The sequence below is a fragment of the Erpetoichthys calabaricus genome, chromosome 5 (genome assembly GCF_900747795.2).
Source record: "Erpetoichthys calabaricus chromosome 5, fErpCal1.3, whole genome shotgun sequence".
NCBI lineage: Eukaryota > Metazoa > Chordata > Cladistia > Polypteriformes > Polypteridae > Erpetoichthys > Erpetoichthys calabaricus.
In genome coordinates, this window is record NC_041398.2 from 115713043 (window position 1) to 115785131 (window position 72089).

Below are 72089 nucleotides of genomic sequence, written 5' to 3' on the forward strand. Positions count from 1 at the left end.
GCAGGGAGAAAATTCTTTGTTAGCTGTGGTAATTATAACTCAAAGACACATGATATTCTATATGGTGTTCCACAAGGCTCTATCCTGGGTCCGCTGCTCTTCTCAATCTACATGCTTCCATTAGGTCAGATTATCTCGGGACATAACGTGAGCTACCACAGCTATGCTGATGACACACAGCTGTATGTATCAATAGCACCTGATGACCCTAAATCTCTTGATTCGCTAACACAATGTCTAACCTGTATCTCAGAATGGATGAATAGTAACTTTCTCAAATTAAATAAAGAAAAAACCGAAATCTTAGTGATTGGCAATAATGGATACAGTGAGGCTATTAGAAATAAACTGGATGCATTAGGATTAAAAGTCAAATCGGAGGTAAAAAGCTTAGGGGTAACCGTTGATTGTAATCTGAATTTTAAATCGCATATTAATAAAATCACTAGGACAGCATTTTTTCACCTAAGGAACATAGCAAAAGTTAGACCTCTTATATCATCGAAAGATGCAGAGAAATTAGTTCATGCGTTTGTCTTTAGTCGACTAGATTACTGTAATGCACTCCTCTCAGGACTACCCAAAAAAGACATCAATCGTTTGCAGTTAGTGCAGAATGCAGCTGCTAGAATCCTTACCAGGAAAAGAAAATCCGAACACATTTCTCCAGTTTTGATGTCACTACACTGGTTACCTGTGTCATTCAGAATTGACTTTAAAATTCTGCTTATGGTTTTTAAAGCTTTAAATAATCTCGCCCCGTCTTATATATCGGAATGTCTGACACCTTATATTCCAAATCGCAACCTCAGATCCTCAACTGAGTGTCTCCTTAGAATTCCAAGAGCAAAACTTAAAAGAAGTGGTGAGGCGGCCTTCTGCTGTTATGCACCTAAAATCTGGAATAGCCTGCCAGTAGCAATTCGCCAGGCTAATACAGTGGAGCACTTTAAAAAACTACTGAAAACACATTACTTTAACATGGCCTTCTCATAACTTCACTGTAATTTAATCCTGACACTCTGTATATCCAATTCATTATAATAACCATTCAAAATCTGTACTAACCCCTACTCTCTCTTCTGTTTCCTTTTCCGGTGTCCTATTGGTGGTGGCTTGTGCCACCACCATCTACCCAAAGCACCATGATGTTCCAACAATGATGGATGGATTAAAAGCCAGAAGTCTGTATAACCATCAGCATCAAGTGACTCCGTGAGAACCCTAACTACAAAGAGGACTATTTCATTTATGTTAGGTAGAATGCCCAAAGGGGACTGGGCGGTCTCGTGGCCTGGAACCCCTACAGATTTTATTTTTTTCTCCAGCCTTCTGGAGTTTTTTTTTGTTTTTTCTGTCCACTCTGGCCATCGGACCTTACTCCTTCTTATGTTAACTAAGGTTGTCTTATTTTAATTTCTTATTTGTCTTTTATTCTTCTTTTCTTCATTATGTAAAGCACTTTGAGCTACGCTACTTTTTGTATGAAAATGTGCTATATAAATAAATGTTGTTGTTGTTGTTGTTGTATTTATATACAGATCTCTAAATGATTTGATCCCATACATTTTCCAACCATTAAAAACTAAGTTTGAGATGGTGGAAAAAGGTTGTTATCATGTAGAGGTGCCACAGATAAAATATTCTCTAACTTTAAGTGCCTCCTACATTGGTTCTTTGTGAATGAAGGACAATTGTTTGTTAGTACATTGATGATTCCTTGTATTTACTGGTATATAAAACAAGGAATATAAAGAAGTACTGCAGAATTTCATTTCTATTGCAGACCAAGCACGTGTGTGTTCATCTATTTGTGTCAATGTCCAGGTTTTTATATCTTCTATGTTGCCACCCATTAAAAAAAATTGAAAGTTAGGTAGAGCCATGCCGCCTTCTAATTTAGGTCGTTGTAGGGTCGCCCTTTTGGATGCATGGATATTTCAAATTCCAAATAAATGAGGTTATGATTGAATCTAATTTCTTAAAAAATAATTTTTTAATGTATTTAGGGATGTTTTGAAATAGAAACAGAAGCTTAGGGAGGATATTCATCTTGATAGTGTTAATTCTCCCTGCTAAAGAAAGATAGAGGGTAGACCATCTATGCACATCTTGTTTAATTTTGTCAATGCAAACAGCAAAATTTTGTTGAAAAAGTGCTTTATAATTACTTATGATGCTTACCCCTAGATATTTACACTGATCTGCAATAATAAAAAGGAAGGTGTCCAATCTAATGTTGTTTGCTAGAGAATTCACTGGAAAAAGCATACTTTTTTTGTTCAAATTAATTTTGAGTCCAGATCTCTTTTGAAATTCTGCTAGTACAGTTAAGGGCTGCAGGCAAAGAATTTTGTGGATCTCATATGTACAGTTGTATATCATCTGCATATAGTGATATTTTCTGTTCAAGTCCTTCTCTGAAAATTCCCTTTATCTCTGATGCATTTCGAAAGTGAATAGCCAATGGCTCAATGGCAATTGCAAATAGCAGTGATGACAAGGTGCATCCTTGTCTAGTACCACATTCTAGTTTGAAGTAGTCTGAAATAATGCTGTTAATACAACCTGAAGCTTCTGGACTGGTATACAGTAGTTTGATCCATGCACATATGTACGGGCCAACCCCAAATTTATGCAAAGTGGTGAATAGGCAATTGCATTAAACCATATTAAATGCTTTTTCTACATCCAAAGATAATAAGATCTCCAGAGTGTTAGACTTTATGGGTTAATATATTACATTAAATAGGAGTTGAAGATTGGAAGCCAAATGTCTACCTTTAATAAATCCGGTTCGGTCTTGTGATACTGAAGGGAGCACTTTCTCAATTATTCTAGCTAGGACTTTGGAGAGTATCTTATCATCATTATTCAGAAATGAGATTTGTCTGTATGATGCACATTGTAATAAGTCCTTATTTTTCTTAGGAAAAGATGGTAATTAATGCTTGGTGAAAAGTTTGAGGTAGAATTTTATTGTCCTGACTTCTATAAATATTGCTAATAAAAAGGAAGTTAACTTAATTTAATTTTTTTTTATAAAATTCAGCAGGGTAGCCATCAGGACCTGGTGCTTGCCCACTCTGAAGTGAGTTTATAGCGTCTAGTAATTCTGATAGCATCAGACATTTATCCATTTCCTCTACACTTAGAGTATCTAGCTCTGGTATCCGTAATGTATCAAAAAACGCATTAAATTTTGTCTTGTATTCTATAAACTGAGTTGAATATAAGGACTTATAGTAATCTCTAAATACGTGTATTACATTTTTCTGGCCAATGATTCTATCTCCATCTGTGTTTTGGCGATTACTGATATTACATTGTGACCATTCTGCTTGTGGATTTGTTGAGCTAAGATCTTATTAGCCTTCTCTCCGTGTTTATAGTAATGATGTTGCCATTTAAACATGAGTTGTTCGTTTTCTTTTGTGGTCAAAAGGTTGAGTTCTGATTGCAAAGCCTGTCTTTTCCTAAAAAGTGCCTCATTTGGAGACCTGGCGTGTTCTTGATCTATTCTGGTAATTTCACTGATTAACTCTGAGGCCTTCTTGTTTTCCGATTTATTTTTGTGGGAGAGATATGAGATAATCTGTCCTCTTAAAAATGCCTTTAGAGTTTCCCAGAGTATTCCTGCAGAAACCTCTGGGGATGAATTTGTCTCTAAAAAGAAATCAATTTGCTTGGATATAAATTCTGTACAGTTTTAATCAGCTAATCATAGGGGGTTAAGATGCCAGCTGCGAGATGAGTATGTGGACATAGTGATGTGAGCTCCATGGGCATGGTCAGAGATAACAATAGTGTCATATTTGCAAGATATGATTGTGGGCAAGAAATTGTTATCTATAAAGAAATAATCAATTCTTGAGTAACAATGATGTACTGGTGAGAAGAAGGGATATGCTCTTAAGTATGAATTTACAAATCTCTATGGGTCTGATAAGTTATGATCAATTAAAAACTGTGTGATTATTTTTGCAGCGTTAGATGTAATTGCCCCTGTAAGCTGAAGACCTATCCAGGTCTGGATTTAAAATACAATTAAAGTCTCCGGATGGAGAACTCAAAACTTAAACAAGCAATAGAACAAATTCATATCTCTCCCCACACTACTGAGAGAAATATTTCTGAAATACGTTCTGCAATCACATGTTAACTAGAAAGTGATCTGAAAAACTGCATGACTTTCAGCTTAGTACTGGATGAATCTACTGACATTCAAGATATCCCTCAGCTGGCTATATGTTCACTCTGCTACAAATGTTGGAAATGCAAAAGAAGAATTATCGGATCTGATAAGCTTAAACGAAACTGCAAAAGCTATCGACATAAAAAAGGCCACTGTATGAACTTGTCAGCATTGCAGCATACAGTGCACTTGCCATGGTAGGTCAAAAGGTTTGCATAGTTGTGCAGTTAAGACAAGATCCATACTATCCTGAATGTTTCTTTGTTCACTGTATTATCCATATTGAGCATTTAGTAAGCAAACATTTCAGTTTCAACAATGTCATAAACTGCATTTTAGAAGTTGTGAATTTCATTCAGGCAAATGCCAAAATACACTGTGAATTTAGAAGTTCAATTGATGAACTGGAGCTTGAAGAACAGACAAAAGACCATTTATTCTATTGTATTGTAAGATGGCTGTCAACCACCAATCATTTGAATAAGTTTGTTGCCCCTTTATGAACTAATTATTGCTTTCATGAAAGAAAGAAGAAAGAACTACTCTCAACTAGAATATCATGAATGGATGCAAGATCTTATGTTCTTTACAGATGTAATGCAACACCTACAATATTTAAATCTGGCACTTCAAGAAAGGAATAAAGTTATTATAAAACTTTCCCTATCAGTTTGGAGTTTTCAAAATAAAGTTTTTTCAAAGATATCTGGCTACAAAAAATTCACTATTTTCCCAACCTTAAATCAAGATTTGTTGATTTTATGAACATTAAAATTCAAGACAGTAAATTGAAACAATGCAAAGAAAACTTTGAAACTCTTTATCATGACTTTGAGAACAGGTCTGAGAAGCTAAAAGACTGAAACCTTGCCTTGAAATACTTCTGAATCTGTTTGTTATCAAAGTCACCAGTGATGGATGTCCTGTTGCTGCATCTTTTGTTACTTCAATAGAAACAGTTTATTGAGCTGCAAGAAGGTTTGGCTTTGAAATTAGTACACAAAAGCTAATCTCTAAGTGACTTTTGGAAACAAATCCCAGAACCAAAGTATCCTAATCTTCAGAAATGTGGCTTCTGGGTTCTTTCTGCTTTCTGTTTGGCTTATAGCTGTGATTCTGTCTTCTCTAAAATGAAATTTGTCAAGTCACATTGTGCTGTCATTGCTAACAGTTACCTTATTGAACTTCTCAGAACAGCCCTGGGTCATGTAATTACTTGTCAAACCTTTGCTTAACAAAGCACCATTTCATTGTGGGAAGGGTCCTTTCCATATGAATTTGTTCTTTGTGATTTGAAAAACTTCCTAATATGTAGAAAAAAGCTAAAAGCTTTAATGTATTGTAGAGAATCTGACTGATTTAGAAATCTTGAACTGAGCCTGTGTTACTGTATGCAGTAAGAACTGTTGGTATTTTACAGATCTGTTACCAACTATTAATGGTTATTCTCTATATGGTGTAGGTTATAGGTATAAATAGATAAAAGTTATTTCTGAGACCATGAGGAAGGGTCTTATGGGAACCTAAAATGGTTCCCCTCTGGCATCACTCTGAAGAACCACTCTGGCACCTTTATTTTTGAATATTGTCACAGGATCCTATTAACTTCTAGGCTGACTCCCACAACCCAAACATAACCATCAACTGAAGCAAAAACGAAAAATTTCTTAAGAAAATTGAGCGATAGAAGCTAAAAACTAACTGAAAAAGAATTCAGGTCACTCGAACAAGTGAGAGCAATGTGTGAGAAAATGAGGTATTTATGAGCAAGAAACTGCACCGGATTTTAAGTGTAGAAGTGGTAAGCACTTCAGCCTGTTTACTACTACTACTACATAGAATGGAGTACAAACCAAGGCACTTCATTCGAACGCTCAACTTAATCGAAATTTTAAATAATTTATTCAGAAGCAACTGCAATGGTGAAGGGTAACTTGAAAGTCTGGGAACCATGTAACATCAAAGTTGAAAGACTTCTAATTATATTACTTTTAATGTTATCAATAATCTAAACTGTTTCATGATTTATACAAAAACAGGAACATTTAAAAAGATGAGGACTGGAAATAACATTAGCCAGCAAGTAGTGAACAAAAATTTGGTAAGGACTAGAACTTTAGACCACATTCTTATTTTTTTGTCAAGATTTGTCTTATTACAACATTTGCAAGGGGCAGAACTGGTGACACGCAGGAGGACAAAGATCTTCAAGATCTCAGAGTGAGTTGAAGGGGACAGACATCTGTATAGCCAGTGCCTTTATGTTAGTCAGGATGCTGTACTGCTTTACTTATAAATCATTAAGAAATGAAAAATTGATGATGTACAGGGTAATATTAATCGATAAATCAGTAATGCATGCTTTTAATTAGAAAGAGTAATAGGATAGCTGACAAAATGATAGTTCAGTTAATGTGTAAAACTTTGGTTTTTGGAGCCTATCATTATATATAATTAGTAAGAACATTTGAAGCCCTTATCTCCCAGTCTCTAGATGAAGATAGCAATTAATGAAGATAGAAAACTAGAGGTAAGACACAGCCTTTAAAATATGGTTCCATGTATAGATAGATAGATACATAGATAGATAGATAGATAGATAGATAGATAGATAGATAGATAGATAGATAGATAGATAGATAGATAGATAGATAGATAGATAGATAGATAGCACTTTACTTGTCTCCATGAGGAGATTTGGCTTTTTACTCACATGGGCTCCCACAATCAATAATTTTCCCTTTATGTGTCCATGGCATTTTTCTGTACAGTGGACACAGAAAGAAAGCAAGGAGCTATAGGTTGAATTATTATTAACACTTTACCAATGAATAATAAGTAACATTGTGTTTCAATGTTTGCTTGTTTGTTGTTTGTTCACTCTCTAAAGGTGGTCCTGGCTGTAATATTTATTTTTTGGTCTTTGTTCACAATATAGAATATTTTTTATATAAAATAACAATTTTGATTATCCAGCATTATTTTTCCAATTAATTTCCTACTTTTTCCACAGCTGATTCATATTCCAAATTGCATTCATAATTCTTTCCATGGACCTGCAGAACAGCTTGTTTTTTATGATCTGATACTCTTTTCTGTGTACTGTTTATATGTTTTTTGTCTTATTTCCCAAATGACTGTATTCAGGCCTTAATACAATACTCGTGAGGACTATTACGCAAATATCTTGTTATTTCTCTTGCTCAGGATTATGAACCACTACATCCTGAGATACTGTTGTTTTTGCAAGATCAGTATTTTGTGTATTTGTAATAACTTAAGATTTTTTTTATTATTATGTTGATGGTCTCAGTAAGGCCAAGAACACTAGGCAATTTAAAATCACCATTTATCGGAAGGTGAGCATTTCTTTACTACTGCGATAGGCTTGAACTAACAAGCCTAGAGATAATTAATATTTAAATATTGGCTTGGATCAATGTGTTTTTGCTGAGACACAAGAGCTTCTCCTAATGACAAAAAGTAAAAAAACAAAAAAAAAATCACCCAGGTCAGATACTAGACCATCACAGCAGTTTATTTAGTAACATTCATTTCAGCAGTTATTTTATATGTTTCATTGGAATCAAAACTAAAGTAGGTACTGTATCTATTGAGATCAAATATAGATATCCCTCCATTTAGGACAGTTGATTTATGAGTATTATATATTAACATTGTTGATCTTTTAAGTACTGAGTTTTCTTTTTAATATGTTTATGTGGTCTTCTTCGCCAAATTTAATTCTAATATGATCTGTTTTGTAGGGTGTGCCAAAACTCGTAAATTCTGCTTTAGATCTCTATAATTGCAGATTCAACCCTATCCCATTCATTGTCTTATTTGCGTTCTGCGTTTATCTGTTATGAATCTTACACATGGATCAAAATGAATTGTTTTTGTTTAGTTTGGATAATATTTAATCTTTTCTTTAAGGTTTTTATTTTTTATCATTTTCTTTTTGACATTTGTGGGAATTGTACTCATTGCTAATCATATGATTTTACAGCACCACTCAATGTGATGTCATTATTTAACCATTATTTCAGAAGGCCACACAGTAAGACTACCATCCAGGTATTAGATAAAATCTTTTTAAAACAACTTTGCATTCATGCTGTTTATTTTGGGAAAGTGTAGTAGGTACCCAGAAATGGTGCTCCTGGTTTTTTGAGTTTTGGTTTATGTTTTAAAATTTGATGACTGGTTTTGTTTTAATCTCCCAGTCTTGTTGTCTATTTTGCCCACAACATTTTCTGCATAAACTTTTTTTTGTGTATTTTGTTTTTCTCCCACTTTCATTAGTTGGTAATGTATAAATATCCAGTATAAACTAATGAGTATTTGTGCATTAATTGTTTCTTAAGGACATGCACACGTGGTATCCAGATGCCTTATACTAACCACACTCTGGATAGTTTGTAACTTCTTGGGACCAAGTCATGGTTTATAGGCTTACAAGCCCATATGAACTAAATACAACAAAATTCTTACTTACATGTGCTAAACAATATGCAACACGTCACAAGAGTCTGGCACCATGGTTAGTGTGTATAACTAATTATTTACCAGAAAAATCTGAGAATACATTTGACATTACCAATGCAAGTTAAACCCAACAAGACCTATGCAGATAAAATATAGCTTACTTGTAAAAAGTGGACTTCCATGATTTGCTGGGTGACCCATTTTGCGTGTTTGAAGTCTTTATATAATATAGACGTTTTGAAAAGCAAGTTCAGAAAATTGCCGAATGGGAAATGTTAAGGACAACTTAAATGTGAGGTAGTATTGGCAGAAGTTTTATGTGGCTATTGTGCATGCAATCCACTAACAGGTCATTCAAGATCTGTTTATTGTTCTTAGCAGGGGAAGATCAACATAATAAACACCCTTTATTATATTTCCCTCCTTTTTTTGTAAAAATGTTGGGAAATGAAGCATTCCTTTGGAAATATTAAAAAAAAAGAAAAGAATCAAAAGACAGTAAATAAAAAGAGAGATTGAAAAATGTTCAAATAACAAAGGTCACTTGATTCAAGTGTTAGACTGACTGTTGTTCTCTCTCTCACTTTTAATTCTGTCTTTATATCATGCTTATTGGAATACCAAATATTCAGTCCCCCTGCCTTTTTAATAGCTATTTAATGTGGTGAAAAGTAGGCCTACATTGGGTGCTTGTAAAATTTCTTTGAATGTGAAAAAAGTATATTTTTAATGCATTGCTGAAAAATTCTTGAATAACTGTTTGCCTTTCTTTTATATTTTTATTTTATTAATTTTCATTGTAATCATTCCATACAAATAGATCAATTTATAACCCAACAAAATTGAAGACAAATCAAACCCCACCCCTGAGAAGGAGAGCTTAGCCAAAGGAGAATTGCTTAGGGCTTTTTAATAAGACAACAATAAACAAAAGAAAGGGAGAAATAAATATATATGTAAATAAGAGATGGAGAAGGGGATTAAATGCGGTAATAGTTATTTCTCTTATTCTAAAATAATATTGATTAAATCCTGCCAGGTTTTGAAAAAATTTTGTACAGATCCTCTAACTGAGAATTTGATTTTTTCCAATTTCAAATACCGTAAATACCCGCATATAGGACGATACCATGTATAGGACGCCGTGGATTTTTGACCCTAAAAACCATGAAAAAACCTGTGTACCTGTTTATAGGACGCATCCTGATTTTGTGTTACCGGGGTACTAACTAAAAGCTGCTGCCGCCAGCGCCAGTGATTGTATCCATGTGTTTGTGTTAGGCTGGAGTATCTCTGAACAACAACAAAGAGCGAGAAACATACTGGTATTAGACGGCGAAAATGACGTATCGGTGACGTGAATACAGTAGTCTCCCGCTTAAGTACGCAACTTGAACCTGCGAAGTTTGTGAGTACTTAGCTGGTAGGTGCGTACTTTAGGTTGGCCACTCCCAAACGCAACTTGAACCTGTGAAGTTTGCGTGTACTTAGCCACCACTCCCAAATAGCTTGCATTTCGCTACGATGTCAAAGAAACCAAACGGCAAGCGTCTCAATGAGTCTCAACACTGCAAAATCATCTCAAAGCTATGCAAAACGTCTGCACCCAGTAAGAGGGCCATAGCGTGCTCTCGACATCGAGGATTAGCTGCTCTGCTCTGAAGTTCAAATTGAAGCTGATGATACATTCAATGATCTTAAGAAATCGTTTGAATCCTTTCAGAGCAAGATCCGGGCTGTCTCCCTCAAAGACAAATGCAAGAAACTTTAAAACCTTCGCCAAATGACGATTCATGACGGTAAACTACCGGTAATAAATCTTGAACCCAGAATTTTAGGGAAAAATATGCGTACTTAAGCAGGATGCATACTTAAACAGGTGCATACTTAAGCAGGAGGCTACTGTATTCAAAATAAAACAATTTCCAAATTTTACAATAAGGCATACAGGTGGATGTATAGTAAAATGAGCTTTCAAATGCCTTGTCATTCTCCAAAATCGATACAGTATTAGCGACGCTACATCTGAAAAATACTTTAATTTGAAATGGTGTGAAATGCCAGTGCGGGGGCAACGGCTAATTGCGCATGGTCTGAGGCATACCCCGGTAGCTACAATTGCAGCACTGCTAACCGACTGTCGCTTGAAAAAAAACCTTGAAATTCAAATTGGATTCAAACCACTCCTCTCTGTCCCCGTCACACAGCCATCGAAGGCAAAGGAAAGGCACTGACACATGTGCACACGATCATAAAGTCCAATATCCCATTACGTAGTTTTAAAGAGGTAGCTGTTCATTATTACCCAGTCAACACGGCAAAGACAACACGACAGAGCTATACTGCAAAGTTTAAACGGGAAGTGATCACGTACGCGAAAGAACACAGGAACCGGGCAGCTGAGCGGCAGTTTGGTCCGACAGAATGCGTAATCAGAAAATGGAGAAAGGCCGAAAGTACCATCAAAGAAATGCGAAAAGTAAAGAGGGCGAACAGAGGCTCGTTTGGGAATTGCTGTGTGCAGTGTGTAAAATAGTTTGCATGTGTGGCAGCAGAAAGGTACCGTAATCACGTTTGGGAATCGCTGTGTGCAGCGTGTAAAATAGTTTGCATGTGTGGCAGCAGAAAGGTACCGTAATCACGTTTGGGAATCGCTGTGTGCAGCGTGTAAAATAGTTTGCATGTGTGGCAGCAGAAAGGTACCGTAATCACGTTTGGGAATCGCTGTGTGCAGCGTGTAAAATAGTTTGCATGTGTGGCAGCAGAAAGGTACCGTAATCACATTTGGAAATCGCTGTGTGCAGCGTGTGAAATAGATTGCGTGTGTGGCAGGAGAAGGGTACCATAATCACGTTTGGGAATCGCTGTGTGCAGCATGTAAAATAGTTTGCATGTGTGGCAGCAGAAGGGTACCGTAATCACGTTTGGGAATCGCTGTGTGCAGCATGTAAAATAGTTTGCGTGTGTGGCAGGAGAAGGGTACCGTAATCACGTTTGGGAATCGCTGTGTGCAGCGTGTAAAATAGTTTGCGTGTGTGGCAGGAGAAGGGTACCGTAATCACGTTTGGGAATCGCTGTGTGCAGCATGTAAAACAATTTGCATGTGTGGCAGGAAAAGGGTAATCGTGTTTGGGAATTGCTGTATGCAGCGTGTAAAACAGTTTGCGAGTGTGGTAGGAGGAGGGTTAGATTTGGCGGGCGGGGCTTTGTCGTGTCGTGCGTAGTAAATTGTTGGTGGGCGGGGCTCGGTGAATTATATATATAGATTTATAATTTTTGTAATAAAAGTATCCATGTATAAGACGCACCTGGGTTTTTAGGCCTACTTCTTAAGAGAAAAGTGCGTCCTATACGCGGGTATTTACGGTAATATAAAACATCGGTCTCCCACTGACTTATCAGAGGAGAATTAGGATTCTTCCAATTTAACAGAATAAGTCTACGTGCCAATAGTGTAGTGAATGCAATCACCGTTTACTTGTCCTTCTCCAATTCAAGTCCGTCTGGAAGAACACCGAACACAGCTGTTAATGGGTTAGGAGGGATTGTGATACCAAGGCTGTCTGAAAGGCACTTAAAAATTTTGGTCCAAAATGATGTTAGTTGGGTGCAGGCCCAGAACATGTGACCCAGTGAGGCAGGAGCTTGGTTGCAGCGTTCACAGGTTGGATCTTGCCCTGGAAACATTTTGGACAGTTTTAAGCGAGACAGATGAACTCGATATATAATTTTTAGTTGAATAATTCTATGCTTTGCACATATGGAACTCGAATGAATTCTCTGCTTTGCTACCTTCCACTCCTTTTCTGATATACTAGTCATTTAGCCCGTTCCAATAACGGGCGCTAGAACAGTAGTGCATAAACATTAGTAGGAACAGTCTATATTAAATGGCAAGGGACTTTGACCTCATTCTTTTTGTTGGTCGTATTTTTCTTTCTTTCAGCCTTTCTTTTGTTGATGTTTACTTGCTGAGCTGACCGTTCTTCGTGGGCTGCCGCCGTGTCTTGTGTGTCTTTAATTTTCTGTGACAGTAATACTGTCTTGTACGGCTCTATTCAATAAGGGCGCGTAGATAATTTAGTTCAAATGGCTCTGGAATATGTGAAGAGCAACAGGTGCAGATCTTTATTTACGCACGCCTTTATTCGTTGCGCCCAACTGAGGTCGTCCTTTTGAGGCTCGCCTTTTTATGCGCGCCCTTATTGAAGGATGCCTGTGCGCGCCCTTATTGAAGGATACCGTCTCGTACGTCCGCTGGCTTGTACATCCGTACGTCCGTAATATACCTTTAATTTTCTCTGGCGGTAATACAGGCATGCGCGTCGGTAATATGCCTTTAATCTCCTCTGACAGTAATACTGGCTTGTATGTGGCTGTAATATGCGTCACTGTATTGTGTACCTTTAATTTCCTCTCGCAGTAATACTGGTTTGTATTTCCCTAAAACGCCTCTAACTTTCTCTGACAGTAATATCGCGCATAGCAACGTGCCCCGCACATGCGCACTTCACCAGAAGACACCCACACACGGACACCTGGACGCACATAGGGATTTTATATATAGATTGATTAAGAGATCTTCTTCCCAATGTCCTCTTGGATCTTTGAAAGGTAGGGACTCTAATAAGATTTTATATAATGCGGAAATGGTGTTTAATTCCTCGAAATTGAGCAGTATTTTTTCCAGCATTGTGGAGGGCACGAGGTGGGGGAAATCGGGTAATTTCTGTTTAACAAAATTTCTAATTTGAAGATAGTGAAAGAAATGTGTAGCTGGGAGGTTGAATTTTGAACGCAATTGTTCAAAAGATGTAAATATGTTGTCTATATAAAGATCTCTGAGCATTTTAATCCCAAATCTTTTCCAGGTATTAAAAACTGGATATACTTGCGAAGGTTGAAAGAGGTGGTTCTCTTGCAGCGGTGCCACCGATAAAAGATTTTCCATCTTATAATGCTTTCTAATTTGGTTCCATATTCTGAGTGAGTAAAGCACAATTGGGTTATTAGCATATTTGCGATGACTTACATTTATTGGAGAGCAGAGCAGGGAGTATAAAGAAGTACTACAGGATTTTAATTCTATTGTGGACCAAGCCGGTGTATGTTCATTTATTTGTGTCCAGGTTTTTATGGCTTGTATGTTTGCTGCCCAGTAATAAAACTGAAAATTAGGTAAAGCCATGCCACCCTCCGCCTGAGGTCTTTGTAGGGTCGCTCTTCAGATACGTGGGTGTTTTGAGTTCCAAATGAATGAGGTTATTGTTGAATCTAACTGTTTAAAAAATGATTTATTGATATATATTGGAATGTTTTGAAATAAAAAGAGAAGTTTAGGAAGGATATTCATCTTAACAATGTTAATTCTTCCGGCTAGAGTGAGATGAAGGGTTGACCATCTATGCAAATCTTGCTTAATTTTTTCCATACAGACGGCAAAATTTTGTTGATAAAGAGCTTTATGTTTACTTGTGATATTTACCCCTAGGTATTTAAACTGATCTGCTATGGTAAAAGGTAGGGTGTCCAATCTAATATCATATGCTTGTGAATTCATTGGAAAGAGTATACTTTTATTCAGATTCTAAGACCAGATATCTTTTGAAATTCTGCTAGTGCTGTTAAAACAGCAGGGACAGTGTTTTCTGGGTCTGATATATATAAGACCATATCATCTGCATATAGAGAAATTTTCTGTTCCAGTCCTTCTCTGATAATCCCCTTTATCTGATAAGAATTTCGGCAGTGAACCGCCAGTGGTTCAATAGCGATTGCAAACAACAGTGGCGACAAGGGACATCCTTGTCTGGTACCACGTTCTAGTTTAAAGTAGTCTGAGCAAATGTTATTAATACAAACTGAAGCTTCTGGACTGGTATACAGTAGTTTGATCCATGCACAAATATTCGGGCCAAACCCAAATTTCTCCAATGCAGTGAAAAGGTAGTTCCATTCAATCATATCAAATGCTTTTTCTGCGTCTAATGATAGTAATATCTCTGGGGTGTTTGATTTTGCTGGTGAATATATAACATTAAACAAGCGTCGGAGATTGGAAGATAGGTGTCGGCCTTTAATAAATCCTGTTTGATCCTGTGATATTACCGAGGGCAGCACTTTCTCCATCCTTCTAGATAGAATTTTTGAGAGTATCTTAACATCATTATTCAGGAGTGAAATTGGTCTGTATGATGCACATTGTAACAAGTCCTTATTTTGTTTAGGAAAGACGGTGATTAATGCTTGTCGAAATGTTTGAGGTAGTATTTGGTTGTCTCCAGCTTCTGTAAATATTGCCAATAAGAGGGGAGCTAGCTGAGTGGAGAATTTCTTATAAAATTCTACGGGGTGACCATCAGGGCCTGCTGATTTCCCGCTTTGTAGTGACTTTATAGCATCTAGTAATTCTGTTAGCGTTAGAGGTTTATCCAGTTCCTCAGCACTTAAAGCATCTATTTGTGGTATCTGTGATGTATCCAGAAATGCATTAGATTGTGCGTTGTCTTCTTTGGGCTCAGTAGAATATAAGGATTTATAATAATCTCTAAATGTGTGCATTATATTTTTATGGTCAATAATTCGTTCTCCATTGTTGTTGGTGATTACTGGTATTGCATTGTGAACTTCTTGTTTGTGAATTTGTTGAGCTAAAAGCTTATTAGCTTTTTCTCCATGTTCATAGTAATGATGTCTAGACTTATAAATAAGTTGTTCAGTTTCTTTAGTTGTTAAGATGTTAAGTTCTGTATGCAGGGCCTGCCTTTTCCTGTGGAGAACTTCATTTGGATGCTTGGCTTGTTCTTCATCTATTCTAGTAATTTCACTTCTTAGCTCTGACACTTTCTTGGTTTCTAATTTATTTCTGTGAGAAAGATATGAAATAATCTGTCCTCTTAAGAAGGCCTTTAGAGTTTCCCAGAGTGTTCCTGCAGAAACCTCTGTGGGCATGATCGTCTCTAGGAAGAAGCTGATTTGTTTGGATATAAATTCTGTGCAGTTCTCGTCTGCCAATAGAAGAGGGTTAAGGCGCCATCTGTGAGGTGAGTGTGAGGGGCTTAATGATTTTAGCTCCAAGACTAGAGGGGCATGGTCGGAGATAACAATTGTGTCGTATTTGCGTGATTTAATTGTAGGCAGGAAATTATTATCTATAAAAAATAATCAATTCTTGAGTAACTATAATGCACTGGTGAGTAGAATGAATATGTTCTTGAGTTTGGGTTAAGAAACCTCCAGGGGTCTGATAAGTTGTGATCATTTAAAAACTGTGTAATTGTCTTTGCAGTATTAGATGTCGTCACCCCTGTCACAAGAGTCCTATCTAAGAGTGGATTTAGAACACAATTAAAGTCCCCAGCCATTATAATTTTATGAGTGTTCACGTTGGGGATGAATGCAAATAGATTTTGCATGAATTCCTTATCATCAACATTGGGTGCATAAACATTTATCAAAATTATTTTACTGTTATACAAGTTGCCCATAACCATCACATATCTCCCTTCAGGGTCCGATACTACATCTGATGCTACAAATGGAACAGTTCTGTGTATGAGAATTCCAACCCCTCTAGTTTTCTTTATAAAGCTAGAATGGAACATTTGGCCAGTCCAGTCTTTTTGTAGTCTGAACTGATCCTTGCTTAGTAAGTGGGTCTCCTGTAAAAATACTATTTTAGCGTATAAGCCTGTTAGGTGAGTGCATACTTTCTTTCTCTTTAGTTCGTGATTCAGGCCTTTAACATTCCAGCTCACAAAGTTAACTGTCCCATCATGGAGACATTGGTTCTGAGTTTTTAATGTCATTTTATAGTTTTAATTGGTAATGAGGCAGTTTTAATCTTAGTTTCAAGATTCCCCATGCGTTATTGAATTTTAGCCTATTGTTGCATTGATATTTATAATTATAAGGATTACAAAAATAGATTAGATATAACCTGCTCTCCTTCTCTCCCCCCTTTATCCCTCCCCCCATTTTGCCTCCCCACATGAGGCTTGATCCCACTTCGCGATGTCCCGGTCCTCTGACATACGAAGAGACAGAGCACATCCAAAACAAAACAAACCCCACCCCACAGTGGTGTTAGAGAATTAAAACAGAGATATCTATTGCAGCTAAATTCTTAATACTATCTGCCGAAAATATAATCATTAACAGTCTTTAAGCTTAAAATAATCTTCAGCACTTTTAAGATATTGAGATATTAAGATTAAAAAAAATAAATAAAAAAATAAAAAATAAAAAAAGAATCAACCCTGGGAATGATTTTAAAGACTAGTCTAGGATAGACCTGGTAATTCCTACTGCAATAGTATAATAGTAATAGTATAAATAGTAGAGATAGCAATAAACCAAGGGTATTATGTTAAACAGTCTACTTTAAGGTAGTAAAAAAAAAAAACCAAAATCCTACTTTAATTACTTCCACACTTTCACACTCACATCTATAACTCTAATTAAAACATAAACATATGATGTCCAGATAAAGAAAAGGATGTATAATTATAATACCAGTCTCTTTAAATATGGATCCAGAGAGCAGATCATAGGTCCTTCCTGTGCCTTGATAGAATACGGCTCCTTATTAACTTTCAAAAGAGTGTCGGAAACAGCTTCTTTAATTCTTTTTCAGCTTCTTCTTTGCTTGAAAAAATATAATATTGATCTTGAACTTCCACTTTCAGTTTGGCGGGATACAAGAGACTGTATTTGATATCGGCTTTCTGTAGCAACTTTTTAATGTCAATGTAGGCTGCACGTTTTGCAGCTGTTGATGGTGAGAAGTCGGGGAAAATCCGAATAAGATTATTTTCAAATATAATCTCTTGCTTGTGTCTGAGAAGTGCCATCACATCAAGCTTACATCGTAGTCGCTTGAAGCGGACAATAAAAGACCTAGGTTTAAAGATGCTAGGCCTGTTTGTGCGATAAGCCGCTGCTATTTCAATGTCGAGTTTAAAGTCATCTCCAATTATTTTAGACAGTAATTCTACTGCAAATTTCAATGGGCTTGAGCTTTCTCGTTTCTCAGGTATACCCTCAATTCTTATATTGTTTCTTTTATACCCATCTTCCAGGGCCGCAAGTCTGTCTCCAAGTTTTTTGCATTCGGAATTCGCAGCTGTGGCTTTTTCATCGGCGTTAGATGCCAGTTGTTCCGCTGTTTCAACTCGAGCAGTGAGTGCCTGCTTAACGTCATCCAGCTGATCTGTAACGTCGTTAATCTGGTCAGCAAGCATTTTCAGTTTGAATCTAGTTTCTTCGATGTGTTCCTCTAATTTCTCCAACATGCCTTTAAAGTTCACGTCAAAACGTTTAAATAGATTTGTTTCCTTATCTTTGTTATCCTTCTTAAGCTCGTTCTTAAGCTCAATGTTTGCCTTCTTAAGATCATTCTTGTTATCTTTCTTAAGCTCATTTATGGCCGTAACCATGGCAGTCGCCAGTGTAGCAATCATCTCTTTCAGTTCGAACAGTTCGTTTCGGATTTCATGCTCCGCGAGTGGAAATGCAGCTCCTGTTACAACAGGTGCTGCGGGCTCGCGATGAGTAGATGAGAGCACATCCTGCAGGGCCTTTTCTAGTCTCGAATGATCCTCAGAAATCGGCGATCCATCGCGACCTGTATCACTTGCACTTGCACCTTCGCTCCCATTTTCACTCTCGACTGGAGACGATACAATGGAGCGGGGTCCCAGGAAATCTGCGCATTCGTCTGCCTGTTCCAGGTCAGTCTCCGAGAGGCCATACCTTGCACTCAGTCCAGACTTTGACGCAGCTTTAAGTTTCTTTTTCGGTTCTTTCAGACTTTTCTTCTTGTTACTCATGCTTGTATATTGTAGTGGACATTCCTTGGTCGGGTTAAATACAGGATACCTCTAAATAATATGAAATACGTGGGAAAATAAAGCCGCTGCTAGCGGAGCTCTGCTTCAGACGTCCATCTCCTATAAACGGACGAGACCAACTGTTTGCCTTTCTGCTGTACAGCAAACTAGATACCCTCTTTATAGCTTAAAGCCTATAAAGGCTATTTTTAAAGACTAAGGAATGACGGTAAAAAATTAAAATACAACTCAGATCATGACACTTTTTTTCATTTTTTTGCCTCATGTTTGTTTACTAGCTTTCGTTGTGTCTTTCATTCCCTGATCCTTGTATGTATTTGACTTTTCCATCATGGCAATACAATGTGTTCCTTTTGATTTGATGTGGTTGCTAGTCACTTTGTTCTCCAGTGTTTTGCTCTCATGTCTGTCTAGGCTGCGCTTGCCAATTGTTTCTCTAAAGCATCTCCACGTCTCTGCATCTTCTATGTTTTCTGATCAGACCTTTACAAAAATGGTTATAACAAAGTGCAAGAAAAGAGAAGAGCCACAGGTGGAGCCCTCGCCTATACTTTTGAATAATGAAGTTTCTATAAATCCTTTCAAAATGTGCATCCATATGCAAGTAAGCACTCAGAATACTAGCGTGAAAGTATTTAGAGAAGATTTGTACAATAATGATATTTAATGATGAATCCAAGTATGTTAACTGAATGACAGAAGGTCATAAAACACATTTCCAGGAAAAAAAGCATTATACCAGCCTCAAATTAAAACCAGTGAACAAAAAAAGATGTGATTTAAAAGGTTGCAAAAAATGAAAACACAAATCAGGCAAGCCATGAAAAAAGTGGATGATAAAGAGGTCAAAAACTCCCATCAACACAGGAAGCAAAAAAGAGCAGGGCATGAGAAACACAACAGCAACCAGTTATCCTAATGAAAAAGAGGAAAAAAGACAAAAAAAATGAAAATGATGACAGCATGCAATGAACCTGCTTAAAAATGAGAGTAGCACAGAGCAAACAACATTATTGTTGTTGCCATGCAGGAATTTTTTAAATTGCCAGGCTGTCTGTTCAGTCTCATCACTGATTTACTGTATGATCCTGAACAAAAAACATAATCTGTCTTTGCTCCAGTAAAAACATTCATAAGCAATTGTATCATACCTCTTTATTTGATACAGTGTGCACTACATAAATGCATTATTAAAACGTTATTGATTAGGCTTATGTGGGGAGTTAATTCCTGGTAAGGTAGAACACCATGCAGAAGAAAAATAGGATGGTTTTTCCATCTCAACAAAGTGCATGACTTTACAGAGCCAATCCACAGGCTCAGAAATCATAATAAAACTTTAGGTGTCAAATTTATAATATGATCATCAAAAATATTTAATCACCGTTTTTGGGCAAGTCAAGGGATATAAAAAACTATAATGATGTCCATGCATGATTTTTGGACTGGCAGCATCGGGAGACAAGCAGCCATCTGCTAACATTTATTTACCCACATGGAAAGTTATGCCATTGCATAAACTTTAAAGTGTGGATGACACGTTTAATTCTAAATAGTTTAAGGCTGGAACAAAGACTGGTAAGCATTGGATTTGAAAACCGAGACAAATTTATAGTCATCTTCAGAGCCAAAATCTGCTACACAAGAAGTCAACAACTAGGAAGGTCTGAAAGTATTTAAGCAGGGTAGGCAGTGCCTATCTAATCAAATGCCTTAAATAATAATTGATGGAAGCAAAGTTTGAACATGTGAAAAATTCATTTCTAGGCAAAAGAAGACAACAAAACACTTTTAACTTTGACCCCATTTTATCATGTTTTTATCTAAATTTAAATAGAACACTTTGAGGAAACTCTGGAGATGAAAAATAGTGTTTGCATATTCTGGTCAGAAAATTGTGCCTGAAAAAATAAGCTTCCTTGTTTAAAAAAATGTTAAATAGATGAATGATAAAATTAACTACAAATACTGTAAAACTCAGCACACGTGTTCTTCCTTGTTTGTAAGATTCGCACAGAAAGTTATGTCACACATGAAAATATTAAATAATATACAGCTAAACAATGGCAATATTCTTAAAATATTTGATACATAAAACAACAAATATTCATATTAACTCAAACATTATACTGGCAACAAAAGATATCTAATGATATAATTAACAGTGTTGCATTCCCAGCTTTTATAGTTTCTTTTCAACTTATAAAATAAAAAATAAAAACAGTGCTGATTTTTTCCTCTTTGCTTTAAACATTTTTCAGCCCCATTACTGAGGCATTTTCCACATTCTGTGGATGATGTTGTTGACCTTTATACACATTCAATTAAAAGTATTCTTGATATTGCAGAGGCTCTTTAAAATAAATGATATGCAGAGGACATCATTCCCAATAGCTTTAGACACTCTGAAGCAGGAGATAGTGACAGAAGACCAAATGGTATGCTTCAGGTGTCGCTTTCAACTAGATACTTGAAAAGAGCAACAAAGAGCATAACATATGTCTATTCAATAGCAACACCAGGCTGTCTTTGTTATCAGGCAATTAACTTGTGGTATGTAAGTTAATTTAAATCACCTTAAAGTTGATTTAAGTTTTTTTGGCTGTTAGTTATAGATTTCTATATCCTTTATCATTAAAATAAAGAATTTTTTATCCTCCTGAGCTGGTGTTATTGCCCACTGTATGTCATACGCTACTCAGATTGACAGTTTAATATTACAATTTATCACAGAGATTCTGTGTAAAGTGGTTTGACGTATCCTGGAAGAAGGTAGATAAATTAATAAAATGGTGGTCACTCTTGTCATATTGTGTCAGGACAGGATTGCTCAGTACCTAGCACGGCCTGCCACTTTTACATTCTCCTTCCTCGTCAGATAACTTCTATCTTAACTTTGGTCTGATAATTTGAATCTCTTAATTGGTTTACAAAAAGCACATAATACTTATACCATCTGTAATATTAGTCAAGTGACACATAAAATAGAAATTAATGACAAGAATAAAAAGTTTTTTTCAAATCAAAAGCATCCTTAAAAAATTAACATGTGAGAAAACTATAAAAAAATCTTTCAGATATTTATATTCACAGTATTTCCTTTTACTATAGCTCTAGAGTTCTGGGTCTGATTCTTGATTTGGTCCATGTCTGTTTGTAGTTGGCATATCTTCCACATGTTCTTCTCCCCTTACGCAGCTTTACATCCTTCATCTCAAAATGTGCACATTCAGGTTAATTTGAAGTTTTCATTTGTCCTTGTGTTAGTTAAGTGAGTGTGCCCTATCCATGGATGTTTTCTGCATTGTGCCCATGGGATGGGCTCTGTCTCTGTGGAACCCTGAATTGAAAAACTGTTATATCAGAGTAACTGGAATGTAATAAATAGTTTTAAGATCTAATAAAAAAATTAACCCTATAGTTATCAAGGCAAGAACATTAAACAATGTTATCAACACTACTTTTAATTTCTTTCCATAGCAAAAAGGGTTTACTCCTTTTTTAATTAAAATAAATTAAATTAGATTAATGTTAGTTAAAATGTGTTATGGTACATTTCTCTTTAGTTGTAGGGGTGAGCTCCACGTGCATGATAGCTGACAACCAATAAATGCTCATCCAGAATGCATTTAAAGTAGCATTGAGGAATAATGAATGCAGATAAAGAGAAGCTCATCTGTCTGATGTTTCATGGTTTTTCTCAGGTGCTTCTGTATCAGGCTTCCCAGTACAGTATATACCTACAAGTTCCATGCATATGATGAAACAGCATCGCAGGCAGTCCTGAACTTGATTCTATATTTTGCAGGTTTAAAAGGCATGTACTGCCTGAATGGGAAGCAGCTAGGGAATCCATTCCCGGACGGGTTTATCCATTCCCGGGAATTTCAGCTTTTACTGATGCATCCAGTTTCTTGTCATCATTCTGTGATGGCAAGTTTCTTGGCACAGATAATGCGGATGCAACAGACTGACGCATTGCAATTTCAAGTTGCTGTTCAAAGCTGTTGTCTGATGAAGTGCAAGCTGCAGTAATGGCGCCACTTTAATTATTTTCAACTATAACTCTGTTATTTCTTGATCGATTTTTACATGCTATATATGCAAGCTTGGCTGTTCCCGTTTCCTCGTGAATTACAGCAGTTTCATTCCCGGGAATGTGGGAATGAAAAATGTCCGGGAATCCCGGGCTCCCAGTAATCGGGAGCCTGGGAAAGGATTCCCTAGAAGCAGCCCCTAAATGGCATAAGCTGCTCATCAACAGTAACGTTGGGCCTAGACCTGTAACACTGGGAAGGTGTTCCACCCACTTGTTCCACACTAACCTGATTGGAGCTAGCTTGTCTTTCTGTAGTCAAGCTGGTCTGGTGTCTTGGTTATCAAAGCAGATAATCCTAGAAATAATCCTGGACCTCCTTACTACTAGGAAATAGAGTGTGTGGAGGGCTGGCAAAGAGAATGGCTTTCATTAAAAAAACAAAAACAAAGTTTTTACTCTTAAGAGAGAGAGGGAGAAATGGTATGGAGAGCTTTTCAAAGTCCAGGAGACCTTGTAACTTTGAGCTGGTACCACAGAGTCCTGGGATGAAGCAGGAGGAACTGAGTAATTCACCAAGATAGTAGACTAACTAGAGGATAGGCTATTCAGTAATCAGGGTACAGAGACATCGGGGCAGTTAGTGGTAGCTATACCTTGATAGACAAAGATACCAGTCTCTGAATACTAAATTCAGTGGTTTGGCTCAGAAATGACAGCAGGAGGGTTTTTTTAATCAACTCAAGCCATAAGTGATTTGAACCTACACTCTGTTGGTTCTTCATCAAAGGTAAGAAGAGGTTAGGGGAAAGAGAGTTTGAGAGGGAGAGAAATGGGAAGTGAGAAGGACTGTTACTTTGATAACAAACGATAAGGATTTTGACAAGTGGGCATGCCACTGCTTGGATAGACATAAGCGGAAAACTTTCTGTAATAGCCAAGAAAAACAGTTTAGCTTGACCTTTTATTTTTTATTCTGTCATGTCTCTAGTTAATTTATATTCTCCTTTGTATGTATTCTTTTTGAAGATATTAAAATAACAATGACACTGTTTTGTTGGCATTATTCCACGTGGGGAAAGACAAGTAATATGGTACTTTATATTCATTTATACATTATGCATTTATTGCATAGTGCTTTGTGATTTACTTGTTTGATATTTATTGTTTTATTCTAACTATATCTATTGATCCACACATTTTGTACCTGGCAAATTTATGTTGTGGTTGTACCAGGGGAGCTGAAACTTATCCTGGCAGTAGTGCCATGCCACTGCATTGCAGGACATACTCACACATACACCTAATCTCATTCATACTGGGGCAACCTGGAGAACTATCCACAAAGACACTAGGAGAATATGCAAACTCCACATGGGCAGTGCTAAGACCAAGATTCAAACTCATGATCAATCTATGCCATATTTGAAAATGTGTAAACTGTTCAGGACTTTTTAAAAGACATGTGCTGTAAAATAAAACCAAATTAATTTAAATACAAAACACTTCAAAAACTGGCTCACCACATATAGATTCCGGTGCCCATTTCATTTAAAGGTTCATTTCCAGGACACTGCTCATTCAAAGTTATGCAATTCTTTTCTGATTCAGTCATAATCTCCATGTGCCTGGTATGTTTCAACAACTTCTACTTGACTCAAATTGCACCTGCAAGGAAACCTCTTCCAGTAATGGACACTTATTATTCATGCTGCTTGAAAATGTATAAATTAACCCAGAACCAATTTATAACAAAGTTAATTTAAATTCTTCCAGCATTATAACACTCACCACCTGCAGGGAAGGAATTCATCATCCAATAAGATTAGGGTAGTTTCTTTTTTTAAAAATCCCTTTAAAACATTGACCATGTATTTCAAATTATATTAAGAATATTATAATGTAATTAGCAAAGAAGCAAAGTTACCTTTTCTTAATTATATGGGATTTCAAAAACAGTTACATTTTTTTTTTAATATTTTATTGCAGAAATACCTTACAAAAGCCAGAATCAAAATAATACACACTCGACTTACTAATGACAAAATCTAAGGAAAAAATGCAAATTAACAATTGATGAAAGAAAGAAAGAAAGAAAGAAAGAAAGAAAGAAAGAAAGAAAGAAAGAAAGAAAGAAAGAAAGAAAGAAAGAAAGTTAAACTAATGTACGAGAAAAGGCAAAACTCTAAAATTACTAAGTAAATTAAAAATAAAATCCAAATTAATCTATACCTAAAAATCCAAAACCTTAATCGTCAAAGACTTCATATTTATTTCAATAACACAGAAAGGGGAGTTGTAGAATACAGTTGAAAACTATAAATGCCACAACACTGAGGCTTAGACAGCAAGGATCTTATTGCCAATCAGCTCTCTTTTTTCAGACCAATTCACACCTCTAGGTCTGCTAAGGAATTTGTAAACAAGCTGGATGTGCTTCTCTCTTCTGCTCCAGATGATGGCAGCCCACGTCTAATCCTTGGGGACATCCTTGTTATAGATTTCCTTGTTTTTCTTTCCTTTCAAGTTGATACATAGTGCCACAACCCACCAACTCACGAATGCACCTTCTGCATCATCAACTGGGGAATAAACTCAAGGCTTTGAATCTTAATCCACTTACGATCTCCTGGATCATGGGCTACCTGACCAACAGACAGCAGTTTGTGAGGCTGAGGGACTGAGTGTTAGAAATAATGGTGTGTAATACTGGAGCACCTCAGGGAACTGTCCTGTCTCCCTTCCTGTTTACCATCTACAAAACAGACTTCCAGCGCAATGCCAGCACTTGCTGTTTCCTTAAGAGGCATTAGCTCTCTGGAAATGTGTTTTTTTATATTGCGACATTTTAATTAACCTGAATTATAAATTAAAATATTAAATTAAATTATTACCCTCCCTCAGCATGCAATGGCGGTTACAAGCTTACACGACAAGTTAGGATAATTCTAGCTCTTTATTGACGGTTTTACGCAGCATTACAAATGGGAAGCTTATGACAGACATATCAAGCATGTGGGAGGCTCGACCTACGCAGCCTGCCATCTTTCGTTGCCACGCTGAAAGGATTTTAGCCGGACAGCAGAAATAATCTTCTGCCCGGCCTCGGACGGAAGACATACTCTTCCGCCCGGAAGCTTCAAAGTGTTGGCCGTAGGTGTCCATTCTCATATACTCGTTGCTCCTTGTGCAGGCTCTTGGCTCCGATCCAAACAAGGACAGGAAGGATTCCAGCCCCACCTTCAAAAAATACAGGAATAGCACAATGCCTATATACAGTTCTCATTCTCCCAACAAGGAAAGAAAATAGTGTACTGACAGAAGACAGAAATATACTAGTCTGTCTTTAGGCTGACTATTCAATTCTCCAGTTGTCTGTGGCTCTCTAGTCCTGTGCTTGGCTCGGCAATTCTAATTACTGAAGCTGTGCCCTTCTGTACCATATTTGGTCTGCCTGTATGAATGAGTCTATAACAGTGGGCACAGAGAACAGAGACATTAAAATTAATAATACATAGTATAACACTTGCCATCTACAGAAATTTTCAGATGAATCGTCCATCCTATGCTGCATTAGTAATGAGTACAGGAAGGTTGTGAAGGATTTTGTCTTGTGGTACAGGGCCAACATCTTGCAACACCATATCAACAAGACAAAAGAGCTGGTGGTGGACTTCTGGCATGCCAGGAGGCCTCTGAGATCAGTCACCATTCATGGGGAGGACATGGAAGTAGTGCAGCGCTATAAGTACCTGGGGTTCACATAAACAACAATGTGGACTGGTCTGACAACACAGTAGCACTGTAGAAGAATGGCCAGAGCATACTATACTTGCTGAAGTGTCTCAGGTGTTTTGATTTGTGCAGCAAGATGCTGGAAATGTTCTACCAATCTATTGTAGCTAGTGTGGTATTTTATGCTAGTCTCCTGGTGAAGCAACCTGAGCTCAAAGAAGCACAATGCCTAAGCAAACCTATCAGGAAAGCCTGCTCTATCTCAGGGCAAACCTTGAACATATGGGAAGCTAATGTGGAAAAGAGGTTGAAAAGAAAAATTGGATGCCATTATGAAAAATCCTTTCCATCCCATCCAGGAAGTGTTCACTTGTAGCACTTTTAGCCACAGTTTCATTCCTCTACGGTGTGCTAAGAAGTTCCTCTGGGGGCTTATTCTGTCCATTGCTATCAGGCAATTCAATGCTTCCACCCTATGTACTTGTTAAGTTTATTTTTATTTATTTATTGGCTGTATTATATGTTCTGTGTGCCTGTATTCTTGTTTTTATGCTTTTGCTGTTGTATGCATCTGAATTTCCCCATGGGATTAATAAAGTTTATCTAATTAAGTATTCACATTGCATCAAATTATAGAGAAGTCAGTGTAGTTTGCACAAAATCGCTACCCAGCGATTTTAAACAGGTTTATAATTCGGTATGGTACTGTGGGTGATAATGAGAAGATATCGTATACCAGAGAAAATCATTAAAATGGTAATCAATCTGTACAAGAACACAGAACCATGCAAGAGAATTGAAGAAGAGAGGTCTCAGTGGTTTGGAGTCAGGACAAGAGTATGAGAACAATGTATTCTGTCACCATGTTGTTCAACTTGGCTATGTACGGGGGAAGCTGACAAAATGGATAATAGTGGCAGACCAGATATTGGCAGAGCACCGGTGAGAGATCTTGAATATGCGAATGTATATCTCTTCTGGCAGGGAGTGTATTAGTAGAATTGTTCAAAGTATTTGGATCAGAATCAGAGAAGATGGGATTAAATATTAAACATTGCCAAAACAAAATGGGTGAAGATTGGTCAACACGAAGAAACAAACAGATTGGAAAATAAAGGTCAAGAGTTGGAAAGTGTAGTGAGATTCGCAAATTCTATGAAACTAGATCAAGGCAAAAGGCGGCTGTGATATGGACATGACAAAGAGATTAGGTTTGACAGAAGCAGTAATTATTAAGTTAGAAAGAGGACTTTGGAGGCACAGCAACATCAAACTGTGGACAAAATTAAGAGTCTATAACACACTATTAGTGCTCATAGCCTTTTTTGGAGCTGCAAGCTGAACATTTAGTCAAGCAATTAAGAGAAGACTGAATATGTTTGATGGAAGAAGCTTGGGACGAATTGTGGGAATAAGATGGCCAAGAACAATTAGTAATGAGGATCTGAGAGACAAAAGTGGTCAAATGGAGCTGAGTGAAATAGGTATTTCGAGTATGATAAGATGGGCAGGACATGTATGGCACATGGACAACTTAAGGACAGCAAGAAGAGTGGAAAGGTGGTTTCCAGTAGGAAGGAGAAAAGCAGGAAGGCCAAGAAAGAGGTGGAAAGACATTGTGATAGAGGATGCAAGCAAGAGAGGAGCAAGTGGAAGAAACCTGGATGAAGTGGCACAGGATAGAGAAATGTGGAGGAAGCTTTATAATAGGCAGGGATGCAGCATCGAAGACAATGGAAGTGTGGCTAACTAACTAACTTTGTATCCTTTCGTGTTATATATTTCCTGTTTTGTGTTGATATAAGTGATTTGACACCTGTAACAATGGTAAAAATAAAGGCATGCATTCTAATGCTAACATTATAACACAGAATTTAAACATCTAGAAAAATATAATCTTAATACATAATTCAGCTGCCTCCTCACTCACTCACTCACTCACGTCCGCCCAAAGCCGAATGCGCAGTTGCCTTCTGCACAGCTGCCCGAAAAACCTTACGAGACCGACATCCGAGACCGACATCCAACCCCAACATCGCGGCAGTTGGCAGATTTACGGCCACAAAAATTCAAAGAGAAAGGCGACTTTGATTAAAGCTCTAGAGGCCTGAAAGGCGATTTCGACTACAGCTCGAGGCCTAATTACGCATTCTGATTCAATTACGCATTCATTCAATACACCTATATCAGGTTTATGGTGCTTATACTTATTACTATTCCATATTGTACTGGAACATTCATCATTCAATATTATACTATAGGCCTGGAAAATTCATCAACTAACAGTACAAGCCTGTACAGTAATGAGTAAAGCGGACAACAATCATTACAAAACAACTTCTTCGTTACTTATCATTTGTTCTTCATACACTGCTGACACAAACTTGTGCCCGCTCTTTGTCTAGTTACATATATGAATCATAATAAGCCAACAAACTTGGGATAAAGTGGTACAAAGAATAGCATTACTTTAATCTTATTACATTTCCCTATAATAAATTAGTGTAAGGGTTTATAGTTTAAATTCTTCTAATTAAATTTACAGTAGTGCTTAACTAGAATTTCATTACTTGTTTTAAAAATATGTTTTCAAGAAAATAATATTCACTATGCAGGACATCAGAGCCCAGTTAATTTTGGAGTCTTCAATGTTATGAAAGTGAGTCTCAAATAAGGAGAATTTCGGTAGAGGCCTCCAAAAAAACCCAACATAGCAGGCCAAGACCTTCTCTGGCCAGCCTAGATGAGGCTCAACCAATCCAACTAAATCCAAGCTTGTGACACTTGCCTTTCCATCTGGCTAGGTCCATAAATGTAGAAGCTGGATGAAAGTGTAAAATTTACTTACAAAAATACCTCATAATGGGGAGAAACCACACAAAATGTGGTTTCTTTTTCATTTTACAGTTTTTACAGTTTACAGACTCCATGGTTGCAGGTATTTTATTTGCTTTTGTCAGTTTTATTTTTTTTTATTAATCATTTTTTCTGAACTAAATTATTGGTAGTTCGTATGTTTGAAATAGCACAGGACTAACGTATGGAGATTATTGATTTAATTGTTTAATTAATAATTGCTGTTATTAATTGATCCCTTTATTAAACTACTGAAAGGACCTTTGGGTTTCATCATTGTACCTTGAAATTGGCACAGCTTTGCATGAGTAACTTTAAAGTAAGAAAGTAATGAATAAAGTAACCCCCTTAAAATCTAATTTTAATGAATTAGTTTCTTTGAGTAGCCACCTCACCTCTGTAGGTCAACCAGAGTGCCATCCTCCCAAACCCAAAGCAAACACCAAACCTCCCCTCTCTTGAAATCCAACCCATCCCATCCCTTAGTGGCTCTGAAATAATCTGAATGTTCTAATAACAGGTGGACGCAGGCAAACTACAGATTTGAGAATATATGTAAAAGTCTTAAACATGGAAAGTAACTAGTTTCCATATCATTACACAGTGGTGGATCTTAAAAATTTCAACTTAAGTAAATGACTTGAGAGTAAAAGACTCAACAGCAGCATATTAGTCATTTTTAGAAAATCATATATAATTTTGTTTTATTCTGTGATGTCTCATCTACAGTAATGAGCCCAGAACATACAGAGAAGAGTGACTAGACTGTTTCCAGGACTATGGGGTATGACCTATGTGGAACAAAAATTATTACAGTCTAAGCAAATGGAGAATAAAACCTAAGATGTCAGAAGTCTTTAAAATTCCGAAAGTATTTAGTAGAGTGGATTCCAACTGATCCATTCTTATACCACTGATTTTAAAATTTCAGGATTGCAAGGAGTAAAAGCCTACCGCAACAGAACTGGATTCAGAGCAGGAATCAACTTTTGGCAGTATGTTTGTTAATTGGATGGCACACTCAAGTACAAATCAGGCCAATTTTATGTTTCCAGTCTGTCTCGTCTGTTTGTCTTGAGAGAGAGAGAGAGAGAGAGGAAATTAGGGCATACAGCAAAACCCCATTCAGACACCAGGAAAACATGCAAACTTCACGTAGACAGTAACTGGGCTGGGATTCAAATCCAGGTCTCTAGGGCTGTTAGGTATCACCAATTACTGCTGTGCCACTGTGTAGCCTAATTCTCCAATGTACATAACTAAAAAGCAGTTATGAAAAGAGTGTCATCAAACATGTGCAGGTGGCCTAAAATGGCCCAGTTTTCATGCTTGTCTGGACTTGAACTCACTGTGAGGTGGATTTAATTAATGATCTTACATCTGGCAAAACAAAAAAGTGATTTTTTCTTTTTTTTTATTGGAGATGAATTGTATAATTAGTAGGTTAAAAGCTTCCATTCATAACAAAATAAAAATCCATTAGTGTATCATAAATAAGCAATTTTCCAGAAGCATATATTTTTTTATGCAAAAGACCTGCATGAATTAACTTTTAAAAGCATAATTCTTAAAACAGTAATTAAACTTACCATTTGTATAATTTGCATTTAATACTGTAAGTCTCTTTTATATCTTTTGTCTCTGGCTACTGGTCACCTGTGAAATGTTCTATCCTTGGTCTGAAGGAGAAAGAACAGGCAATTTAATCATTTTCTCTGAGGTGCTCTATTTTCAGTTAAGAAGCCATACTTCATTTGGCAAGTTCTCAAAAGGATGATTTTATGGACTTTAAAAACAAGTGGGGTTTTATTTTTGCAGCAGGTACACGTTACAGCATTTCATGGCTTTTGATTGAGAAAATGAAAGTGAGATTAAGAAACAAGTTATTACAATATGAATAGTTGGTTTGGCACCAATCACAGAGAATTATACTGGACTTCAACTTAAAAATTGAATTAATAGGTTTATAAAGATAAAGGAACTCATAATGAAGCCAGAGGATAGACGGTAATATATCACTACAAGAGTGAAGGTGTTGGGGTGGTGTGTAACATTTATCTTTGGTTTTCTTGAGTTCAAAAACAAAAAAAGTGAATGTAGAAATCTCACCTACTTCCATACAATTTATTTCTTGTGACTGACGCTATGAGTTCTATCAGGCTGTATTAGAAAAGCTAAAAAAGAAATTTGCCCAAAAACAAAGATACTTCACAGTGCGAAAGACTTTACTAAGTACTAAAGCACTAATTTTATCATCTTATAAATCACCAGGGATTTTAAGAACCCAACAGAGATGATGCATTTGCAATTTGAGCATTCAGTATTTATGAGACAAGCTGTGCCTTTGAAGAGCATTCTTTTCTCTGGAGGCTAATGTACCCATTACTGCTGAAAGCATGATGATCTTCTTTTTTATGATAAACATGTGTTCCCTTGATGTTCTGAATTAAAGTAAGTTCTTGAATTTTGCATTGTGAATACTAGATACAAAGCGAATTAATTTTGCACAGTGGTGTTTATTGTGAACAACACAGTGGTGAAGCAGTTAGCATTGCTGTCTCACACATCTTTGAGTCTGAGTTCCAGCTGTCTATGTCTATATGATGGTTGCATGTTTTTCTCATGTCTATGATTTTTCCAGACCCTAGGTAAATGTGCAACTCTAAATTGACCCTGTATGAATGAGTATGCCCATCTACAAGTTACTACAATACCCAAAGCCACTGGGATAGGCTGCAGTCAAAGTGAACTTGAACTGAAATAAACAGCTTCTGTGATGGATGTATGTTTTCTGTGGCTCTTTTACCGCAGAGATCTTTAAACCTTTATTACGAGGGCAATCCAAAAAGTAAGGTCTCCTATTTTTTTAGAAATACAAACAACCGTTTATTTTCTATAATGTTTACATCATTTTAAAGGTTAAAGACTTATTTATTTTTCTACATAATCGCCATTTCGGTCGATGCATTTTTGTAGACGCTGTGGTAGTTTTAGAATGCCCATGTTATACCAGCTCACCGCCATGTCCTTCAGGAAGTGTTGAACCTCATCTTTCACCTCTTCGTCAGAGCAGAATCGCCTCCCGGACAAATGTTCTTTCAACTTAGGGAACAGGTGGTAGTCACTGGGTGCCAAGTCCGGACTATAGGGTGGGTGGGTGATGAATCTTTACGCATGTTTTCCTCAACCTTCGCGACTGTTTCGTCGGAAATTGATGGTCTCTTGCACGAACTTCGCACTTGGCGGTAGCGTTCAATGGGAGCTCAATTTTCAAGGGCTGCCAAGCCAAGATTGAGCATCCCAGCGAAACCGCACATGCTTGTTTGGTAGTGGAGGAAGCACCAATCACAACAGTGTGGCCAACAGCCATACGAACAGTTTCTCTACGTCCCCACCGCTTTGGAGACCTTACTTTTGGGATTGCCCTCGTATTATTATTAAGTTTGTGTTCCAAGTAGGAGTATCTTTGATAACTTCATCTGAAGAATGGAGCAGATATAAAATATAATTAATTTTTCAGAGAGCAAACATAACTTCATTTGGAGTAGAAAGAATGGATCTTACGCTTGAAGTCAGCCCTGGACAGTAGTGTTTTCCAGTGAGCCCATGGTGTCCATACAGATTGGTCCACTGTATAGGCTCATAACCTGAAAAGTGAAAAACAGAGATATATTGAAAACCTTTTGGATGGCCAATTCAGATACCTTTCCCAATGTTAACATATCTTCTTCATTTTGGAAATCATGGAAGGCCTTTTTCTTACTATTACTACTACCTCACTTGAGTCACTGTTAGCAGTCATCCTATTTGCATAGCTCATATCACTGATCCTAGCATGGGACTCTGTTCCTCTCCTGAATTTAATATAAACAATATCTTTTAATTTTATTATTTTCCCTTCAATTTAAATATTCAGAAATGTATACCACTGCTAAAATATTTTATGTAGATAAACATTTTAAAAAGCAAAAGGAGTGAACTACACTTAAAATATAAGGAAGAAGAAATTTATCAAATGTGGAACCAATTTACATTCATCATACTCTTTTATTTCTCTCTATTATAAACAAGAATTCTGTAGAGAAACAGTACAGCTACGATAAGCATGAGACTTTGTGCCAAGAGATTGACCCAGGACCGTCTCGTGATGATGTAGAACATGAGATTCTTGCAAGACACGCTCTACGGCAGCCTTTTCAGCAGCTCCGTGTATGACTGTATAAGTATCTATCTATCTATCTATCTATCTATCTATCTATCTATCTATCTATCTATCTATCTATCTATCTATCTATCTATCTATCTATCTATCTATCTATCTATCTATCTATCTATCTATCTATCTATCTATCTATCTATCTATCTATCTATCTACTTACAAATAAATAAGAGCAGGGGCAGCCAGCAACACACTCACTCATGTTTTGGCTTTGAGCACATACACATCCAGGGCTCTCAGCGCATATAAAGCGTATAAGGACAATACATTATAAATGAAATGTAGACGACAAAGCAAAGAAGAAAGCAACGTGGAGAAAAGAGACTCAAAAGCGTTGGAGAGACAAAAAAGAAAAAGAATAATCTAGGTGCAAATTCAGAAAATAAGGAAAATAATTATCAGCCCAGAACAAGTGAAATTGAAAAAAAAGAACATCCACTCTGGACATTGGCGCTATACACATGCAAAGCAGGTTAAAGATTATGAAAGCAGTGGAATTCGAAAGGCTAAAAAAAAAAATAGTTGGCGCAATGCACATGTGGAGAAAGTTAAAGAATATGAAAGTAGGAAATTTAGAAAGTATAAAAAAAAGAAAGTAAAGATCGCAGGAGCGCAAGCAAATGGAAATTATTACTTGAAAAAGGGAAAATAATCACCACGGATCAGGTGTCATTGAAAAAAAAAAGCAGGATAAAGCGAGGTCAGAAATAAAAGACAGAGTAGAAAACAAAGTAAAACGTCATAAAAAGGTTAAAAAACAAGGGGGCCAAACACATGCAGAGCAGGTTAGAGATAATGAAAACTGGAATTCAAAACACAAAAAAAACATAGGCGCAAAACACATGCAGAGCAAGGTACAGAATATGTAAGCAGAAAAAAACGAAAGTGTCAAAAAAAAAGAAAGTAAACATCGCATTAGCGCAAAGAAAGATATTATTACTCGGAGAAATAACGAAAAGGCAAATAGAGATCAAATATATGGACATACAGTTAGGTCCATAAATATTTGGACAGAGACAACTTTTTTCTAATTTTGGTTCTGTACATTACCACAATGAATTTTAAATGTAGTTGAAGTGCAGACATTCAGCTTTAATTCAGTGGGGTGAACAAAACGAATGCATAAAAATGTGAGGCAACTAAAGCATTTTTATTAACACAATCCCTTCATTTCAGGGGCTCAAAAGTAAATGGACAAATTAAATAACTGGAAATAAAATGTTCATTTCTAATACTTGGTTGAAAACCCTTTGCTGGCAATGACAGCCTGAAGTCTTGAACTCATGGACATCACCAGATGCTGGGTTTCCTCCTTTTTAATGCTCTGCCAGGCCTTTACTGCAGCGGCTTTCAGTTGCTGTTTGTTTGTGGGCCTTTCTGTCTGAAGTTTAGTCTTCAACAAGTGAAATGCATGCTCAATTGGGTTAAGATCAGGTGACTGACTTGGCCATTCAAGAATTTTCCACTTCTTTGCTTTAATAAACTCCTAGGTTGCTTTGGCTGTATGTTTTGGGTCATTGTCCATCTGTATCATGAAACGCCGCCCAATCAATTTGACTGCATTTAGCTGGATTTGAGCAGACAGTAAGTCTCTGAACACCTCAGAATTCATTTGGCTGCTTCTGCCCTGTGTCACATCATCAATAAACACTAGTGTCTCAGTGCCTCTGGCAGCCATGCACACCCAAGCCATCACACTGCCTCCACCGTGTTTTACAGATGATGTGGTATGCTTTGGATAATGAGCTGTTCCATGCCTTGAGGCTTATGAGTGGTTTGCACCTTGCAGTGCACCCTCTGTATTTACTTTCATGCAGTCTTCTCTTTATGGTAGACTTGGATATCGATATGCCTACCCCCTGGGGAGTGTTGTTCACTTGGTTGGCTGTTGTGAAGGGGTTTCTCTTCACCATGGGAAATGATTCTGCGATCATCCACGGCGGCGGCTTTATCAAGTACACTGAAATTAACCGCATATCATTCATAAATTTAATGCATCTGATTGTAATTAACCTGTAACAATATAATGGTCCACAGAATGGTCAAACTACTGTTCCCATGTGCTCATCCTTTCTTTCTTAGCTCCACATTCCTGACGCGGCTTTATAAATACACTGAAATTAACTGCATATTGTTTATTAGTGTAATGCATCTGATTGTAATTAACCTGTAGCAATATAATGGGCCAGGGAATAGCCATAGTATTCCAAATACCATAACTTCTTTAGCGTTTTTACGCTTACTGCATCTTGTTCTTCTTTTTGCTGTTCCCGTTAAGGGTTGCCACTGCGGATCATCTTTTTCCATATTACTCTCACTGCACCACTCGGAGTATTTATATCACTGTATCTGAGTGTGAATCACAGCAGCAGCTGATCAGAAAGAGAATTATCGGTATACGGTTTCAAGTACATACCTCAACCACGGCAAAAAGTGTCAAAGCCTTTCCTGTACGGACCTCGCGTTTCAGAAACAGTTTCATCCCAATAACTATAAACGCACTCAATCAGTCCATCAAGTGCTCCTTGTAGAACTGTTTGTACTTATAAGTACAATCACCTCACTGTAAACTTGCACTACAGTTATAATATTGCACAACCTGCGCTACTTTATAAAGCGCGTATGATGACAATATCATTTTTAAGATGAAATGCAGCAAAATATGTTGCTTATAGTATACAGGTAAAACTTTAACTTCATTTAAATAATCTGTATTGTTAATAATTAAACATGTGAGAACACGGTGCCGCAGCGTATAGTTCAAGGATAGCTCCTGCCTTGCGCTGTATTCTTGCTGGTGCTGACGTGACACTGGAAGGATAGACGAATAGAATAATTAAACATGTACTACGAATATATTTCAATGTTCCTTAAAAGTTTTGAAGAATCAGCGTTCTAAGCTTACATATGGCTTAACGTCTATTACAGAGCTGATTGTGTGGCGATTGGAGAAAGAAAAGTATGGACAGGAATTGGAGGTTAGTACATTTGAAAGAGACAGTACTTCTGTAATAAATTATTTCATCGAAGGTCGCACATGGCACCGCAAGCCTCTTGCGTGAGATATGAACAATCACTGCGCCACCGTGTTCCCATGTTTAATAACATGCTTTCATTCCTATCATCATGAAAATGATATCACGCATACATCTCAGTATTTTAATTATTCAGAGAGCTGTAATATCTCGAATGTAATGCATTCTGTGTCCTGTCGGAGAAAGAGAAAGAACGGAAGCACGTAGTGATTCACACACATAGAGCACAATCGAAGATCAAACACAGAACAAAGACTTTAACCCCTTCACCGCCCTCTGCCGGATATATCCGGCACCGCTGTTTTAATGCTAACGCCATACTGCCGGAATTATCCGGCACATTTGCCTGTGGTTATATGAATGCCTGGCAAGTAGTATAACTGACGGTTTGGCGTGGGTATTATTACTACGTTGTATTTCGACAAGTCTGTGGTTGTTTTGGCCGGTCATGTGACGTGATTCGCATGTAACAGCTGTGAATATGGCGAAACGTAAACTGACTTCAAGTGAGGCTTTGCAGGCGATTTTGGACAGTTCTGATCATGATGTTGCAGTTCTGAAGAAGATTTTAGTGACAGTGATGAGCAGCAACGTGCGCTGCATGATATTGTGAATGAAGACGCATCGGATGACGGCGCTGAGTGGGTGTATCCCCAGCATCTCAGCTGGGCTGCTGCCCGTGGTGAACTACCTTTTCTGCATTCGTTTGAGGGAACGTGTGGCTTTATTGTTGATGTAAACAATTACACTGCTGAGCAGTTTTATGAGCTGTTTGTGTCACCTGATTTGATTAGACATTTTGTTCATCAGACAAATCTGTATGCAGCACAGTTTATTGAGAAAAATCCCAATTTACCTCCACATTCCCGTGTTCGTGCTTGGTTTGACACTGATGAAAACGAAATGAAAAAAAATTCATTGGGATTTTGATGTTGATGGGAATAATCAGAAAACCAGATATTGAGATGTACTGGTCTACAGATCCTATGTATGCAACACCTATTTTTGCAGCTGTCATGACACGTAACCGATTCTCTTTGCTGCTGAAATTCTTTCATTTGAATGACAACAGAAACGAGCCAGATAAGAAAGATCCAAACCGCGACCACTTGTTCAAGCTACGTCCTTTGATTGATCATTTATTTGAAGCATTTCAGTTGCCCTACATGCCAGGACCGTCAGTTGCATTTGATGAAAGTTTATTGTCGTGGAAGGGCCGCTTACAGTTTCGACAGTATCTACCATTGAAAAGGGCACGGTTTGGTATCAAGATGTTTTGCTTAGCTGAGAATTCAGGTTACATTTATAGATTTCGTGTATACACTGGCAACTTGCACAACATTTAGTGGTCAATACTGCTTGAATAAATGTAAAAAATGTAAAAAATGTAAAAAAGTAAAAAAACAAAAATTGTTCAGATTTCGCCTGGCTTGGGGAATATTTAGGGAGTTGGCGGTTAAAGGGTTAACATGCTACTTGAGAAACTAGTAAAATAAACGATTTTAAGATGAAGTTTATGATGTTCTACTTTAATGGCAAAATAAACTACGTGATTAAAGTGGAAATTTCGAGATTAAAGTTGACATTTCGTGCTTTTTTCCCACTGTGTGCCTATGTTTTTTGTTTGTACCCTAATACGCTTTCATATGACACTCAGACGGTGGGCTACGACTCGCCTTTTCACAGCGACTTTGATATGTGATTTCTTTTTTATTTCGGGCACTGTGCGACTTTGTGAATTTGATCTTTCGAGTTTTTCCGACACTCTGTCACTCGAACTTTCTTTTGTTGATTATACCACTGTTTAAACCAACAAATAGTACGTTTTTCCTTTGCCTCCACTTGGTATTCGCTGAAATTCTTATATTTTCCCCCATGCTTTTCCCATTGTCTTTTCACAGAAGGCTATTTATATTGATTTGCATATTCAAAGAGGCGTAATTCTGGGAGGAGTTGGGGCAGGACAGAAGGCGCGTGCGCGTGCACGTGCGTTACTGTCCAGGACTTTTTGCGTTGCTGAGTTCACCATTGCTTGCTTTCTTTCTCAGGATGTACCAAACTGTAGATTTTGCCACTCGTAATTGTAGCAATTTCTCGGATGGGTTTTTACTGTTTTCGCAGCTTAAGGATGGCTTCTTTCACCTGCATGGAGAGCTCCTTTGACCGCATGTTGCCTGTTCACAGCAAAATCTTCCACATGCAAGCACCACATCTCAAATCAACTCCAGGCCTTTTATCTGCTTAATTGATAATGACATAACGACTGACTTGCTCACACCTGCCCATGAAATAGCCTCTGAGTCAATTGTCCAATTACTTTTAAGCCCCTGAAATGAAGAGATTGTGTTAAAAAATGCTTTAGTTGCCTCACATTTTTATGCAATCGTTTTTTTCACCCCACTGAATTAAAGCTGAAAGTCTGCACTTCAACTGCATCTGACTTGTTTCATTTAAAATTCATTGTGGTAATGTACAGAACCAAAATTAGAAAAATGTTGTCTCTGTCCAAATATTTATGGATATGTCAGAAGTGATGTTAGAAGTATGTAAATATTGCAAGGCTTTGAAGTTTAAGTGAAGAGAATTTCAAAAACAGAGTTTACCTCACGTGCATTTATTGGTTACTTTGCAAAAAAATTATTAACTGCTGATGATGTAGATCGTTTTGTCTGTGCTGAAATTCCAAACAGAGAAAGTTATCCTGAATTATGGTACAAAGTCATTAAACACATGTCTCACTGACCTCATTAAAAAGATTCAGCATGTTGGGACTCGAAAGATTCCAAATATTGTTTTTACAGAAGTTCTGAAATAAAAGTGAAACTAATGAAATAGCAACAATTCAAAGAAAAAAATCTTAAAAGTGTGTATCCGGGAAAACAAAAACGGGGGTTGGCGAGCGAAGCAAGCAGGGGGCGAAGCCTCCTATTAATCTATACTAATAAAAGGCAAAGCCCTCACTGACTCACTCACTCACTGACTGACTCACTCATCACTAATTCTCCAACTTCCCGTGTAGGTGGAAGGCTGAAATTTGGCAGGCTCATTCCTTACAGCTTACTTACAAAAGTTAGGCAGGTTTCATTTCGAAATTCAAAGCGTAATGGTCATAACTGGAACATATTTTTTGTCCATACACTGTAATGGAGGAGGCGGAGTCACGTATCGCGTCATCACGCCTCCTACGTAATCACGTGAACTAAAAACAAGGAAGAGATTTACAGCACGAGTCACACGCGGGAACGAAGGTAAATGACGTTAATTTTTGACTTTTTTTGTCTTTTAATACTGTGTAAGCATACATATTAACACATGTGCAATTAAACGTGTGCATTTACGGAGTGATTTCTCAGGCTTAAAAGCTCGCCTTTTATCAAACGCGGGAACAAAGGTAACTGACGTTGTTCACTGTCTTTTAATACTGTGTAACCATACATATTAACACATGTGCAATTAAACGTGTGCATTTACGGGGTGATTTCTCAGGCTTAAAAGCTCGCCTTTTACTAAAAAGGTAAATGCAAAACTATTTTCAATCAGTTTATTGAAACGCTCCCGTTAAGGATTGCAATAACATATTCGCGAGATAAAAGAACGAAGTAGGGGGAAATGGAGGAAGAGCCGCAAACAGCGAAGAGCAAAAAATTAATTAAACAATTGAGAACGGAGCGAGTTAAGCATACAAGCATGTTCATAAGGGAAACAAAGCACGGTGTAAAACGTAAGTTTAAATTAAGTTTATAGAAACGCTCCCGCTGCGGATTGCAATAACATATTCGCGAGATAAAAGTTTAATGAGAAGACACGAGGTATAAACGAACCACACGCCGTGGCGCAACGTTAGGGGCAACAGTTTCAACCATTCTATGATCTGCTTCTCGCAACTGAAAGACGGCACATGGCGGATGTTAGCCGACTTGCTGACCGCAACGTTAGGGGCTTCAACTATGGCGCTGACGCCACATCTCAGTGCCAACACTTTGCAGACTCTACTTAAAAGACACGCCCTCCTCACTGGACAGTTAAAAAGACCAATCAAACTAATGATGACATCAAGTATTACCCAATCAAAAGTAGGAAAGGAGGCATCTTCATTAAATGCGTGTTGGATGATTTCCATGACACGCTGCTTTAAAAAAAAAATTATAAAAAAAATACGGGATAAATCCCGTCCAGTATTGATTCAAAACGGGACGCGCAATTTCATTCTCAAACGCGGCACGATTCCGTATTTTAAAGGACGGGTGGCAACCCTACAGTGCCAGGTAACCACCCATACAATCAGATTGTGATTCAGACTAGGAATGCAATGAATGTAATTACCCCGATCTACATACAAGGCGAAAGTCTTGCAACATTCAAAGATGATGGTTTGGGGTAATTAGTACTTATTAAGTACACCATGGAACATAAAAGAGCTTATGAAGCCTTGATCCGAAAAAAGCAAGATCTCAGAGATCGTAAAAAAAAAAAACGAGGTAATGTCGTTTTACTCGCTGTAGATTTTACTCAAACATTACCAGTTATTCCACGAGGGAGACCAGCAGATGAACTCAACGCATGTTTAAAATCCATGCTTCTCCCACGGTCGGTTATATGTCGCGTGTTCTCGGGTAGGTACACCAAAAAATGTATACATTTAAGCATGTAATGGGCAAAGAAAAAATTAGGTATACCCGAAGGCACTGCAGTAGTACTCAATGTAACTTTACTTCTTAAATGTTAATGTTTTACTGTTTAATAATTTATACACTTCTTATATATTGTTCAAATTCTTTTATCAAAATACCAGTGACAGCGCAATGCACGATAACATGGAGTGAATACACCATACGCATCTGCCCACGGCCGCCCTGGTGTGCGCAGATAGGAGTTGATTCTAAAATAAAATAAACATAAAAAGAGTAATACAATCATCACCCATAAAGCGGATAGCGGACGTGACGTATTATATGTGTACCACATTTCAAGTCAATAGGTGAAACGGTTTGCAAGCTACAGGTGATTTAAAATCCTGGACAGACCAACGAAAAGCCACGGTAGCAAATTATAGAAGAAGATTTTACTGTTTAATAATTTATATTTATATGAAATGTGCTTCTTATATATTACTTCATATTCTCATATGATAATGATGTTAATGTTGTTTATATTGATTTCTATGTTATTGTAAGTGCATCTATGTGTGTATATGTATGTATGTATGTATGTATGTATGTGTATATATATATATATATATATATATATATATATATATATATATATATATATATAAAAAATATATATATAAAAAATATATGTGTATATGTATATATAATATATCTGTATATGTGTGTATATGTGTGTGTATATGTGTATATGTATATATATATGACAACAACACTCATAACAATGACAACACAATTACATTGACAATCATGTTACGTTATTTTTAAAATGTTTCCTTTACTTTTTCATAACCTCTTTAACACATTACTTCTCCGCTGCAAAGCGCGGGTATTTTGCTAGTCACAAAATAAAATGGATGTTAAAAAAGTTATTAAATTTAATAACTGATAAAATGCTACTAAACACTAAATTGCTTTGAAAATTACCTTTCCTTACACTCCTTTAGAGAGAGATAACAATCTACAAAAAAAGTTAGGAAAAAATATCCTTCCATCCATTTTTTGGTTAGGGTAGTGGGAAATTGGAACTTGTGTAACACCTCCCAGGGTGTAGGACAGTGTTACCAGTAAAGCTAAATGTAAGCTGGAACCAGAAGAATAATGTAGACGGTGAAACGGTGCCAACCTTCATGTGGAGCTGTGCTCATTTGAATCTTTATTAAATATAGCTTCAGAGCTAAATTACTGTCAGTTTCTTTCTTTGGCAACATCCTATGTAAAATGGTACTTCAATGCACACATGCTCTCTGCATAGCATCTAGCTTAACAATAATATTGTAACCTGTCAATCTCTGCTAATTATATTGTCAGCACTTATTAAACGTATAGAACTGAGCTGGCCCACATTCAGCACTTAACACAATTCAACAATATATCGTGTACCTTTTCAAGCTATTTAACAATTTAACTAAATGTTTCATCTTGAGCCATTAAAATGAACTATCCCACTTATTAATATGTATGTGACACAGTATTTTAAAATGAAGAACACAATAAAGTTAAAAACCATTACATTATTAATCTGTTGAGATATGGGTGTACAGGAGCATATCACATTTTTACATATATACATATGTTCATTCACATTAAAATACTACCTGTAGGCACAGGGAAGGTTGGAGTCGTTTAAAAAAATAAAAAGTAAGTTGTAACCTGTCAATAATACAAAATATTTGCCCCATAACTATTAATACATTTAATCTAAAGGTTTACCATGTGATTATGTGATGATTAATGAGGTAAAACCCTGTATTACTTACCTGCAACCAGAAAAATAATGGAGACTGTAAAACCTTGTAGACTTTCTATGTGGCTGCACTCATTTTAATGAGGCATCAGTGTGGCAACCAAGAGCATGCCATAATCTGAACAGCACTAACTACTTCTCACTGTTGCCTCTACTAATTGCCACAGGAATTAATTATTTTCTTGATTTGACTTGAGATGACCCAGAAGAACCAAGAAGGGTATCACTAAACCTAGGAACTGAATGTCAGGTAGGAGGGGCAATGTCGAGTGGGAAGGACAATAGGTTTATCCCAAATGGCTTGTTAACATCTGATTGGTCAGTTTTTTTTCTGTTAGTGAAGTGCCTGCATAATGGGAACAAAGTATTAACTACGAATAGTGTTGTAAACCGTTCTTGAAGCTGGTTGCAAAAGGTAAGTTATCGTTTAAAAAAGCTTTCAAATCTTTGCCATGTAATATTATAGAAAACTATCTTTGACTGGATTTGTGATTTGATGTGGTTTGATAAGTGGAACAATTTTGCAGTTGTTTGTATATTATTCTAGGAATTTTTGTACTAGCCAACGTAGTTAGGAAAGGTGAATGTAGCTAGCTTATTCACTCAGTTTGGTAACATTTATATATTTTTGCATTTTAGGTTCATTTAATTTAGAGGAGGTGTCAGAGAACACAGGTTCACAGGTAACGTTGCACACATCTCCTAAGATTACGGACATCTGATATGCAATAAGTAATAACAACATTCAGTTACTCGGTATCCAAATGTGGATTTGAAAAGAACAGCCCACTATTGACTTCATGTTTAACCTGCCTTACCTTAGTTTTAACTGTAATAACACATGTAATTTTGTTTTACGGTATATTCAGTGCAATACATCATGTGTACATGTGCAGTTGATACAGAATGCAAATCCCAGTCCAGGGAAGGTACTAGAATCATGTCTTGCTGGGATGTCCATCCATCCCTTAGGACAGCCTTGTCCGGGTGTGACCTCCTTCCCTTTCTTGGGAGGGATGCCTTTCTGCATTCTCGTGACCGCCCGTCCAGGCAAGGGATCTTCTCGACTTCCTGCTGGGATGCCTGTCCATCCCGTGTGTCTCCCACAAATGTTAGATTAGAAATGTTTATCATCTTTTGCTACATTAATAAAATAATCAATATTCTAATAAAATAATCACAGAAACATATGAAAAGTTCAAATGGTGAATGTAAGCTATACCAAAATTCAGACAAAGGCCTACAATTCATTTATATGCAGGTAGTGCACTGTTATTCTTTTGTATAAAGACCTCATTTATGTCTTGGTAGTATAATGTTAGTGTCAATCATGTAATTTCAGCCTTCTTTAATTTTTTTTTCTTTTATTTAGAATCATGTCTCAATATTTCTTCATTTACTTTTGCTTTTGAACAAGACTGATTGTGACTGGTTTTATAGTTTAAATTGTATCTTTTCTTTTGCCCTGATAGGAGCCAGAAATAATTAGAGACCTGCACACTGCTGTGCAGTGACTTATTAGTAACCAGGACAAATTCCATGGGTGTGTGACCATGCCCAGAGTGGTGGACATCTCTAAGACAGACCAGCAGAAGGTTCTCAAAGAGGTTCTGGAGAGAAATGACCCAGAAGCCAAAGAACCTTTCGTGTTTATTTTTGAAAAAAGGGAGGATGTGGAAATATTTCTACAAAACTGTTTAGATGGACAGAACCTCAGGGTCAACTGAGTCTTTATCATGTGATGAAAATGGTGAGGACACTAGCTAGCCTGCAGTGCTGATATTTTATACAGTTATCTTTTGTAGTTCTTATTTGTAGTTTACATACCTGTAAACGTGGCACCTGTTTGTAGTTTATTTAGTAATTGATATATAGTAAAAGTCATTTTTTAAATACCTGCTCATTTGCATTTATTAAGTAACATTTTTGTATTGATATGGACACAAATGCATGTTTGTTAGTAATAAGGAACCTATATATTGTATAGCAATATCGTTGTGAAAATACACCTATACTGCTACAGTTATTTAAAAGAGTCTAGGTATTGATCTAGGTCTTTTCTAGTGGTCATGGACAACAATTACATATCAGCGTGCTGAATTTTGATGCTTGAAGATTAATGCTAACAACCAAAAGCCTGCTTCTGTATGTGGGCAAGGTTCCCATTCTACATTAGGCAAAAGTATTGTGGTACATTACATTGCATAATATGAACAAATCTGAAAGAATGCAGTTAAGTAACACAGTGAAGGTAAGTACTTGCTTAAAATACCATACCAAGTATAATGGAAATTAATTATTTGTGGTTCCTTCTGTTACCTGGACCTACAGTATAACCTCTGTTTGCATGACATTTTAGGGATTTCTAGAATTCCATTCCATTACTTCAAGTACTCTGACAATACTGGATCATTTCTTTAAGGTCAAACTTATTCTGACAAATAAAAAAATTGTTTTTACTATACTAATACATTCCACGGTTTTATACCAAATAAACACTGATAGTGTAATCTATATATATAAAGCCAAATACCACTGACTCACTCATAACGAAATCTCCCGAAGCATGAGGACTTGGGACTTGAAATTTGGAATATAGGTTACCCTTGGTCCATAGGTGCTCACTAAGAAACAGTTTTAAAAATTTTGTGGTTCAAGCACAAAATTTCTTATAGTTTTTCAGACCCATTTTTATGTCTGTCCGCTTTTCACGAGAGAACTACTTTATGGATTTAGATTGGGTTTTTTTCTATAATTTGCTTGAACATTCCGTTGATTTTGCGACTTACTCATCACACTAACTATCATAGTTCGCTTGTGGTACTGATTTATTAGTGCGAATCCGAGAGAGACTCATCGGGTGAGGCGGGGCCCTCCTCCCTCACGTGTCTGCCTCGGGACGTAACCTTAACTCTGCTTAGTTATCGAACAAGAGAACTACTTAACAGATTTAGATCTTTTTTTTCTATAATTTGCTTGAACATTCCGGTTGATTTTGCGACTTCTCTTATTGCGTTAAGAATCATAGTTCACATGCAGGAGCAATATATTCATGCTAATCCGAGACAGAGGATGCAGGCCTTGGGGATTGGGGGGGGGGGGGGAAGAGTGACGTCAGGAGTAGAGAGAACTGGGTGGGGTCCTCCTCACCGTCCTGTTTCATTCCTACATGGGTAGAGCCGCAGGGGATGGCTAATATAATATAAACAACTACATCAACAACACAAATCAATCATGGCACAAATAATTTTATAATTCAAGTGACTGTATTGTCATACCACTCGTACACAGTATTATAGCATATAGTGGCACAAAATGATGTTCCCTAGGACCTTGGTGCAACATATACACAATCAAATAGAACACATACAGTATAACATAAAAAAACAGGATAAGGATTGATTAATTAAGTAAATAAGGAATAGATTGAATGATTTGAGATAATGAATTAATTATAGATTAATGATAACAGCAACTGACAATAAGACAGAATAATAACAGATGTATGAGTTTGGCATAATATTTGGATCAACTACTAGAAACAGATCTGAGGGGAGGTGGACAGCATAGAGTTAAGAGTCCAGACGGTCAAGGGGTAGAAGCTGTTGCAGAACCTGGCAGAAGTGGTTTGAATGCTACAATACCTTCTGCCAGATAGAAGTAGGACAAAGAGACTGTGGGAAGGGTGGGAAAAATCCTTCACAATGCCACAGGCTTTACTAGTACAATGCTTGATATAAATGTCTTCAATGGAGGGTAGAAAAATTGTATATTTTTCCCTATTATATGTGGCATAAGCTGTAAAAACAACAGCGTATTCAAGACAAACTTTTATTTTGACAACTTCATATGTAACAACTTTTATTTTGAAAACTTCACCTACCTGTCAAGTATGTTGCCTCCTACTCGACATTCAGCTGCAGAGATACATAGTTGGAAGAACTGTGCCATAGACAGTAAGTGAATGAAAACAAAACCAAATATGTGATGTAGCAGTAGGGGGGGCTACAGCTCCCTTGAACCCACAGATACCACTCCAAACACCAGGTAAAATTATAATTATTATTTATTTTATAATAATACTGTGCACAAAGCACCCTCCACTCCACACTACACATACAATACACTATACTCTATAATCAATACTACAATAATCAATCCTCCTCTCCCAGACACTTCACCACCCTTCCTCCCAGCTCAGCTCAGTGTCTGGGCTTTCCCAGAGTCCTTTATACCCCCTGACCCGGAGGTGTTCCTGTCCAACAATCTACAAGTCCTCATTACTTCCGGGTCAGGGTAAAAGTCCTTTTCTTCAACCTGGAAGCACGTCGTTTCTTCTTGTCATGTGATCATGACGCACTTCCGGGTTATAGGGCACGTACAAGTCTGACAGCCTCCCTACAGCGACTCCCAGTGGTCCCCAAGGTATCCAGCAGGGCTGTGTATACAAACTACAAGGTCCATAAGGCCCTGCTGGAATTTGGGGAACCTCTATGCTGTTGGGAGGACTCCATCTAGCGGCCTGGGGGTGTGGACCGGAATATTTGGCCGGCCATCCCTCACAGTGATAATACTTGTACTGACTTCAACATGCCCAAGGCAGTAATCAACCTTGGACTGGGTGTCAGTTCAACTCAGACACCACTGGATCGATTCAGAGTGATATCACAACTTCAAAGCATACTGAGAAAATCCTGAGAATCCTTGGGTACCTTAGTAATAAAAGATGGCCTAGCTAGGATTTTTCTGTACATGTAAATTCAATTGTGCAAACTGTTAAGGTTTAACGAAAACCAGCAACATTTGTTTCATATGCAGCAGCCATACCCTCTGCTCCTCAGTCTAGGAACTAAAGAACTGGGAACCGTAGTCAGGACTGGCCAGTACGTGGATGGGAGACCATCTAGAAAAAGCTTGTGTTGCTGCTGAAAGAGGTGTTGGTGAGGCCAGCAGGGAGTATTTACACTGTTGTCTGTTTGGATCCTAATGCCACAGGACAGAGATGATGACACTGTGCTATAAATATGGCAGATAAGACATAACACCAAGGTCCTGACTCTGACATTAATGATCCCTGAGCATCTTCACTTAGAGTTGGGTTTATCATGATATCCTGGCTAAATTGCCCATCGTAATGGCTTTTAAGGGTTAACATAACTTCCAAGCAAATTATTTTGTAAAGACTTCATATGAAGAATTCCTCACAGAAATACTTCACATATTTTGTAGAAATTTATCAATTGTCTGACAAAAAGCTTCAGAAATCATGTTCTCCCAACTTTTTCTCTGAAAGAAAAATGCAGCTATGTCAGAAAAATGGGTCTGAAATTATAAAAAGAAGAGCTCAGTTTAGTTTGACCTTTATATTGATCATAGTGTGGGAGTGAAAGTAACAGCCAACAATTTTTTCGTAGGTTTTCTTCAGTTCTCGCTTTATCATTCTTTTCTTTGCCTCTCACTTTTTAGTATCTATTTTCTTTCCCCCTTCCATTGTTTTATTCCTCTCTCCTGATCTCTTTGGCTTGTTACCGCCTTATCCACTCTAAGCATCTCTGGGGAATTCAGTCACTATCTCTGCCTAAAAATATTAAATTGCCACTTACAGGTGCTGAAGAGTGCAGTGTTTCAAAGCATTGTTACTATCTACTGTGACCCTTCATATCTCCTGTTATTCCCTTTAAAATTTTTTACTTTTTTTAATCACACTGACATCCATATTGTACAGTTGCCATAATATCAGTTTACAAACCTTAGACTTGATCAACAAGAAACAAATCAGAGTATCAATGACTTAGTTTTCCCAAGTGGCAGAGATGAAAATGCAAACCAAAAACTGAGCTCTGCAGAGAAGCAGGGGTCAATCAATTAAGTGAATGTTTGTAATAAGGCAAAACAAGAATTACATTAGTGAGTGCTTAATTTAGGAACCAAAGATTCCTAAAAAATTTTTATTCTTTTAGTAGAAAAGAGTTTTTTTTTTCTGTTATTTTAAGACAAGCAATGACCTGGAGAGTTCACAGCCCCTCATCTTTAAATAAGATGAATTCTAACATGTCAGCAATTGACACATGCACAGCTTAATTTGAATGGAAAGCATATAAACCAGTGTGATAGTCAGTACAGCAATAAAAAGAGCATATATTACATTGAAAATTGCATTTAAAGAAAACAAAATGTAAAAAAAATATTCAGTATAATTAGAAATGTATTTAACATGCAGAGAATCCTATTAAAAGGACACAAAATACATCAGCATTTCTGCTCCACCTTATCTGAAAATCTAGTAACCTCCTAGAGCTCATTCAGCAGCAGGCAATCATAAGCTGAGCAGCTGTCTGTACAGTCTTCATTGCAGCTGCCTGAGAAGTGGAATCTGGCAAAGTGCATTCAGAAGAGCTCTATAGAGCTCTGAGTGTGCACCTCAACTCACTCTTCTTTTCACAATGGGTGAGTAGTATGAAATTTGGTTTGGCTTCACATCTCTGAAGAAGAACCATATGGGCTGCCATTTTGAAATATATATAAAAAAATTTTGTTTTGAAATAATATGTACAATAGATAAGAAGCTGGTATATGGCTATGTTTATTCACTTGAATACAGTGTATTCAGAAAGTATTTAGACCCCTTCACTATCTGCACATCTCATTGTGTTGTAGAATGGATTCTAAACAGATAAACATCAATCGACACTTAATAACCCATAGGGACAAAGTGAAAACATAATTTCAGAAAGGTTTAGTAAAAATCAAAATCTGAAATCTCTTATTCATATGAATATTCAGACTCTTTTCTCTGGGAATCCAAATTGTGGTCAGGTGCATTCGGTTTGCCTCAAATATCCTTAAGATGTGTCTAGAACTTGACTGGAGTTCACCTATGTCAAATAGAATTGACTGTGCATTGTTTAGAAAGACACACTCCTGTGTATATAAGGTTCCACAATTCACACTGCATTTCAAGTCAAAAACCAAACCATCACAAACTGTACACCTCTGTGATCAAACTGTGGTTTGGCATAGATAAAGCAAAGGTGTAAAAACATTTCTAAAGTCTGAAGTGTTCCCAGAATTACATTGGCTTACTTTTTGTAATGGAAGAAGTTCGAAAACACCAGGGGCCTCATGTATAACGCCGTGCGTAGAACTCACACTATAACATGGCGTAAGCACAAAAGCGGGATTGTGTGTACGCACAGAAAAATCCAGATGCAGGACTCTGTGCGCACACAAACTTTCACGTTCTTCCACTACATAAATCCCGATCAGCGTGAAAAGTAACGCACGTGCACGCGCCTTCTGTCCCGCCCCAACTCCTCCCAGAATTACGCCTCTTTGAATATGCAAATCAATATAAATAGCCTTCTGTGAAAAGACAATGGGAAAAGCACAGGGGAAAATATAAGAATTTCAGCGAATACCAAGTGGAGGCAAAGGAAAAACGTACTATTTGTTGGTTTAAACAGTGGTACAGTAATCCCTCGCTATATCGTGCTTCGCCTTTCGCGGCTTCACTCCATCGCGGATTTTATATGTAAGCATATTTAAATATATATCACGGATTTTTTGCTGCTTCGCGGGTTTCTGCGGACAATGGGTCTTTTAATTTCTGGTGCATGCTTCCTCAGTTGGTTTGCCCAGTTGATTTCATACAAGGGACGCTATTGGCAGATGGCTGAGAAGCTACCCAGCTTACATTTCTCTTTCTCTTGCGCTGACTTTCTCTGATCCTGACGTAGGGGGATTGAGCAGGGGGGCTGTTCCCACACCTAGACAATACGGACGCTAGTCTAAAAATGCTGAAAGATTATCTTCACGTTGCTATCTTTTGTGCAGCTGCTTCCTGAAACGACATGCTGCACCGTGCTTCGCATACTTAAAAGCTCGAAGGGCACGTATTGATTTTTGCTTGCTTGTTTTTCTCTGTCTCTCTCTCTCTCTTTCTGTGCTCTTGACGGAGGGGGTGTGAGCTGCCGCCTTCAACAGCTTTGTGCCGCGGTGCTTCGCATACTTAAAAGCCAAACAGCCCTATTGATTTTCCTCTGCCTTTATGACAGTCTCTGCTCCTGACTCCTTTGAAGAGGAAGATATGTTTGCATTCTTTTAATTGTGAGACGGAACTGTCATCTCTGTCTTGTCATGGAGCACAGTTTAAACTTTTGAAAAAGAGACAAATGTTTGTTTGCAGTGTTTGAATAACGTTCCTGTCTCTCTACAACCTCCTGTGTTTCTGCGCAAATCTGTGACCCAAGCATGACAATATAAAAATAACCATATAAACATATGGTTTCTACTTCGCGGATTTTCTTATTTCGCGGGTGGCTCTGGAACGCAACCCCCACGATGGAGGAGGGATTACTGTATACAAAAAAAGAAAGTTGATCGAGTGAGAGTGTCGGAGAAACTCGAAATATCCAAGTTCACAAAGTCGCACAGTGCCCGAAATAAAAAAGAAATCACATAACAAAGTCGCCGTGAAAAGGCAAGTCGTATGCCCACCGTCTGAGTGTCATATGAAAGCTTATTAGGGTACAACCAAAAAAAATAGGCACACAGTGGGAAAAAAGCACAAAATGTCAACTTTAATCTCAAAATTTCCACTTTAATCACGTAGTTTATTTTGCCATTAAATAGAACATCATAAACTTCATCTTAAAATCGTTTATTTTACTAGTTTCTCAAGTAGGACGTTAAATGCTTTGTTCTGTGTTTGATCTTCTATGTGCTCTACGTGTGTGAATCACTACGTGCTTCCGTTCTTTCTCTTTCTCCGACAGGACACAGAATCCATTACATTCGTGATATTACAGCTCTCTGAATAATTAAAATACTGAGATGTATACGTGATATCATTTTCATGATGATAGGAATGAAAGCATGTTATTAAACATGGGAACACGGTGGCGCAGTGATTGTTCATATCTCACGCAAGAGGCTTGCTGCACCACCTTCGATGAAATAATTTATTACAGAAGTACTGTCTCTTTCAAACGTATTAACCTCCAATTCCTGTCCTTACTTTTCTTTCTCCAAATGCCCAATCGCCACACAATCAGCTCTGTAATAGACGTTAAGCCATCTGTAAGCTTAGAATGCCGATTCTTCAAAACTTTTAAGGAACATTGAAATATCTTCGTAGTACATGTTTAATTATTCTGTCCGTCTATCTTTCCAGTGTCGCGTCAGCGCAAGAATACAACGCAATGCAGGAACAATCCCTGAACTAGCTAGCGCTGCGGCACCGTGTCCTCACATGTTTAATTATTAACAATACAGATTATTTAAATGAAGTTAAAGTTTTATCTGTATAATATAATCAACATATTTTGCTGCATTTCATCTTAAAAATGAATACCGTCATCATATGTAAATACACGCTTTATAAAGTGGCGCAGGTTGTGCAATATTATAACTGTAGTGTAAGTATACAGTGAGGTGATTGTACTTATAAGTACAAACAGTTCTACAAGGAGCACTTGATGGACTGATTGAGTGCGTTTATAGTTCTTGGGATGAAACTGTTTCTGAAACGCGAGGTCCGTACAGGAAAGGCTTTGACGCTTTTTGCCATGGTTGAGGTAGTGTGTACTTGAAACTGTATACCGATAATTCTCTTTCTGATCAGCTGCTGCTGTGATTCACACTCAGATACAGTGATATAAATACTCTGAGTGGTGCAGTGAGAGTAATATGGAAAAAGATGATCCGCAGTGGCAACCCTTAACGGGAGCTCAAAAAGAAGAACAAGATGCAGTGAGCGTAACAACGCTAAAACAGTTATGGTATTTGGAATACTATGGCTATTCCCTGGACCATTATATTGCTACAGGTTAATTACAATCAGATGCATTACACTAATAAACAATTTGCAGTTAATGTGGAGCTAAGAAAGAAAGGATGAGCACACAGGAACAGTAGCACTGCTTTGACGCTGGGTGCCGCCAGTCTGCAAAACCGAGCGGAGAAATTGCGTACGCCAAGGTATGAGTTACCGTGGAAATGTGTGTGGCTTTATGCCAAGTTTAGGTTTTATACATCGCGATTTGAGTGTGAAAACGGGAGTACGCAACATTTCTGTGCGTACACACTGTTTATACATGAGGCCCCAGGACACTTCCTAGCGTTGACTGTCTTGCCAGTCTGTCTGGTCATGGAGGTGATCAAAAAACCAAAGGACACTATAACAGTGTTTCAGATGTCCTCTGCTGAGATGTTGGTAGGACAACCATTTCAACAGCACTTCAACAACCAGGCATTTATGGTACAGTGCTAGACAGAAAACACTCTTGTAAAAAAATGTTTGCCAAACAGCATTTAAAGGACTCCGAGAGCATAAGGAAAAAGAGAATCTGGTCTAATAAGACAGAAATTGAACCCTTTGGGAAGAACTCTAAGCACTATGTGTGGAGAAGATCAGACACTACTCATCACCTGCTTAATGCCATACTTAAGATGAAGTATGGTTGGCAGCAACATGCTCTAGGGTGCTTGTCATTGGCAGGGACCAGGAGATTGGTCAGAATTGAATTAAGGATGAATAGAGCCAAACACAGAGAGATCCTTGAAGAATACCTGCTTCGGAGTACACACGAACACAGACTAGGACAATGGTTCACCTCTCATTATGACAGTGACTTGAAGCATTCAGTCAAGATAATGCTGGAGTGACTTCAGAACAAATCCCTAACTGTCCTTAAGTGGCCTAGCAAAAGCCCAGATTTAAGCCCCTACGGATATCTGTGGAGAGGCCTGAAGATGGCAGTTGGACAATTCCATCCAATCTAACAGAGCTTGAGAGTTTTTGCCGAAAAGAATGGGATAAACTGCCCAAATCCAGGTGTGGAAAGCTTGTAAAGACTTACCAGTAAGGCTCAGAGCTATAAATGTTGCCAAAAGGGCTTCTACAAAACACTTCATTAAGGGCCTGTCATTATGAGTTATTGAGTGTAGATTAATGGGCAAAAATGACAAATTTATCCAACTAAAATTAAACGTGCATCACAATAAAGTGTGCAGAAAGTATGAATAATTCATTCATATATTTGCCCTATATTGTTTATATCACAGTCCTTTAATAACAGAACTTACTGACCATGAAAAACTGTGTAGATTAATGCTATTAAAAAAGGAATGCAGTATCTACAACGAATACAGTATACGCAGTTAAAAAAATTAAGTATTATATGTGAAATAGAAAGCTGTTTTCAGAATGTAATAGAGAAGAAGTACTTGTTAGTCTTGAGACAAAAAGTTTCCTGAACAAATACCAGCTAAGATTTCCATAGAATGAAACCAAGTTTCAATTTGGCAAGAAAAGGAAAACAACACTAACGTACAGCAATATGGGGCTGAGCAGATGCGTTAAGGATATCTGTGAGCAATAGGTCCTAGAGAGGAACTACATTAGAATGGGAGGCAAGTTTATCACTGTAAATATTCACAGACATGCACAATTTAGTATTTCAGCTAGCCTATATAAAGTAAATAGTGAAGAAGCCATAGTCCTTGGAGAAATCAGAGAGAGCAGGGGCTAAACATTTGTACTTCACACAGAAAGCACCAGAGGGAGAGAAATGAAAAGAAGGCCCAGTTCTTATCAGGTGGTAATGCCACCCGCTGGCTCTCTGGTAAAAGAGAGGCTCTCTGCTGTTCAGAAAAATGTAAAAATACTTCTCTAGGTGGCATATTTTGCATTGCTTGTACATATGTCACAGTTAAAAAGCAGCAAACATACAGGAGAGAAATGTTCATTAACATCAGCCTGGTTGTCTATCCAAAAAACAGCTGAAAAAGCATCCAATGTAGATCTTGATATGGTACTGCAAGACATACAACAAGCCACATGACAAGGACATAATCAGGTGACTTATTAATAAAATTCATTCCTTTAACAAAATGGCACATTAGTGACTTTGCTTTCTTTGTCTCTGTTTGTATTGCTCCTTCTAAGAAGCTTCTGTAAATTATTGTGAGTATATACAAAATATCTATCCATCCATCCATCTTCCCAAACCGCTTATCTCGCTTAGGGTCGCTGGAAGACTGGGGTCCATCGCAAGAAGCATAGGGTTCAAATGCGGGAACAACACCTGGACAGGGCACCAGTCTATTGTAGGGCGAACACACACACACACACACATACACACGCACACACACACACACACACACACATTGGCCAATATAGCAATGCCAATCTACCTAACCTATATGTCTTTGGAATGGGGGAAATATACTGTAGAAAGTAGTGAGGTAGCTATAGTCCTTGGAGAAATCAAAGAGTACACTGGCAAAATTTTGTACTACACACAGAATGCACCAGAGAGAGAGGAATTAAAGGAAGGTCAAGTTCTTGTCAGGTGGTAATGCCACCCGCTAGCCTCTCCTGTACACACTGCTGTTTTGAACAATTTAAAAATACTTCTTTTGGCAGCATGCTGTACTTTGAACTGCCTGTGCCTATATCGCAGTTAAAAAGCAGCAAACATATAGAGGAGAACAAATTATTGTAGTAAGATCTTTTCTACATAAGGCAAAGAATAACTTTATTAAATGTATTCTTGGCAACATTCTGTGCATATGCTAGAGAATCCACATAAAAACAATAATGCGCTCTAAACACCAGCATGTTGTCAATTCAAATGGCACTGAGTGAACACAGGCCTATGGCCTGTAAAAACAATGGCAGAGGTAATTTCCTATGAAAAACATAATAAGTAGTCACTCCCTAGATACAAATTTAGTTGGAGGCTCACATAATGTCTGAAAACGTTCTATTTTCTAGATAGATAGGTAGATAGATAGATACTTTATTAATCCCAAGGGGAAATTCACATACTCCAGCAGCAGCATACTGATAAAGAAACAATATTAAATTAAAGAGTGATAAAAAATGCAGGTAAAACAGACAATAACATTGTATAATGTTAACATTGCATAGTGTGGGGGAGGAACGATCTCCTCAGTCTGTCAGTGGAGCAGGACATTGACAGCAGTCTGTCGCTGAAGCTGCTCTTCTGTCTGGAGATGATACTGTTTAGTGGATGCAGTGGATTCTCCATGATTGACAGGAGCCTGCTCAGTGCCCGTCACTCTGCCACGGATGTAAAACTGTCCAGCTCCGTGCCTACAATAGAGCCTGCCTTCCTCACCAGTTTGTCCAGGCGTGAGGTGTCCCTCTTCTTTATGCTGCCTCCCCAGCACACCACTGCGTAGAAGAGGGCACTTGCCACAACCGTCTGATAGAACATCTGCAGCATCTTATTGCAGATGTTGAAGGACACCAGCCTTCTAAGGAAGTATAGTCCGCTCTGTCCTCTCTTGCACAGAGCATCAGTATTGGCAGTCCAGTCCAATTTATCATCCAGCTGCACTCCCAGGTATTTATAGGTCTGCACCCTCTGCACACAGTCACCTCTGATGATCACGGGGTCCAGGAGGGGCCTGGGTCTCCTAAAATCCACGACCTGCTCCTTGATTTTGCTGGTGTTCAGGTGTAGGTGGTTTGAGTCGCACCATTTAACAAAGTCCTTGATTAGGTTCCTATACTCCTCCTCCTGCCCACTCCTGATGCAGCCCACGATAGCAGTGTCGTCAGTGAACTTTTGCACGTGGCAGGACTCTGAGTTATATTGGAAGTCCGATGTATATAGGCTGAACAGAACTGGAGAAAGTACAGTCCCCTGCGGCGCTCCTGTGTTGCTGACCACAATGTCAGACCTGCAGTTCCCGAGACGCACATATTGAGGTCTGTCTGTAAGATAGTCCATGATCCATGCCACCAGGTATGAATCTACTCCCATCTCTGTCAGCTTGTCCTTATGGAGCAGAGGTTGGATGGTATTGAAGGCGCTAGAGAAGTCCAGTAACATAATTCCTACAGCACTACTGCCTCTGTCCAAGTGGGAGAGGGATCGGTGTAGCATGTGATGATGGCATCCTCCGCTCCGACCTTCTTCTGGTAGGCAAATTGCAGAGGGTCGAGAGAGTGACAGACCTGTGGCCTCAGGTGGTGAAGTAGCAGCCACTCCATGGTTTTCATCACATATGACATCAGAGCGACAGGCCGGAAATCATTCAGCTCACTAGGATGTGATACCTTTGGGACTGGGGTGATGCAAGATGTTTTCCAAAGCCTCGGGACTCTCCCCTGTTCCAGGCTCAGGTTGAAGATGTACTGTAGAGGACTCCCCAGCTCCAATGCACAGACCTTCAGTAGTAGTGGCGATACTCCATCTGGACCCACTGCTTTGCTGGCACAAAGTCTCCTCAGCTCTCTGTTTACCTGGGCTGCTGTAATTATGGGTGGGGGGAAACTCTCCTATGCTGGTATCAGCAGAAGGATGGGTGGAGGGTGCAGTACTCCGAGGTGAGAGTGGGTTAGGGTGGTCAAACCTGTTAAAGAAGTTGTTCATCTGGTTTGCTCTCTCCACGTCTCTCTCGATGGTGGCACCCTGCTTCGAGCTGCAGCCAGTGACGATCTTCATCCCATCCCACACTTCCTTCATACTGTTATTCTGTAACTTCTGCTCCAGCTTTCTCCTGTACTGCTCCTTCGCCGCCCTGAGCTGGACTCGGAGTTCCTTCTGCATGCGCTTGAGCTCATGCTCAAGGAGTGTAGCGGGTGTTGTGACTACAAGCAAGTTGACAACAGCTTTGAAAGAATTAGTTGGCAACTTACAGTAGCTGCCTTCTTGCTTACCGTTACAAAGCAGACTGGTAAATGGTAATTTACCCATTCAAATTTGTCTTTTTTTTCGGTCTTTCTTAGAAAGCTTATGAACTGAAAAATAAATGATTAACTGAACAACTGAACACTGGCATATGCAGTATTTGAAAAGTTATTTTCTTTTAAATGTCACTTATAATGAGAATGGAATTTAAAATCTAAATTAGAGGCAGTTTTATACTTCTGTGCCAGTTCATGTTGTTTCCTACATCACATCTGCCCTTTTGACATATTTAAGATGAAGTCTTCTGCTATTTGATGAAAGTCTTGTGAAAAATATTAGAAAGCTACAGTGATCTTCTGAGTTTGAGTCTTTTTTGTGAAGTCTTTAATTTCATAACCAGTTAGTTATCAGTGATACCTTCTCAAATTTCCTTACTGGTCATCATTATATTGGATTTTGCAAGTGGGAATACAAGCTATCATATGACATATGGAAAACATCAAATATTGAATCATCTATGTGTTATGTGTAGGGTTTTTGCTCAGTGCAGCCGACGTATATGTCTATTACCCATAACTCATTAATAAAAAAAGGAGTCCATAAATTGATGGGTGGATTGGCATATCATTTAATGAACACATTTAAAATAATATGCATTCATACAAACTTTTTGAACATCCCTCATACCATATTTGGGCTCCCATATTTCTGATGGTATTCAGTAACAGCATGTTAGCCTAAAATAAAAGGACATTATTTCAGTTTGGAAAATTCAAAGATTATTTGGCAGTAGCCACACTAAAGCACAAATGTTAAAATGTGTTGTTTTGTAGTATAAAGCACTGGTCACTTTAAGATGAAAGCAGCAGTGTTTTCAATTGTATGCACACACACGTCATAGCGGTCACCCTAGTGAAGTGATATTTCAGAATCACATCAGTATTACAAAACATCGTGTGAAATCTTCATTAAAATCACTCTGCTCTCTGTCCAAAAGACTGTTTAAAAAGCATCCAATGAAGATGTTGATATGTACTGCAACACATACAACAATCCACAAAGCATAAGGACATGATTAGATGGCTTATTGATAGGATTCATTACTTAAACAAAATGTCACGGTAGTGACTGCTTTCTTTGTCTCTGTCTGCATTGCTGAGATGTTTTATTTATGAGAACCTTTTATACGTTATTGTGTACATACAGGATATCTATCCATTCATCCCTCCATCTTCCCAAACCGCTTATCCAGGGCAGGGTCGCGGTGCAACTGGAGCTTGTCCCAATAAGCATAAAGTGCAAGGCAGCAACTACACCTAGATGGAGCGCCAGTCAATTGTAGGACAAACACACACACATACAACAAAGGCCAATTTAGCAATGCCAATCTACACAACTTGATTGTATTTGAGCTCTGGGAGTAAAATTCAGCATTCAGAGGAAACCCATGTGGAACATCGATGTTTGGAATACCCATAATGTGAACCCTGGTCTCCTTAATGTGAAGCAGCAGTGTTACCACTGCACCACCTTGCCACGGTACACATTTACATTTACTCATTTGGTTGACACCTTTATCCAAAGCAATTTATGATACAATTGGTTACATTTTTTGGTTTTCCAATTGGTGCACAGTCAGGTCAAGTGACTTGCTCATGGTCACACAATTTCAGTAGCATGATTTGAACCAACAACCACAGGGTTTGAACTCCATAGCGTGAAGAACTACACCATACTCCCTGCACACATATTCTGTACAGTGGAACCTCGGTTCACGAATGTCTCAGTACACGTACAAATCGGTTTACGACCAAAAAGTTTGCCAAACTTTTGCCTCGGTTCACGACCACACACTCGGTACACGAACAAGCCAGTTTCCCTTTCGGTTTGTGTGCGCCGATGATTTCCGCACGTGTTGCATTGTTCTCGGTCAGACGTGCATGCTTGCACATGCGTGCGTGCTTTTGCTGTGAACTCTTTGTGCTCTATTTCATTTCCCTTCCGGTTCGTACACGCCGATTACTGTATTTAAGCACGTGTTCAGCCTCTCCCTGTTCATTTTTCTCAGTCAGACGTGTGTGCTTTACCTGTGAACTCTTTGTGCTCTACAGTATTTCATGTGCTTTTGCAGTTAACCATGGCTTCTAAGCAAGTGAAGAGTGGTGAGAAGAAAGTTTTGCAGAAAACTGAAATCGAAGTAAAGAAAGAAATGTATGAGCATGGCATTCGTGTTACTGATCTTGCCACCGAGTACAAGAAGTCAAAATCTATGATTTCGACTATTCTAAAGCAGAAAGAATCTATTAAAGCAGCTGATGTTGCAAAAGGAGTTACAGCGTTAACCAGGCAGAGGCCTGAAGTGCTGGAAGAGGTGGAAAAACTGTTGCTAATGTGGCTGAATGAGAAGCAACTTGCAGGGGATAGCGTAAGCGAGGCAATGTTATGCGAGAAAGCCAGGAAGATTCATGGCGATTTGCTACAAAACTATCCTTCTACGAGTGGCGAAAGTGAGGAGTTTAAAGCCAGTAGAGGATGGTTTGAAAAGTTTCGCAAGAGAAGTGGCATTCATAGTGTGGTTAGGCATGGAAAGGCTGCTAGTTCCGACGCTGAAGCTGCGAAAGAATTCGTGAAAAATTTCACAAAATTAGTGTAGGACGAAGGCTACATCCCGCAACAAGTCTTCAACTGCGATGAGACCGGATTGTTCTCCACCCAGTTCCTCCTCACTTCATGCCAGAACTCGACTTATGCAAGGTTAGTTTTCTTGGTAGTTTATGGTTAGTTTTTGTATCACGGATTTTTCAAATGTTCATTTTTCGGTTCATAGCGTGAATTGTTGCAATGTTACTTTTCTTGGTTGTTTATTAAGTTTCTGATTTTTCAAATGTTCATTTTTTCCCTGTGCTTAAAACTCATTAAAAAAAAGTTTACACAGCGATCAGGTTGTAAGGCTATTAGCGTGAACTTCTGCAATGTTACTTTCTTGGTTGCTTATGGTTGGCTTTTAAATAAAGTTCGGGTTTATTAAAATGTTCCATTTTTTCCCCTGTGCTTAAAACTCATTTAAAAAGAGCGTTTACAGCGATCGGGTCATAAGGCTACAGTATAGCGCAATCTCTTGCAATGTTAGTTTTCTTTGTTGTTCAAGGTTTTCTCAGTGTTGTTCAATGTTTTTACATTTAGTTTACTGTTACGCTGTGCATTCTATGGTTTAATTAACTATATTTGTGCTTAAAAACTTAAAAAAATACATATTTACATACAGTTCGTATGGTCTGGAATGGATTAATTGTATTTACATACAATCCTATGGGGGAAATTGCTTCGGTTCACAACCAAATCGGTTTACGACCAGAGTTTTGGAACGAATTATGGTCGTGAACCGAGGTTCCACTGTACATAGAATATGTCAGAAATAATTTGCTTAAATGTATTTATTTGGATTTTGGCACTTGGAAAGCTTTTCAGTGTCAAGTGGAAAATCCTATACAAAGATAAAAAAAAAAGACATTAAGTAGTGATATGCTGTATAATCAGTGTGTGAGCAATCTAACTGATGAGAGTCTGCTATTACATACAATACTATTTACTGTACACATATCACACTAGCATATTCAGCAACTGTAACAGAATATTTTTACTTTGAGAAAAAGAAGTGAATTGCCAGAAGAAAACAGCCATAAACATAAATATGTATATAGGTAACAGGTTTTGATTTAGGAGTTTAAGTTCTTATGATGGGTTTTTTTAGTTAAGCGTCATCTTGTTTGCAGTTGTAAAAATCAATGTGGAATTTTTAATTGAGTGCAAAAGACAGCGGTACCAATGAATGGTTTTGAAGCTGAACGGCCCTTTATCTTTCATTCTTTTCTGTAGCTAATCCACCTGCTGGTACTGCTCCTACCAATGCTACACCTGTACTCTCTTGACCTCACATTACAATGAAAGAAAAAGAGGTAGAAGACATGGACAGTCCAGCAATGACATTTAAAGGCCAGGCCTTAACATCTGGTCTGAGCCTACTGCATAAGCTTCACCCCAAGGCAGCCTAACCCAAACTCAAAATTCAGGCTTTCAGGCCTGCACAGACCTAAAAGGAGGATAAGGTTTTTAACTTTCAAAAAATGTCCACCAATATCATAAAGGAAACATGGAAAACCATAAAACTCCCTGACCAACAAAGCAAAGTTCCTCGAGTATTTCAAATATTTATTAGAAGAACTTTCAAGTGAGAGGTGCACAAAAAGGCAATCCAGAAAAAGAGTGAAAATTGGTTTTGCTATTAAGACAAGAACCTAAAATAAACAAATCTAACAAGCAGTAAACCAATATCAATATATATAATCAAAGTAGAGGTCAAAACCAGGAAATCCAAACAAGAATCATAAATCAAAATTAGGAGTCAAAAAACAACAAAACTGAAGCTATAGTACAACTGTCACTTCACCTCCATACAGTTGCATGATTAGGTGTCTCTGCTCTTTAAAACTAACTTTTAAGGGCACAGGGCACACAACAAATAACTCTAAAACATGCAGAATATTCTTGATACAATACAAAACTGAAAATGATTAACAGACAATATCTACTCTATATGTATAAAATCCTAAGCCTAAAAGTGCAATGGTGACATTTTTATGTCATGTTTTTTGTCACATTTTAAATTGGGCTTATTTTAAAACCTACATATATATGTTTGTATTATTCTTTTAAGAGTTTATCGAACTTTAATGTGATGTTGTTGGATTTCCATATTCTTATTCCATTTTTAAATTCTAAACTAAAAAATATCAAGAACTCACGTCTTGCGAGATGGGACTTTCTGCTAAAAGATTTAACCATGCCCGGTGCTGGAAATAAAACACAAAAAGTACGATAGCTGCTGTACAGGCTTTTAAATGTTTGAAGCGGTGCATGAGATGCAGATCGTGTGGCTTTGCAGCAGCAGCAAGCCAGCAGCTGATCGAGCAAAGAAGAGGTAAAAAAAATAAACTATCTGTTTCCCATTATATCACCGTTTAAGAGGGGGTTTCGCAGGAACAACCGCATCTCCTTGGGGTGCATTCAGCCCCCCTCTTTACAACATGAGCAGGAGATACGAAGTGGCTGGTGAGCGAAGCGAGCGGGGGGAAACCCCTAGTAATATTAATAAAAGTAATCATAATTTATACATTGAAAGAGAAAAGAAAACTGAAAACACAATTAAGAGCAGAATATAAAAACATACAAAAATAACAAAACGACTAAATAAGTAAGAAATAAATGTGAGCTAGATCTGCCAGTCTTTTTCTTCTCCATTATCCTCTCACTCACCACTGCAATTATCAACTAGTCCACAGCAAGGATACTGCCACCACTACCAACCTTTGCATCTTTTCATTCTAAATTTTTACTTATCTTTATTAAACAGTTACTGTTTTGTTGCTTTTTATAAGGAAAAATACTGTGTATTATGCCTTAGGAAGAATAAAGCAGACTTTGTTTTTAATAGAGGTAACCAGAAGATAAAATGTCATCCAACACAAAGTCAAAAATTCACTACCAAAAAGTTAGTCCTACCTTTTATCAGGGCTAAACAGTAATCAGAAATCACAGCTATTATTCTGAAGCACTGCGTTCTTGAACTTTGAGACATATTTGAACACACACCAACGTTTTAATTCTCTACCTTACATAACCAGGAAGTGCACAGTACTGACCTGTATAATGTTGCAATATTTATGTTATTTGCCACATGCTCCCAGTAGTCCTTACATAGGAACACCCTGACAGTGAGAAAAAACAAAAATCAGGAGTGGTCTCCCCTAGATTTTCTCATATACTCAGGTATGGGGATGGATATTTGAGGAGTAAACCGCAAGACAATTATTATATTTATGTACATTAATGGGATCAACAGTACAGAGTAATGGGGATTGTAGAAGAGAGGTGAAAAAGAGAGTGCAGGCAGGGTGGAATGCGTGGAAAAGAGTATCAGGAGTAATTTGGGACAGACGGGTATCAGCGAGAGTGAAAGGGAAGGTCTACAGGACGGTAGTGAGACCAGCTATGTTATATGGGTTGGAGACGGTGGCACTGACCAGAAAGCAGGAGACAGAGCTATAGGTAGCAGAGTTAAAGATGCTAAGATTTGCATTGGGTATGACAAGGATGGATAGGGTTAGAAATGAGTACATTAGAGGGTCAGCTCAAGTTGGATGGTTGGGAGACAAAGTCAGAGAGGCGAGATTACGTTGGTTTGGACATGTGCAGAGGAGAGATGCTGGGTATATTGGGAGAAGGATGTTAAGGATAGAGCTGCCAGGGAAGAGGAAAAGAGGAAGGCCTAAGCGAAGGTTTATGGATGTGGTGAGAGAGGACTTTCAGGTGATGGGTGTAACAGAACAAGATGCAGAGGACAGAAAGATATGGAAGAAGATGATCTGCTGTGGCAACCCCTAACGGGAGCAGCCGAAAGAAGAAGAAGAAGATGTACATTAAGAAATCAAATCAAATTAATAATATATTGAACAATTATTATAAAAGTAAAGTTGAATAAATCAGACTCTGCAGCTGCATGAATAAAAATGTACCATTTCTGGTTAGCAGAAATAGCTCAAAGTTGATAGAAATCTACTTTTTGTACCTAATACATATATGCAAAATTTGGTTGACCTAAATGAAAGTGTAATCAAGTTATCATGTTTACACACACACACTCACACACACACACACACACAGACATAATTCCAAAAATGGTATTTTCAAACTCTGGGAGGTCTAAAACGTTGAGGTTCATCAAAATCTCGACGTTGAATTTTTAGATGATTACAGTACTTTCCCTATACTTTGTATATGAAAAAGCAAAAAAGATACCCACAATGGACGCATATACAGTATATGAAACCAATAATGGTGTTGCAGTAAGACATTTTTAACATTAACAAAAACACCCCAAACTTCAAAATAAACATTAAATGTGAGTTCTCCAATATTAAAAATTATAAACAGAATTCCAGATAATCATGAAAGATTTCAAGAAACGCCATAAAAAAATCAAAATGAACCCAAATCATGAAATGTGTACCTAAACAAGAGTCACATTTGCTTTGTATGTGCTGCTTAATAAAGTAACTGCAAAGAACTTTAATGGGAGCCAGTAAATAGCCTTATTAGTGAGTCATCAATAAAGAAAAAAACACCTTTTCAGAATGTTTTTATGATTGTTTTTAAATGTTGAACAGATTGTGTTAATTTTAATGCAATATTGTGTTATTTTAGGAAAACTGGATGTCAATTTTGGGACTCAGCAGTGCCTCATTCTTTTCAATTGAAATTAGCGGTGATTACACTTTTGAATTTATATTAATATAGTTCAAATTTATATTATTTTTGATTTCATATCAAGAGTGGCTTTTCAGGAGTGCATAATGTTGGTAAAGAAAGGGAAGATTGCAAAATGTTACTACTAGCAGGAGGCAATACATTTTATGCCACTGAGTCTCCTAAATTTACGCAGCAGCAGTAAGACAAAAACAAAGGAAACTGCATGTGGTAACTAAAAACCCAAGTTAAAATGTAAAAGCAACCTGGAATAAAAGCTAAGTGATCTTATGTACAGTAGTGTTTACAAATATTTGCATCAACCCCTGTCTCTACGTAGAATGTGTGGGTACCTGCCTATTTTCATTAGCTCCTAATAGCTTTAAACACCTCTGACTTTTACTGTAAATAGAACAAATAATAACAACAATAAGAACAGACTTAAATAAAAACAGCCAGCAGCACAAAAATTAGCTGTAAATGGAAGAAATTATTGTGCAGATGCACATCGCAAAATCAGTGCTACCCAGCCTGATTTTATAGATAGATAGATAGATAGATAGATAGATAGATAGATAGATAGATAGATAGATAGATAGATAGATAGATAGATAGATAGATAGATAGATAGATAGATAGATAGATAGAACTTTACTTGTCCCCAGGGAAACATTTGTTTTTTTACAGACAAAATAAGAAATGACACAAATGTTATCCCTTGACCACGAGACAAACCATGTCAATCAGTTGACACTACTGCCATAACCAGGATTCATATCTGATGTGTTTCTGAGTGAGTGATTTAAAGCTCCTGTCACAATCTTGGAAGAAGAGCTTCAAATACAATTCACCCTTACTATGAATCTTTATCAAATTAATCATGGCAATGATGGTAGCCACACTGTTTCTTAAGAGGTAGAATCAAATTAGAAATGATGGTGTTAATATATTCTTTTTTGAAAAGGTAGACATGTGTGATTGCGCCATTTGGATGGTTATGCTTAAAGTGATTAGGAGCACGAAAGCATCCTTCATCTCAATGGTTCATTTGTACCACTTTTAATATTTGCAGTTTAAAAAAAATTTTTTTTTTTTTGAATGCCACTACCAACTCATTGCCAGAATGCCTTTTATTGATAGGGGAAATTATCACTAACCTTAACAACTTTAATAACAAAGATTTCTTTTTACAGAATGTAGTTTTCATTTTATATGAGATTTCCCTGCAAATCAATATTTACCTGCTTATATTCATAGTTGTATTTCTGAAGTTATATTCTAGTGGTATTTTGGTTTCGGAGGACAATAATACAGTGGATAGCATTGACACCTCTTGTCTCCAGAGATGGTTCAAATTCTGGCATGGACATTGTCTGTGTGGTTTGGACATTTCCTCCTTGTTTTTCTGAATTTTATTCGGACTTGTTCCCATTATCAAGAAATAAGGGTTGGTCATTACAAACTGGCTCTTAATGCAAGATGTCCTGTGACTGACTGATGACTGTCTGGTGTTGGTTTCAAACATGCTTCACGTTCTGCTGGAATAGATTCCAGTTATCTATGAACAGTGTTGAACTAAGCAGTATCAGTAATAGCAGTAATGAATAAGTAAACTTTACTACATTTTGGATTTTATTAAAAGGTTGCTTTTCTAAAAACTATCAGTTAAATAATACATTAATGTGAAATGCTCATGTATGGTGTAATTGAAAATAATTAGACACCTCTAAATGTAAATAAGTACTTAATGCTGTTGCAAAGGAAATGCAATAATGCAAAAAAAAGCAATTATGTTCACGATTGAATAGCACATTTAGTACAGTACAGTAGTGGATGTGATTAATGATTGTGCATTTAAAGAACTGACAATAGAAGAAATTGATTGTTTTGGTACTCCATGAAAGGCAGTGGTTCCCTATAGTCTCACAAAAAGCAATACTATGATTAAATGTTAACCAATTATTTGAGAGGTTAAATGTGGAATCAAAGGAAAGAAAAGAAAGAGTTTTACCCAAAAAAATAAATCAACAGATGATTTAGTCTGAGGCAAGATTAGTTTTATAGCCTAAACATTCACATTATAATGTTGCTTTTCATTTTCTCTTACCGGTCAAAAGTTTTAGAACACCTCAGTTTTTATGGAAACGCACGAAGTTTAATGTCTTAATGTATCATGAAATCAACTCATAGAACAAATAAACAATTGCAAATAAAAAATAAGTCAAGGAATCATTAGGCGTACAAAGTTTTATTTAAATTATTCATTCAACAAGGTAGCCACATTTTGCTGATATAACAGCTGTGACAGTAGAGGGTGCTATACCAGCGCTTATCCCGGCACAGACAGACACAAGAGGCACACTTACATAAGTTCACGCTTTTTATTTTCAGTTCTCTTCTTCACACACCGTGCACATATCACCACAAATAGCCCACAGTCCTTTCTCTTCTCTCTATTGCCACCTCTACTCCACTCCTCGCAAGCTCCGTTGTCTTCACCTGACTCCATCTCTCCGAGAGGAGTGAGGTGGCCCCTTTTGTAATGCACGCAGATGTGCTCCAGGTGCTCCCTGATGACCTTCCTGCAGCACTTCCTGGTGTGGAAGAAGTGCTGCATACCATGGCCTCTGAGCCATCCAGGCACCCCCTGGTGGTGGCCACGGGTCCCCACAAGGTTGAGCTTCCAAGCTCTGTTCCTGTGGCCCCAACACGCACCAGAGTGGCTGCACTCTCATGTTCCAGGGGAGGTACTGCTCCTCTCCCGGTCCTTCCATCTTACAGGTGTCCCGACTGGGCATGAGCCCCAGCCGTCCGCCACACAGCCAAACACATAAGTAGCATTCTTTCTAGAAAGGATACCAAATATTGGTCAGAAGGTCTTCGCAACACTGTTGCAGAAGTTCCCACAAAAGTGTTGCACTTGTAGGTTGTTTTCCTTTCACTCTTCATTCCAGTTCATCCCAAACAAACTCAGTTGGGTTTACATCTGGAGACTGTGCTGGCTAGTCCAGGTTCTGAAGTGTACCTTCTTGTTCTTTTCTTTTAATATAGTTCTGACATAGCCTGGAGGTATATTTTGGGTCATTGTTAAATGAAACCCTGACCTACTAGATGCAGGCCAGATGGTATTGAATGGTGCTGTAAAATGCTGTGGTAACCCTTTTGATTCATAATGCCAGTCACTCTATGCAAGTCATCGAACCCCAGACCATCACACTTCCTCTTCCATGTTTGACAGTTACTGTTACACACTGAGGAACCACCTTTCACCTAGTTGACGGCATACAAACACCCTGCATGATAAACTGAGGAATTCAAAATTTGATTAATTGGTTCATAAGACTTTCTTCAAGCCTGTAGTAGTCCACAGCTGGTATTTCATGGCCCAGGCAAGCCTCGGTTTCTTATTTTGTCCTTTAAGGAATGGCTTTCTTCCTGCCACTCGCCATGTAAAACCTGCTGCACAAACCCTTGTCTTCACATTAGAAACTGAGACTTGTTTTTTTCGACCACAGTTAAGCTATGCTTGAAGATGTGCTATTAGGCGCCTGTTACGCAAGCTGGTGACCCTCAGAAACTTGTCTTCTGGCTGGGTTGTGACATTGGATCTACCAGATCTCTTCCTATCAGAGTTTCTTCCATTTTTCAGTTGCCTTTGGATTGTGTAGGACACCTTACTTACTGACACTGATTTTTTTGCAGTTTCTCTAAATGAAAGGCCTATACTTCCAAGGATCTGACTCATTTCATTTGTTAATTGACTTTTTCTTGTCATTATCACTGGAATTGAAAACTTTCTACAGCGTGACATTGTCCAAGTAGCACTTCAGAGGGTGTAGTAACACAGTCTGTTCCAACTCTGCTTTAAGGCAGACGGATGGTTTTGAAGTAATCAACAGAAGTTGGGACACGTGTGCAAATAGTCTGCTTTAACTTATAAGGCTTAATTTACTTTAATTGCTTCAGAGCATTTGCAGATTGTAACCTATTAGTTGTTCCATGAAGAAGTGCCTTTTATAATATTCTGAAATTTCTTTTTTTTAGTTTTTGTCAACTTATACTTTAAATTTAAATGTCTGGCAATTTACTGCTTACCTTTTCATCATTTTAGGTCATTCAATGCATTTCAAAAACTGGAAAAGCTGAGGTGTTCTTAAACTTTTGACCAGTAGTGTGTATGCTTCACAATTTATAGAGTACTTATTCAATGTACCAATACCAACATATTTGGCAATTTAATTTTAAATATTCTAAGATTTAGAAACAAAGTAAAATAATGGAAGTAATGCATTACATGAGTGTGTATTTCTTAGCTGACAATATTTGTTTTGGGAGTTATTCTTGCGATATATAATACATTTTATGCAAATAAAAACATGCAGTTCTTTAAATTATGTCAAAATTAAAATTTGGGCAGTTTGATTCAAAGCTCCTATATCTATGTTTCAGTTAGAAAGCAAAAGCCCACCTGCCAAAGTGTTTTTTTTTTTTTTGCATCTTGCCCTACTAACGGCTCAGACAGCTACTTTTCATCCATCTGCCTCTCAATCCCATTCTGACATACGTTCTATGCTGCTTCAGTTCAATAGTTTTGTTCAAACTGTTTCTCCCATACAGTGAATATTTGCAGTTTTTTTATAGTCAATGTTAAAAATATATTTTTTTGTGTCTGTTGATTAATTGACATCTCCAGTCATCATTGGCAAACCAAAATATTTACAGGCGGGGGTTTCCCTTCAGAGCCTGAAGTATACGTCCCTTTAGTTACCATATCGGCACCCCTTAGGTGACAGCATCCTAGGCATCTCCTTATGTTGCCTAATGGATTGACCAGATTCTGCAGGAACACGACACAGTAAGTTCCTCATTGAGCCAAAGTTCTGTAATGGCAGGTCATCAAAAAAAAAAAATACCAGATTGTTTTACTTTTTTATTTTATATACCATTAAACACACATTGCACATCCGCTCTTTCAGATGTACTTGAATACTCTGCATAGCATCCTGACATTATTCTGTTGGTGAAATGTAACACATACTTTAACTCTTGTTGTTTTCTAACAGTGTAGTAGCCCACCTTGACCATGTCAAATTGCTGTGTTCACAATGGCTGTCAATTAAAAACAAGAGATGCTGATGCATGCTTTTATAAGCATGTATAAAAGTGTGAAACGTTCTGCAAGTAATACTTGAACTATTTTAAAATCATATTAGAAGCTATAAGACAAAATTCTTCTTGAGAAGAAGCATTCAGAGATCAATTATAAAACAAAAAAAGCTGAAGGTCATACAGGATGCTTATTTATATTTATAAGCTAAAGATTTTTGGTTGCAGCCAACTGGTATAAAAAGCCTGTTTACAGCAACTGTATTCTTGAGTATGCAATTTGTTTTTAAAGATTTTTGAATATGGTGACAGACCAGTCACCCTGCTGCTTTTTGTCTCTGGGTTTCCAAATGGGCTCTGGCCAGGTTTTGCTGACCCAAGCCTCCTGGACACAGCTGAAGAGATAAGAGCTCAGAAATTTACCAGTGTTCTTGTTGTCACTGTTGAGTCCGAGATTCTTGAGCTTATGTTGATAATGAAAATAATAATATGCTCTATCCATCCATTTTCTAATCTCACTTTATCTTGAGCAGGGTCACGGGGAAGATGGAGTCTATCTCAGCAAGCATAGGGTGCAAAGCAGGAACAATCCCTAGGTTCAATGGGACACACACACACACACCATGTTGTCATTGTAGCTACTCATATGTGCTAAATTAAAACAAAGTTACATGTCAAACTCAGTGCTAATTCTCTAAAAAATTTCAAGCATTTTTGTCCTTAACTATCTGTTTTAAGGTGTGTGTTTGAGGCCTTGCAGTCAGGCTCAAAATAAAAGAACACGTTTTCAGAGAGGCTGTGCTTAAAATAAATTTAAAACGGAGCTTCAGAATTTCAGAGCTTACTATAAAGTTCTATTCCATAATAATAATAATAATAATAATAATGAAAATTCATTTTATTTATATATGTTAATAATATGAACATAAACTTACAGTGAGACCAAATCCCAAAACCGCTCTTGCATTCGTATAATCTGAATTAAAGTGACTGGTCATTTTTCAGTGAAGGAGATGAAAGTGCTGAAAGTGTACAGGTGCAGTAGTAAGTGCATGAACAGCACAATGAGGCTTAAGAACTCTTTGTTATCATAAAAAGTTACAAAGTATAAAGAAACTTCTGCCCAGAATAATATCAGGTATAAAATGTTAATCAAAAACAGGTAAATAAATAATCAGGTTGCTTAAATTGTGCTAGCATAAGCTACTGTGTGGTACTGCAATTAGCCATGTATGAGGACATTCTTTGAAAAACATAATTCACAATGATGATTCCTTAACAAGCATGTTTTTTGTATTATTATTATTATTATTGTCAGAAAAGTCCTAGCTCTACTTAATCATGGTGCCGACTGTGCATCTCCTGAGACTTTGACAGCAGCTCATTAACACCCTGAGCGTTTACCTGCTTGGGAAAGAGCTGACCTGCACCGAGCCCAGGGGAAGGCTAACAGAGGAAGCAACCAAACAACCATGAATAATTGACACAAAAGAAAGATAATTACGACGTAAACGGAAGCCGCCAACTTAAAAGTGTGGCTGCCACATCCGGCGTAGAGTTTCTTGAGAAGATCTGAGCCAGAGTGGCGGGTGACCTGAGGTCAACATTTCATGAAATCCCATTCATACAACATGCTCCTTTCATTATGTGGGCAGTACCCAGACAGAGACTAGATGTCCAGTTGGCCTGCCCATCCCTACATCAAACTCCAGTGCAGCAAGAGCAAAGCATTACTGGGCCTAGGAGGAGTACAAAAAAATTACGTAGGCCTATCATTACTCTGTCCTGAATGACCTGGATGTGCTGAAGACTCAAGGGACCTTTTGCACATGGAGGTCAAGGAATCCCAATTTACTTCTTGACATTACTGCATTGAAGATAAGCATGCAAAGGAGATACATCGAGAAGCATAAGCTACTGACTGCACTTGAGATTGAGATCATTGCCGACATCAAAGCGCACTATGGGCAAACTGGACAGACAATGAGAAAACCAAATTATGAAGGATTAGAAACAGAACAAGCACTAATGGAAGACCCTGATAATGAGGCTGCCAAGACTATGAATTCAGAAACAGCACCTTTAGATAGATAGATAGATAGATAGATAGATAGATAGATAGATAGATAGATAGATAGATAGATAGATAGATAGATAGATAGATAGATAGATAGATAGATAGATAG